The sequence below is a fragment of the Gopherus evgoodei genome, chromosome 14 (assembly GCF_007399415.2).
Source record: "Gopherus evgoodei ecotype Sinaloan lineage chromosome 14, rGopEvg1_v1.p, whole genome shotgun sequence".
Lineage (NCBI taxonomy): Eukaryota > Metazoa > Chordata > Testudines > Testudinidae > Gopherus > Gopherus evgoodei.
In genome coordinates, this window is record NC_044335.1 from 14,654,103 (window position 1) to 14,726,191 (window position 72,089).

The 72,089-nt window shown below is 39.5% G+C and overlaps 1 protein-coding gene and 1 long non-coding RNA gene across 7 annotated transcripts; one reads left to right on the forward strand and one right to left on the reverse strand.

Moving 5' to 3' along the window:
- Positions 1 to 7,550: 7,550 nt before the first annotated feature.
- Positions 7,551 to 27,834, reverse strand: LOC115634991. Its single transcript, XR_003996488.1, has 3 exons — positions 27,766 to 27,834; positions 17,613 to 17,614; positions 7,551 to 7,579 (listed from the first exon to the last, which is right to left on the reverse strand). It is a non-coding gene; the product is annotated as an uncharacterized LOC115634991 (long non-coding RNA).
- ZNF217 (zinc finger protein 217) lies at positions 18,250 to 54,213 on the forward strand. 6 transcript variants are annotated; one of them, XM_030533160.1, is made up of 7 exons: positions 18,250 to 18,387; positions 18,810 to 18,876; positions 35,155 to 36,918; positions 42,638 to 42,763; positions 43,720 to 45,318; positions 50,388 to 50,516; positions 52,173 to 54,213. In XM_030533160.1, exons 3-6 carry the CDS (start codon positions 35,514 to 35,516, stop codon positions 50,495 to 50,497), a joined length of 3,240 nt encoding a protein of 1,079 aa, XP_030389020.1. In that variant the 5' UTR covers positions 18,250 to 18,387; positions 18,810 to 18,876; positions 35,155 to 35,513; the 3' UTR covers positions 50,498 to 50,516; positions 52,173 to 54,213. The 6 variants fall into 6 exon arrangements, with proteins under 6 accessions (XP_030389020.1, XP_030389018.1, XP_030389019.1 ...); XM_030533158.1 differs by lacking the exon at positions 18,810 to 18,876 and adding an exon at positions 18,934 to 19,119; XM_030533159.1 differs by lacking the exon at positions 18,810 to 18,876.
- The last annotated feature ends 17,876 nt before the right edge of the window (positions 54,214 to 72,089 follow it).

Below are 72,089 nucleotides of genomic sequence, written 5' to 3' on the forward strand. Positions count from 1 at the left end.
TGATTTGCAAATCTAATTAATGTGCATGTTTTTGTTTCTCTGAGATCATAAGCAAATTAAAGATAAAGAAAAGGGAAACGCTACACGTGAACTAGATCTGAATTTTTTCAGTTTGTGGAGGACATTGACCTTGGGTGGCGGTGGTTGGTGGATTTTTGTTTGTTTGTTTGTTTTTTTGTAAATGCTTCTGTGGTGTTTACAGTTTGTCTATTGGGAAAAGGTGTTATTTAACGACAATTCTAAAATGTCACTTGAGTTTCTAGGATTTCAATCAAACTAAAACTGTCTTCACATAGTCTTGGGTGAAGCAGGTCAACAGATATGTTATTTCAGTGACTTTCTGGTTTTGCAGCACCATTATGCTTCTGATTTTATTACTCTGTATCATATTAATGAGCAATGGCCAAATCCATCCACTTTACTGGGACTGATTTTGGCTCTGTTGTTGAACTATTATGAATATATCTATTCCGGTCAATCCACTGTCCTTTTAGCAGTTCAGATTTATTTAGAAATAATATTGTACAGATTTAGGCTTTAAAGTGCCACTAGATTCCTTGTTATTTTTGTGGATACAGGACTAACACAGCTACCCCGATAGTGTACAGATTGTTTGTTTTGTCTTTTAAATTGCTAGTCTCTGCAAACTAAATGAAGAATCTAAGGGCTTTTTTTTAAAATGTGGAGAGGTGACGTTTTTTAATGGATTTCCTTCCAAAAAGAGAGAATTCCCCAGTGGGGTTAAATCCTCCTCAATTTTCCATCTAAAATATTATCTTCTTTTGTATCCTATTTTTTAAATTCAATTATTTTGCTATTGCCAGAGCAGTGGGCCAAATTCTTGATTACACCCTGTACCTTCACTCAGGTAAGAAATGGCTTACTCTGCATTTTTTGGGTATCCTGGGAACATTTTGCAGGATTAAACAGAGAAATGAGCGGAATCATCCCCTGCTCTGTGCTAGCTGAGAGCAGTCAAGCAGAGGCAGTGAAGCTCAGGGTTGGTGACATTCCTGGGAAGGAAATCTCTACTTGGTTCCTCCTGAAGCCTGATTGTTGCTCGGGGATTATGGGGTTTGCCCCAAGGCCAGGGGACCCTCCCCTAAAGCCAACAGATTCCATGGATCTGTGTGGGTCATATGAGCTCAGCAGAAGACCAGTGAGATTCTGTGCCTCTAACATTTCTGTTCCCTGGTAATGCCACTCCCTGGAAGTTCAATTTAATTGGAGCCATTACCTTGCCCCTTAAAAAGGAGATACCTGCACACAGAAGTGCAGAAAAGACACTATATTGTCTAGGTAAACTGTACTACATAAAGGGGAAAAGAGGATATCTCCCTGACCACAAACTACTTAGTACTTGCTTCCTTATGTAGGGATGATCCCACTGTGCTGCTGCTCCAAACGCTATTCTTCCTGTGACTTAACTGACATGAGGCTTGAGTTCCTTAGAAGGTTATAAATGTGCAGGGATTATGCAGTGTGCTTCAATGGGTTTCTATGCTTGGTTTACTGGCTCTGCCACTGATTTGATGAGGGACCTTGATCAAGCCACACATCTCTCCAGGCCTTAGATTTCCCATCTGTAAAACAGGGATAGAGATACTTGCCTTCCTTTTGTAAAGCCCTTTGAACTCTAGGCACAAGTACTTCTATTGTTGTTACAGTCGTCCACAAATTTTAATTAAATGGTGTGGTATCTTAGTTAAGGTTTATCCCACACTAATTGAATTGTGGCTCTATAAATAGGCCACTCCTGCATAAAGCTAAAAGACCCCATAAAACTCGCTTACCTTTTGGCCTGTTCTTAGATCCAAGGCTCTTTTTGTCTCTGGGTGTACAACGCCCACCACAATGGGGTCCAGGGTTATGACTGTGGCGTTGCAGTCTATATGATTTTATAAAAATATGCTTATGAGTGAATATAATGTAACTGAAATATGCTTCATGCAAAAGGTCTCTTGTAAGGTATCATTATAAAGCTTATAACCTACTGAGTATGATCATTCTATTTGTATAAATGTACCACTCTTGTATCTTAAACTAGAAATATGAAATATAACTCTGAGGGCCTACTGTAATTATGCAAAGTGTGGGCCAATAACGGTGGTTTGGAATCTTGATGACTCTCATTAACCAGGACAATTGACTGCAGATGGCTCTGTTTTACCTGTAAGTCTTCCTATGTACCTGTATGCTGGCAAGTGGGTAATGAAGTCTTGCAGTGACATGTGATCATGTCACCTGAACTGGAATCCATCTTTAACCTGGTGTCTTTCCATTGAGAAGGAGGGCGTGGGAACCCAGAGAGGGACAAAGGATTCCCGCTTTATGCAAAAGATTATATAAATGGGTGGAACAGAATAAAGCAGGAGGAGCCATCATGAAGAATCCACTAGCTACCACTTGAGCTGGAACAAGAGCTGTACCAGGGGAAAAAATTGTGCCCAGGCCTGGAAGGTGTCCAGTCTGAGGAAAAAACTTACTGAAGCATCTCTGAGAGTGAGATTATCTGTATTCAGTTTGATTAGACATAGATTTGCGTGATTTATTTTATTTTGCTTGGTGACTTACTTTGTTTTGTCTGTTACTACTTGGAACCACTTAAATCTTACTTTTTTTTTTTTAATGAAATCACTTTTTACTTATTAATTGACCCAGGTATGTATTAATACCCGGGGGAGCCATGCATCTCTCTCTGTCAGTGTTATAGAGGGTGAACAATCTGTAAGTTTACCCTGCATAAGCTTTATACAGTGTAAAATGGATTTTTTTGGGTTTAGACCCCATTGGGAGTTGGGCATCTGAGAGTTAAAGACAAGAACACTTCTGTTAGCTGCTTTCAGGTAAATCTGCAGCTTTGGGGCAAGTAATTCAGACCCTGGGTCTTTGTTGGAGCAGACGGGAGTGTCTGGCTCAGCAAGACAGGGTGCTGGGGCCCCGAGCTGGCAGGAAAAGCAGGGGTAGAAGTAGTCTTGGCACATCAGGTGGCAGCTCCCAAGGGGGGTTTTGTGATCTAACTCGTCACAATGACTAGGGCTCCTAGGAGATAATAATAATAATAATTAACAACACAAGTCTAGAATATTAACCAAGTGTATTTGTCACTATTGTTCTACTGTTCAAATCTTGTTTAGCTATGCTCCCACACACAAAACTCTGTTTAGTGCCTTGAAAGATTTCCAGATCAACAAAGGCTAGGTCAGTTCAGAGAAATCTTCCTTGCTCATAAGGAAATTTATTCAAGGAAAGTATTTATGAAACTAAGTGATAGCTATCTAGGGTAGGTGTATCTTGACATGTAGCTATCTGGGGTGGGGAGGGGTGTCTCTTGAGACTAGTACATTAACATGGATTTTACATAGTCATTTATTAATTATTATATTATATTCAATAAAAACATATTTACTAAAGCAATTCCTTCACTACTAGCATGTGGCTTAACCTCATTTTCTCAGAGCAATTCAGCCAGTGCCACTCTCTGTGAACCTTTGCATTTTTGCTGTTTTGAAAAGAGCACGTGTCTGCAGGACAGTTGGGATTTGTGACTTTCCTTTCTAAGATTCTCTCTCTCTCTCTCTCTCTCTCTAATTTTAACAAATTGTAGTTTTCTTTCTAAAGCAAACAAAACAAAACAAAAAAAAAATAAACCACATACGCACACAAGAACCCCCTCAAAGGAAGGCTGTACTCTGGGGAGAAATGAGGGAGCTTAGCTAGTGACAGCTGGAGAACTGCATACGGCAGTTCTTTATTGCCAGTATTTTGTTGGGGTTATGGTTATTGACAATCATTAAATGCTCACGTATCCCATATTCTGTATACACACACACACACTCCTACATACAAATGGAAATGTATTACTGTAGCTTGTGATCAAAATTATCCTCGATACACAACCAGAGAGAAACAACATGCTTCCTCTCTTTCCCTTGCATAGGTGCAAATAGGCCCAAATAGGAGCAAACTGGAGGCACTGAGGGTGTGGGAAAAAGAAGTCTATAAAACTCCAAAAGCAACAGAGCTGGAGTAAGGGTAGGAGTGGACAGAAGAGGACTGCGGAGAAGCTGTGCTCCCTCAGGGCAGCATGAAAAGAGAATGGGGCCATGGAAAACTGGCATAGCAAAGGGGGTCTAAAAATTATATGATCTCTTTACTTCAAAGGGAAGTTCCGTATAGGGGTTAACAGCAGGATATAGAAACTTAGATCTTTTTGGAGATGATGCAGGCACAAAATGAAGGAGAGAAAGGACCACATTTTCATAGTTAGTTGTTTGGCTGTACACTGATTTGCATGCGAGATTATCATAAGTACAGAACAGGTAATGGTGCATGCAAATACAGTATACCCAGTTAGCTATTTCCATGTACAATTACTTGGTTTCCATGCATAACTGTGAGAGTTACATGGACAAAGGAGTTGTCCATGTATACATACATCTGGAATACTCAATTTGCATTCCCAGCTTTGCTTGAAAGTCTGGCCTTGCATGTCCAATGCGTGAGTTTTGATATCTCTCACTTTTGAACATAGTACTTTGTTTCTCACACATAATAAAACAGTCACATTTACTGTTCATTCTCAGTATTTGCCAGCGCTGCTATGTAAATGTACATACATAACAGTATTCAATGTCCCTGTGTATTATCAACTCACCAGCTTTTCAAGTCTTCTGTGGTGCAGCTCAAAGGGTTTAAATTTATCATACAGTATGAAACTGATATAATGCCTGTGACAAACTTTGCTGTGCTGCTCCTGCAGAAGAAGCAGGAAGTCTGAAGCAGGAAGCATGTTTTCACTTTCATGGCTTATAATGTCACCAGAAGCCCTTGATAAAGATGTAGCTGCATTGTCACTAAAGGCTGATATTAGCAGAACGATGGGCTTTCCAACAATACCAATAGCTGTTGCATTACACAGTGGACACACTAGGCTTTTTATTTTTTTCCCCTGTAAGTATCCTTGCACAAGGTGTTACAGATAATCCAACTTTGGTGCCTTTGAATTGGACATTTTTGTAAACGACTTGCCTTCCTAGATACAGACACAGCCACCAGAACTGGGTGAATATAATACTGACTGACTTTTTTACATTATAACTATTTCTGTCCTGAAAGTCAATGCAGTTTTCTCTCAGGACGCTCCACCATTCATATAATATTTTCAGTTAAGCAACTGCAAGAGAAGTGTAGAGAAAAATGAATGCCACTGTACATAGCCTGCATCGATCTGACAAAGGCCTTCAAGATGGTCAACAGAGAGGGCCTTTTTATTGTTCTGAATAAATTGGGTTGTCCACCCACAAATTGCTGAACATCATTTGTTCCTTACATCAAGGTATGAGGGCAACTGTAGTGTATGAAAATATAGAACCAAATACCTTTGACATTAACAATGGAGCAAAACAGGGCTGTGTCTTAGCTCCTGGGCTCTTTGACATCTACCTTTCATTCCTGCTTCTTCATGCATTTAAGGACAGCAATAATGGCATTTATCTTTGAACCAGACTAGATGGAGGCTTGTTCAACATCACAAGGTTTAGAGAGAAAGCCAAGGGGAAAGAGCTGGTTATGAGAGATTTCCTGTTTGCAGATGGCATGGCCTTGATTGCCCATTGTGAATCTTCCTTGCAAAATCTCTTGGGTAGATTTTCTACATCATGCAAGAGAGAAGAGATTCAGGTTGACAATTAGTTTCAAGAAGACTATGGCCTTGTCTACACTACAAAGTTGCAGCGCTGGTGAGGGGGTTACAGCGCTGCAACTTAGGATGTGTACACACCTGCAGGGCATTACCAGCGCGGCAACTCCCTGTTTGCAGCGCTGGCCGTACACCCGGTCATGCCTCGGGTGTAGAGGATCTAGCGCTGGATCACCAGCACTGGTCATCAGGTGTAGACACTCACCAGCGTTTTTGTTGACCTCCGTGGAATAAGCAGGTATCCCAGCATACCTGAGGAAGCCTCTCTGGTAATTAAGCAAACTCCACTGCCCTCCAAGCAGGTCTCCTTCCCCGCGGTGTGCTCTGGCGTTCCCCGAACTCCCCTCCAAGCAGGTCTCCTTCCCCGTGGTGTGCTCTGGCGTTCCCCGACCCCCCCTCCAAGCAGGTCTCCTTCCCCGCGGTTTGCTCTGGCGTTCTACGACCCCCCCTCCAAGCAGGTCTCCTTCCCCGCGGTGTGCTCTGGCGTTCCCCGACCCCCCTCCAAGCAGGTATCCAGCCCCGCGGTGTGCTCTGGCATTCCCCGACCCCCCCTCCAAGCAGGTATCCAGCCCCGCGGTGTGCTCTGGGCGTTCCCCGACCCCCCTCCAAGCAGGTCTCCTTCCCCGCGGTGTGCAACAGTGCTGCAGCGTGGCCACATCTAACACCACTTGCAGCGCTGGTTGCTGTAAGTGTGGCACTCTGCAGTGCTGGCCCTATACAGCTGTATATACAGCTGTAACAACCAGCGTTGCAAAATTGGTAGATGTAGACACTACCCTAGGAGAGGAAAAACCAGTGCTGACATCACTCTGGAGGTAATCTGCTTGGCGGTTAACAGCTTTTTGCTACTTGGGTTACACGAGCCGCAGGGAATCTTAACCTTCAGACTGAACTGACTAATAGAACCGGAAAAGCAGCTAACAATGTCAGCCTATTACAGAAGCAGGCATGGAGTAACAGCAAACTATAGACAAAGATGAAGATGTGAATCTATGAGACGTGTTCTGTCATCCTGCTTTATGATTCAGAAACAATGACTACCATATCATTGCCACATCAGCAGATTGAACAGCTTTCTACATGAAATAGCTGCGCAAGATTCTGAAAATAAAGTGAAAAGTCAAAATACCAGGCACAGAGCACTGGAGCACACAAGACTGACACACTTAGAAACCATTATCAAGAAGAGGAGGTTTGCGATGGCTTGCTCATGTCAGGAGAATGGGAGGAGACTTCTATCCTCAAGAATATTTTGTATAGAAAGATTCAGGATGGCTCTGCAAAGCAGGGTTACCTTTATGGCAGTACTACGATGTGTAAAAATGATATGAAGTCGTTCAACATCAATATAGAAAGTTGTGAGAAGCGCAGAGAATCTCATCCAATTTGGAGGGAATAGGTGGCACTGGGTGCAACTCAACATGCAGTGGCTTTGTTCCAGAGGCTGGAAGCAAAGTGAGAAAGAAGAAAGCAGTGTTCTGTAATATTGGAGTCTAACTCAGACAACACATGGAGCTGTGAAATTCATAACACGCTGTGTCACTCTTGAATTGTCAACCATAAGCAGATTCATCAGGCACCTGATTAGACTTCTTATGCATATACCATGATCCAGTTTGGATTGACGGTTGCCAATGACTATGATAGTGGAGGGATACATTTGATGTCAAAACCTCAAAGGAACATTTGTAGACTAAAAAAAATCCCATTTAGAAACATTTAAAATCCCTATGTAAGCTATGACTAACAATATTTTAGATAATAAACTGAAATAGGTGTGCATTTTAAATGTATTTTTCTCCATATATACTGTGTGCAGTGTTGTTCCTAGGATATTAAGAGACAAGGTGGATGCGGTGATATCTTTTATTGCACCAACTTCTGTTGGTGAGAGAGACAAGCTTTCAAGCTTACACAGAGCTTTTCAGACAAGAAGGTTCAGACAAGATCTTCATAATTGGTTCAATAAAATATATTACCTCACTCACTGTACATGCTGTTTCTTTATTTATTTTTATTTATCGGCAGTTAGACAGGAAAATTTGGCACCTTCATCTTTGTATATAGTTAAAAATATATAATCCCTAGCATCAGTTTCAATTGCCTGGCTCTCATGTATTAGCGTAATGCCTCAAGGTCTTATTTGAAACATTTCTTACTTTCTCCTTTTTTTTTTTATCATGGAATATTTTTTCCAATGTTGATAGGTTTTCTCTAAAACTTATCTTAAGAAAAACCTGAATCTGGGATAATATTGACATGAGTGTCCATTTAAAATAGGCTCATTAACAGAAAAGGCTAATGAAGGCAATTCTGCCTATGGATTGTTCTGAATACAGCCTAAGGCCATGTCTACATCTAAAATTTTGCCAGCGCTGGTTGTTACAGCTGTATTAGTACAGCTGTATAGGGCCAGCGCTGCAGAGTGGCCACACTTACAGCAACCAGCGCTGCAAGTGGTGTTAGATGTGGCCACACTGCAGCGCTGTTGGGCGGCTTCAAGGGGGGTTCCGGGGTAACGAGAGAGCAAACCGGGAAAGGAGACCAGCTTCGCCGCGGTTTGCTCTCTCGCGTTCCCGGAGCCACCCTGCAAACCGCAGGGAAGGAGAAACCGCTTGCTCGGCGGGTTCGGGGAACGAGAGAGCAAAACCGGGGAAAGGAGACCAGCTTCGCTGCGGTTTGCTCTCGCGTTCCCGGAGCCACCCTGCAAACCGCAGGGAAGGAGAGACCTGCTTGCTCGGGAGTTCCTGGGAACAAAGAGGCAAACCGGGAAAGAGGACCAGCTTGATTACCAGAGGCTTCCTCCTTCCACGGAGGTCAAGAAAAGCGCTGGTAAGTGTCTACATTGATTACCAGCGCTGGATCACCAGCGTGGATCCTCTCACCCGAGACAAAACGGGAGTACGGCCAGCGCTGCAAACAGGGAGTTGCAGCGCTGGTGATGCCCTGCAGATGTGTACACCTTCAAAGTTGCAGCGCTGTAACTCCCTCACCAGCGCTGCAACTTTCTGATGTAGACACGCCCTAACTTGAGTAGGTTGAGGGCCAGAATGTAGTCCTATTCAATATACTACCATATTTGTAGCAAAACCCTAAGGGCCCAATCCTGAAATATTATTTATGTGAGTGGAGATCACCCTTGTTGAATCATGCTAAGCCTCAGTCCCGGAACTTCTAGTGGGAGGATCTCTGCAGTTGCGCGTAGACCCCACTGACTTCAGTAGGGCTCCATGCAATAGGAGTCTGCCCAACATTGCAGGATTGGGGCTCCCAACAACAGACAGAGGTTTATGTTCACAAGAAAAAAAAAATCTCTCTGAACATGCTAGAACCCTGAGTTAGATTCACAGCTGCTATAAATTAGTGTAGCTCCACAGAAGTCAATGGCACTACGCTGATTTGCAACAGCTGAAAATCTGGTCCATGCATATATCTAAACAGTTTCTTGCTGGCACCACTGCAACCATGTTTACACTAACATTTCCCTGCAAATTTCCCAGCCTTGTTCCCATGCTGATGCCACGGCTGATAGCAATATTGAGAACAGGTAAGTGTAGACAAATTTCTAGTGGCCTCTAGTTTTAATGCCAGCAGCCAATCTACACTATTGTTCCTACTGTTTGTCTATACTAGAGCTCCTACTGTTAACACTACTGGTTGTCTTCTATCCGCAGTAGCGTATGGTGAGAAGTTTGAAGATAAATACTAGCAAAGACATAGCTATTGTGTAAACAGGACCTAGTATTATGCTACACTTACTGTAATTTGGCAAGATTTTCCTGTGCTATCTTTCTCTCATAAAGTATCTGCATATGATCTGGGGTAATAGAAATCAGCTGGGACCATTGACAACATCTGTGCAGATTTTGCCTCAAATCTGTACAATTGTGTGGGAGAGTTGGGCCCATATCAGTGAGATTTGGTCAGGGATTATGGCTAAACTCTGCAATTTGGCCAAGAGACTGCACATAGAAACTAATCTTTCAAGTTGCTGAGAGTTTCCTGGAGCAGCTAAGTTTGCTCAGAGCCCAGATAAAGTAATTTGACCTAAATGGCATTGCCGATGCTTAGCACTACTCAAGGTCAGGCTCTTTATTGGAGATCTCGGCTGTACAGGATTGCACATGCATGCCAGAGCATTATTACTGCACCTACAGGGAAGGTGGGGGGAAATCAAGTAAACACAACAAAAGTTTCAGGTAAAGGTTCAGGTCACTTGTCAATCACCAAAGAAAACAACCAAAAATGTTCTGAAGCAAAAGGCATATGAACATATATACAATGTTTTCAAAATGTGAAATACATCCAATGTCTATGTGAAGAATATTTTGAGGCAACTATCTCTGACTCTGATCAAGGAATACTTGTTCTCATTAATGAGCATTAGAACCAGTGGGATCTACCAATATATCATGCCTTTGTCAACTGTCATGCTAATGCCTCATTTTAAACAGTCACTCATCTCTTATATCCTTTCAAATGCACATTTTTGTCATACCAACTGCAAGGCATTCAAAAGTTCAAGATAGCACAGGAATTTGCTGCATTGGAGATCTGAGACATAAGTGTGCATGCTGAAGGGACAGCAGCGACTGTAAGAAGATAAAAAATAATAATTAAAGATAGAGCCCAGGGAATTCTTTCCGCTATGAGACTCCGGGGAGGAAAGAATGTTGAAGGCTTATGAGAATTGTAATGCCTCTTTCATTCTGTAGGATCTCAGAGCAGTTTACAAATAACACGTTAGCTTCAGTTTATGAAGACAGCTGATTAATTTTTTTATATTGTGAAAGTTATTATTTTGGGGGTTTTTTTTTGTTTTTTTTTTGTAAAAGTGCCTCTTGCATCCCATCCTCTTTGACCTAGGAATCCTATCAATAAATACTGCAGTGGCACTTCAATTGAGCAGAGGGCAGCTTCTAAGGTAATATTTTTCTAGAGTAAGACTAAGAACCTCACACATTGTGTCTAACTCTAGGGATTGCATCTCATACTAGCCTTGTGTAATCTATACCTCAAGAACTATTACAAAATGAATACTTTCTTAACTCTAAATTTAATATGCACACATAATCTTAAGTCTCTCCCTTACTGCTAATTTAAAGTAGATATATTTGTTGCTTGTTTGAATTGGTATCCCTGGTCCAGTTCCTAAAGATCTCAGCCATATCACAAAATACAGTCAGAATTAGTAGTAATTGGTTTTTGTTTTGTTTGGCATTTTCAGCCTTTGAAATGTAGAGTGAATGTACTATGAAATATAACTACAGCACTTTTTCATTTTCAGAGGTGGTTCCTCCAGAACTGGGGAGTTTTGTGAAATTTTGTGTGACTATTTCCATCATTATTTCTTTATGTTGTACATATTCTTGTAGATGTAGATGAATTTTGACCAAAAAAGAGAGTCTCTTTTTAATATAAAAGAATGCAAACAAAGCAAATTTCCACATTTGCAGTGTAAGCCATCAGTGCCCCAAAGGGAAGCCAGTTTAACAAAAGTTTAACTCTCAACAGTTCTTTTTGGTGGAATCAAATCCATTTCAGTACATAATGAGAGAGAAAAACAAGAACTGATTTTAGGTAGTTCTATATTTCACTTAGGAGAATGATATGAGCTGCAAAATTCAGATGTGGATCCAAATGAAAACCTCCCCTTTATTCAGGGTTGTTCAGATCTGAATTTTGGTATGACCTTCTTCACTTCTACTTTTGTTATGAATGTTACACATATATTGGTGGGATGTCACGAAGAAATCTGCACTGTGCTTTCTGTGTTCTGCAAACAAATAAAGAACTTCAATGTAAAAGGCCCATGAAACCAGTAACGTGTTAGGCCTTGATCCCATAACTAGTTACACATGTGCTTACCTTTACACATGCGAGTAGTCCCATAGTTACGCATGTGTTTTCAGAAATCGGTCCTTAATATTAAAAGAAATTTTTTTTAAAGAATAGAGGTTTGTAATCGTAAAACATGTTTATGTTCTTGCCTTTCTATCGACAAAAGAAAGGATTTTATAAACTAATAGGATTGTAAACCCCAAACTAATCAGACAAAAAAGAAGAGCTGGGATTAATAGTCTGTTCCCAGATCTGACTCTTGATATATAGAGTAAAGGCCATGTGATACTAGGAAAGAAAAGTTGGAATCTGACCAATAACAAAAGTTATCAGTGTCTCAGGTACTGATAGCTGAATGCATTCTGGGCAATAGTTGTGGTTTTATAATCTCCATTTTGCATATTTCCTCAGGAAGCCTTTTTTGCATAATTTACATTTTACCAATTTATTTGTATTAATTGCACAGGTACTCTGTAGTGAATAAATAACAGACTCCTGACCCCAAATATCTTACAGTTTAAAAACACAGCTCAGCAGAAAATAGAACATATGCAGACACAGTGGAATGCTGCCATTGCAGAAAGAAAGCTTTGGAGGATAGGTGGGTGGTCAAAAGCTTGAGTTTGCTAGAATAGCAAATATTTTAAGAAATATGATAGCTTGTAACCATCTCAAAGTAAACATGTTTATCAAAGCTCTGCTTGTACATGACGTATGATATAACAAATGCATTGTGATAAGTAAACAAGGAAGTTAGAGGACACTTAATATTTCAAATCTGTTAAATAAAGTTCATGCTTAACCAGAATAAAAAAAAAATCAAAGATAAATGTAAAGTTTCAAATATACAGTAAAGGTATTATAAACACACCTCCTATACTTGAAATTATGCATTTTCATTCACAGCATGTGTGTATCACTGAAAGAAACAAACTAACGTTTATTTTGCATGATTTAAAAATAAGATGTTTCATGTTAATTCACTACACAATGTAATTGAACCTACACAGTCTGGACAAGTATTAAAATACCTGCAAAGTGCACTTTTAACGACTGCAGTTCTTTTAGTCTACTAGAACGCAAAAAAAAAAAAAAAGTCTGCCTGCTGATTATAGAAGGAGACTGGTAACTGAATATGCGTTGAAGAGATAGTTACTATGCAGCAGGGAGGCACATTCTTGGTGGGGGAGGGGGACGTGTAACCTCATGCATGGTTACTGATCAGTAAGGAGCCACAGCATAAAATCGTTTTCTTGGATTAATTGATGTTGCAAAAGCCTGATTGCTTGCAAGTTTGTCATCATTGTGTCATCTGTATCTTCACTTAGTAAACCTAATCATGTGAGCATGTTAGTCAAATCTGACACTATGTCTAGCTACAAAACTGTCTCCGTAGCAGGCATTTCCTGTAAACATTCTACTGTGTGAGGCAAAAACATAAGTCAGCTGACACATGATTGGCTTTCTTATACTCCTTGCTGAAATAAAAACGTAATTTGTATAAGAGAGAGGTCAAAAAACAAGTACATAAAACATTGAAAAAGCCTTAATCACAAGAGTCTATGTATTTATATAGTCCCAATCATCATAGTATCTATCTCAGCACCTCACAAACAGAGTAAATTTCAACATCCCTGGGAGGTAGGGAAGTTTATTATCCAATTTTACAAATGGGAAACTGGTGCACAGAGATGAAGAGCAGTCTTGCCAACCTCAAGTCATCAAAACATGAATCAGGTCCTCAAAATCATGAGATGTTTTAAAAAATACGTCTTGTTTTTATTTGCCTTCTGATGTTTGAGCCTTTAAATTACATATTGGTCATGTCTTCAAGCTTTTTTCCACAACCATGAGAGCTAGAAAAAACACACCTTTAAAAAAAATGAAAGCTGAGATTCTCATCACTTGCCTCCAAGAGCAGGGGCTTTAAGAAACCACCAAACTGTGTGAGACTCACAATAACGTTGTAAGAATTGGCAACACTAACGAGACATGACCAACGTCATACAGGGAGTCTGTGGCAGACAGGGCCGGCTACAGCCTTTTTGCAGCCCCCAAGCAGTGAAAAAGAGAAAAAAGAAAAACCCAATCAACCTCCTGCTGAAGTGCTGCCGAAGACTGAAGCGGAGCAAGATTGAGCTTGCCGCCTAATTGCTGCCGAAGACTGAGACAGAGCGATTGAGTTGCCGCAGAAGTGCCGCTGATGAGGGAGGGGGACTGAAGAACCTCCTGCTGAATTGCCGCCACAGACCCGGACATGCCGCCCCAATAACTGAAAGAGTGCAGCCCCTTTCTATTGGTCACCCCAGGCACCTGCTCTCTTCGCTGGTGCCTAGAGCCAGCCCTGGTGGCGGAGTTAGGACTAAACTCAGATCTCCTAAATCCATTCCACTTTCTCAGCCACAAGATGGTACAACTGCCTAAATATTAATCTAAAGTAAGGGAGTTCCCATCCAAAATAATGATCAGACAGGTCTCCTACTTTGTGATACAGACTGGATAATTTAATTAACCTTAGATGGATTTAAGTTTGGGTAAAGGCTTCCTGTTGCTCGAGAACCTCTGATGTCAAGTGTCTCTCGGACAGTGTTTTCCCTTTGATGCACACACCCAACTCTTTACCAAAAGCTTTAAAAAGTGCTGCAATGCATTTTTTTAAATAATAGGGATGGGAAGTGGAAGGTTGAGGGAGGGACAGCAACATTATTTTATTTCTCTGTTGGTAGGAAGGGGATTATCACTCTCTGAGTTTGCTGCAGTTTTTCTAGTTTCTGACTTAACTGAATGTTGTGAGCCTATGTATCAACAAATAGCATGACACTACAAAGCTTGTCCTATCAGTCCTCCCTGTGCACTAGACTGAAGTTATCACTTCATACATAACACATGACGGTTACAGTGATTGCAGAAAGACAGCAAATATCATCAACATAAGGCAAAAGGAAGGGAAGAAAAGGGGCAACTTGTAAAAATCGTATTGCCTCATATCAAATGTAATAATGTAATATTATATGATGCATTTAACAAAACAACAGTGTTACCTTGTTCTGGGCTTCTTGATTTTCCTGAAACAATCTTTCTGTTTTCTTACTCATCACTCTATGCTGATGACCTGATCTCTCTGACCTACATTTATTTCTATTTATAATATTGATTAGGATGCTACAGTTTAGCCAGTCTCAAACAAACAAAAACTCCCAACAAACAGGTCAAGCTGTGCCAGAAGATACATGCACCCAAATCCACTGATTTGGCATTTATTTGTATTTACATTAACTGCATATCTCAAAGGCATAAGCTGACCGTACATTTTCATTTTGTGGTGCTCTTCCACACATGTAGCAAAATTTGTTTTTTCAGGCTCTGGTTCTTTTGATATCAGCAGGAAGTGCATCTGCTTTACTGGACAGCTGAATATGGTCCATGGTGGTATTCAAAATGTTAGGCCCCAATCCTGAAAACACATATATACAACTGCACAACTCATGTGAGTAGTGGCATTCATTCACAGAGGACTACTCATATCAACAAGCTAGGCATGTATTTGCAGGATCAGAGCCCAGGTCTGAAATGTATGTAGAAACAAACACTGCACGGCAATAACACAATCTTTTTCCCAATTATCACATATTATAATGAACACAAATATATGCAGCTTCTGTATTTCCTCTTAAGTCATATTTACAGTCACTATAAGTGAAATCCTGATCCCAGTGAAGTCAGTGACAACACCCCCCTTCACTTCAATAAGGCAAGATTTCATCCCAAAAGAGTTAAGGCTTAAAAAAAAAAGAAAAAGAAAAAACCCAACACGTGTTCATATGCGTCTAGTGCAAGCAATGTTGCCAACCTTCACAATTGTATTGTGTCTCATAATATATGGTGTTTTCCTGAAACTTGCAAATATGAATGCTAAAAGCTCTAAAACATTTGGAGCTGGTAGCGCTGACATGTCACACACACAGCTTAAGGCTACAGTATGCTACTTAATGCTTTGCCATGCTACTGCCATTTTGAAGTACAAGCAACATGCTGCAAAATTCTACAAAGATGCCCAAACACCTACCTCAGGCACATCACAAAATAAATAACAGCGTTAAAAAAAACCCTAATATGCTGATCCTGCAATTAAGTCTGTATAGGTCAACCACTGCACCCACACAGCACTTCCTCACAAAGTCAATAGCATGATTGAAGCTTAAAGTTGCAAAAAAAAACCCACATAAACAAAACCCTGAATAACAACCCAAAGGGTCTAATCCTGTAAATAGATACACATGGGGATATTTTGACTTCAAGGGGCTCCATGTGGACACATGCGGTCCACCTATCTGATCAGTTTACAGGGCCAGGCTATAGGAATATAAATACACTGTTAAAGATAGCCCTTGTTATCAAGTTATTGCCTTGAGCCCACTAGAGGGTCCCCCCCAGCTAGTGGCTAAAGGAGTATAGAACACAAGTAAGGAAAGTATGGTTAAAGACCATCCAGTAGTATAGCTCTCTGCTTGCCAGTGACCATCATTCCCTTTGCTCAGAGCCACCTATAAGGTAAAAATCTGGGTAGGTGAGACAGTGTATGAAACTTTTAAAAAGGTTTTTGCTTGATCCTATGTCCTTTTACTTTGCACAATTGTCAATTTTCATTTCCAGTTGAATATTGGGGCCCAGTTTAGACTAGGAAAACAAATTGTGGTTTAAAAACTGTTAGCTAACACATCAGTTTAAGTGCCTCTACATTAGAGATTGCCTCTGTTTAAACCCAGAATAATTTTAAATTTGATTAATTTAAAATGATGCAGACAGGCCCTATTAGTATCATGAGTCTGATCCAAAGCCCACTGAAGTGTGGGACTGATTTCAATGAGCTGCAACTCAAGTCTCTTAAACTGTCTCCAGGAAAACAGGAGAAGCAACACAACTGGCAACTCACACGTCCCTCACACTATTCACTTCAATAAGGCGTTAACTTCAGGGTCTAGCTGAGAATGCATTCTATTTAATTATAGCATCTAAACCACTCAGTTGGAGCTGAGACACTTAAAAATATTATTTTAACTCTCCATTACTTGCTACTTTGCTGAGTTCATTCCACTTTGGCATACATGCTAAAATCTTTTTAAAGAAATATAACAACCCACCAACTTCAGCAACTGAGCAAATATGTGAGCAACCATCACAACATGTTGCAGGAGTGTGGAATAAGCTCATGTTCTCTCTTTCTCTGTTACCATTTCTTTCCACTAGGTGTGTTCCGAAATCCTCTTTCAGTAATTTTTCACTAATTTTCCTAAGTAAGGCTATGACTGACAACACATTGTCTATCTGCTGCCTTTTTTATGTATGTGTGTTTCTCTATTGTGGAAAATGTGAATCTGTTCTAAACTTTAATTTATGTAAATTACTCTGCAGTAGCTAGTGGTCAACTGGAGCGTACTAGCAAGACAGAAAAAATAACTGTTTTCCCAGAAAAAGCAGCAAAGAGTCCTGTGGCACCTTATAGACTAACAGACATTTTGGAGCATGAGCTTTCGTGGGTGAATACCCACTTAGTCAGATGCATGGATCTGATGAAGTGGGTATTCACCCACGAAAGCTCATGCTCCAAAATGTCTGTTAATCTATAAGGTGCCACAGGACTCTTTGCTTCTTTTACAGATCCAGACTAACACGGCTACCCCTCTGATACTGTTTTACCAGAATGATCAAAACAAGAAACTAATGAAAAATACTCACATGTATGTTATTTACATTTGCTAACTTCCATTAAAATATACCATAGTCATAGTCCAAAACAATGTGCCCTTATAATGCTGCTATTGTGGACTATTTGTCTAGAATATTGTGTGTGCATCACATATATAAAGCCTTAGTGTAATCTAGAATAATAGTTCTTTTATATGTTTTGCAATTCAGGAAGATAGTTATCTTCCTGAATTACAAAACACATAAAAGAATGAAAACTAATTGGCCCTTGATTTCTTACCTGTGTAAGAGAAATATAAAAGCAAGTAATCCCATTCTTACACAGCTCCTTCAAAATGGAGTTACTTGGTAGCACAAAGGAAACAACTCAAATGGTGTTAATGGTCCCCATTCATAGCAACATTAAAGACAATTGGTCTGATTTTTCAGAGGTGCTGAGCAGCACCCGTTGAAGTCAACAAGACCTGTAGCTGCTCAGCATCTCTGGGAATCAGGCCAAAAAGGTGCAATTAGCTATTCCTTAGCACTTTAATGGTCTCAAGTCTGTTTCCATTCCCCTCATTCCCAATTATTCTGTGTATTTACAATTTAAAAAAACATTCCGCTCTGCATCTGCTCCCCTCTGCTCGCCCCATGCCCTCTGTTCTGTGCCCCTGCACCACTACTGTTCTTCCCCTTTTTGCTCCCTCCATCTCCCCTGCTCCCTCCCCATTCTGCCCCCTACACGCCCTTCATCTCCCCAGCTCCCCCTTCTATGCCCTCCATCTCCCCTACTCCTTCCCTCTTCTGCCCCTTCCTGCTCACTCCTTTTCCCCCCCCCCCACATTCCATCACTTATTCCCTTGGTTTTGGCCCCTCCCACTTGTCCCGTACGTTTCCCTAGCTCCGCCCATGTTCGAGGCGGCTGTAGGCTGCAAGGCGAGGGGAGGGGTTGGCCCCTCCGAGTGGGCGTGGTATCGGGGGCGTGGCCCTGGGGGGGCACGGCTCAACAGCTGCGGACTGAGGGGAGTAATTTATTACAAACAGTGGCCCGAGCGCGCTGGCGTAGCGGAGTCCGGGTTCCTTTCAGCAGCACCACGGCGGGGTGGCTAGACCCCCTCCCCCTCAGGATGCCGGTTGGGGAGGCGGCTCGCTCCCAGGTGAGGGCGGGAGTTCAGCTGAGGGCAGCCCCAGAGGGGTCAGAGTTGCCTTGAGGAGATACAGTATTTTCCCCTCACGAGGAGAAGGGGGGTGGGGGGCGAGCGTTTTGTAGGGGAACTACCCGCCTCGTGAGACGGAGACAGCCCCCACCGCGAGCCCCTAGGCGCGCAAGGGGGGGTGTGCTGCGTCTTAAATCGGCAAGGTGGCCCATCACCGTGGTATCTTGGCGCCTTCTCCTCCATGGAGGTGGGGTAGGGGTATTGCCCCCCCAGGTGGGGGGGCAGGTATGGCTGTGGGGGGACATAAGCCTCCCCCCAAGACATGACGCCTGAGCAGAGGCGTACAGAGGGTCAGGTGTGTAGAAGTAAAGCACAACAGCCCCCAATCTTCCCTGCCCCCTTCCCCTTTCTTTCTCATTCAGGCCCCAACTCGTGTGTGTGTGTGTCAGTTTTATCCTCTGCCAGGCAATGGAAGAGAAGGAGCAGCAGGTAAAGCAACCTCTTTCCCCCTTCTCTCTCTCGCCCCCCCCCCATACCCTCTCCAAGGTCTGATCTTCATCCCAGAGCCCCCCGGGAGGGTGGAAGAGGAGAAAAAAGAAAAGGCAGATGAAGAATGAACATATATTCTCTCGTCTCTTCCCTCCCACCTATAAAGTTGTCGCTCTCTCTGACTTCCCTCTCTGCTGCCTGGGATCACCTCCTCCCCGCCCCCCATTCTCCCTCTCCCTCTGTGTAAGTAGGTGCTTCAAACTTCCATTCTATACCTAGGTATTTGGTTTAAATATTCAAAATGTCGACCTTTTTAATCGGGGGTGGGGAGGGAGGGGAAGGAAGAGAAGAGAACATTTCTTTGTGAGTCAGGGATGTTCCTGGAAGAAGGGTTTGGTTTGTAGTGTGTGTGGCTTATCGGGGGGCGGAGGAGAAGAGATTTGGTAATGAAAAGTTTATTGATCAGTCTTGTCAGTTTCTTTTTGTTTCATCTTACTGCCTGATATGTGAAGTCTAAGAGCCTCCAGATCGTTTAGTTGGTATTGTTTCTTTTCTCTTTCTTTAAACTAGGGGAAATAGGAAGTTTTAAAAATAAATAAATAAACCCCAACCGGTTTCTACAACAACAAAAGACGTTACCAAACGAGGACAATACAATTCCTTAAGTATTTGGAGATTTGATTTCACTCCCGATTCTTAATATCTGTTGGGAGGTATTGGATTTTTTATTAAAAAAGATTTATATACTGTCTGTTCCTGGGCATGTGTGACTTGTTTGTTTGTTTTGTTTAGAATCTAGAAATTCTAATACCAAAGCAAGCTCTTCTGTATGCCCTGTAATGAGCCATCCCATAAAATATGGTGTGTGACTTCTTGTAAGGGTTTGTTTGAACTGAAGTGTAATAGTTTTGGAGTGGTAGCCAACAAAATCTCTATGTTGGGTTATTGATCTACTGATGAAAGGCGTTTGGATTTGAAAAGGCTTTAGTGTGTTTGAAGTTTATTATTTTCTTTTTTTAATGTATCGGTAGTTTATTTCTAAAATGACTTTGAAGGGTTTAAAGCTACATCAGTTTCTGCTCGGTGAGTTTGAGGGGAGGCAGCGCTTAGAAGGATCTAGTGCAAAGCGAAAATAGAAATAGGAACTAAAGTAAATGCAGTGAAATGTTTTCTCATAGAAGTATGTGAAAAGGGAAGTTTCTCTAAGTCTATATGTGAGAGAACGGGGAAATAACGCAGTTTCAAATGCAATGAGAGAGGATATCATTCTTCACATTTTATTAGGCCTTGAATGCAGGACTGATATGATCTGGGAGACACTGAAATAAAATGCCTAACTACAAGTTGAATAGCAAGCATTGACTTGCTGACCAGTGCTTACATTGTTGAGGGCTGGTTTTGTGTCTGCAAAGGTATCAGAGCATAGGGCTATGACAATAGCTTGCAAATGCTTTCACGCCATGTTTTATTACTCTTATGAGCTCTTTTATTAACTGTACTTTGATTCCCAAACCTAATACTCTAATTTGTGATCTATTTAAACATTTTATCTGATAATGTGAAGGGGCAGTTAAACTGCATTCTTCAGCAAAGGGGGAGGGAAGAGTGAAGTGGTGTGTTTTGTTGTTTTTTTTTTTTTTTTGGTTGGTTTTACCCCCCCACCCCCCATACTAGTTTTGTGAACTGATGAGTCAATATTTATTATCTGTGGTAGCAGTGCTAGTTCATGATGGATCATTAATGAGTTAGTTAATCTAATATTAATGGTTCTTCTAAATTATAGAGAATACTAGCTCTCTGATTTAATGTTTGAAATTCATTACATCTTTTGGCCTTTTCTTTGAATCACTGAAATTTCAGGTGGTGTTGTAAGTTTTAATAGTTATAAGGAGGAATAGCAAATAACTTCAGAAATGTGACTATTACAGTAATTGTCTGGCTGTAAATCAAATCAAACTTCTGCACATTCTGGAGTTGCTGATTTTATAGATATAAAAATTTGTTTTGGAGTGTGTGGAAGTTGGGTTTTTTGGAATCATTAAAATGTACATAGCTATTTAAAAACAGTAGATCTCATTTTTAGTTAAGGTTGATTCAGTTATGTCTTCATCACTTTGGAGTTGGTTGAATGACTTGATGTGAGATTAAGCACAACAAAAGAAAAGGCAGGGTAACAACAGCTGCCTTCCAGTACTGGAGCACTAGTGCTCTTAGCAGGAAGGCATTTTACCTTTTAGTATTGTGTGGTGTCAAGTAAGTTTAAATGTTCACATTTATATTCATGATATATCATATGAACAGTCTAACAACATCTCATACTTAAGTCCTGTGTGTTCATACTGATTTTTGTCTTTTTAAAAACACAAAATTTTAAGATCTGGTATTAACTACTGGATCTATCTCATTAACTTTTCAGACAAAAAGTAGCAAAACGTTCACCACTAGTTTCTACTTGCTTAGTTACTGTGTGGTAAGAACTTTAAGGTGTGTCCTTAATGGCAGCTGACGATTCTTGCAGAGAAGTCTTGTTTATTTTAGGTAGATGTTTTATACAGAATTTCCAGTGAGACAAATATTACTACATTGACTGGACTCATTCTTTCTGAAAACTGACTGTAAGGCCTAGAAGAATAATTTTTACCATGCTGTAATCAGAGTTTATTTTTAAGTCAGTCATTAAGGCTCCCTGCACGTTTTGAGAGCTTTTTCACTTCTTTTATTAAATATATTCTCAGGTACTACATATATAATATTTGCTTTTTTTTTCAAATGAGTATAGACAGGCTTAATATAAATAAGCATTCTTGACCTACTTTCTTATTTGTCAAAATGAAAAGACATTTTTGTTCTGAATAAGTGGGTGTGAAATTTTTTTCTGGGTTTGTTTACATTATGGGGTCTATTTGTTTCTTGTATACAAGGCTACTACAACAGGCTTCTTAGAATAGCTTCTAGGTTTTAGAAGTTTGGGTCAGGAATACTTGTTTTAGATTCAAAATGGATAGCTCTGGGATTTTTGCTTTGTTTTGGTAGGGAAGAAGGGTAGGGGGAGGAAGATGGGGGGGTAAGGGTGAGTGGAAAGAGGAAGCTAATAAACTTCAGCACCTTTATCAGACCATCAGACTTCATTTTGGCTTCTAGATTCCTTAAACCCCATAATTACCTTCTGAACACTTCTTACTAATCTTTAAAATATTTGACTAGAGTATCTTATTCATAATGTTAATTTTAGAGTTGCATTGATAGAAGATGAATTGCTTGGTTTTTACATGATCAAAATAAAGTGCTAAGTTATCACTGTTTTGCAGAGAAAGTGGTTTAAAAGAGAACTGGATTTCACTTGACTTTCAAAATGGTGATTACTGTAAATTTTGAGTTACAAGAATCTGAGGCTTTGTAATTAAGAAGCTCTGAGGAATGTTAAGTAAGATTTAACCTTGTTAAATGTTTCTAGTCTTTGCTGTCCTGATTTTTTTGATGCAGTGAGTAATGTCTTAGTACAAGACTTCCATACAAGATATAGAACACTCGATACTTTAGCAATAATGGTTGGTTGGTTTGTTCTTAATGTGTGGGAAGAACAGCTTTTTTCTCCATACCCTTTGGAGGTAAAGTTCCTTTCTTTAGGGGAATCTGGAAGAGGAGTGACCTTTGAACTCACTTGCACACTGCTTTTGGGATGATGAAATAACTAAGGATATTTGCCAGTGTCTTACACTTATCTTGTCTATTCTTTTTTTAATGCCTAACTGTTCAGTTGGTTTTTAATTATAGTAAAAGTAGCACATTTCTGCCACAGCGGGGCTGCCATTAGCCAGGCTTACTACCCTGTTTTTATTTTTGAGACTCCTGATTAGAACATGAGGCATTCAATAAGATACTTGTTTTTGCTTTTCATAATTACATTTGTTACTCCAAATTGTCTCAAACATGCTATTTACTTTTAATGAACTCCTGAGTATTTCTAAGGACTCTCACTTTTTGTCACTGAAGTTATCTTTAAAAAGTTCAAGAGTTCTTTCTATTTCTATTGCACTAGCAGGATTAGGGCCCCATTTTGCTTGGTACTGTACCAACACTCAGAAGGACATGGTGTGTTGCCCCAGGAGCTTTACAACCTAAGATGCAATGTAGGGAAGAGGATATAATCAAACTATGTATCGGTCTAAAATGCATGTTTTATTTATTTATATAAAAAAAATTGCATATCAACTATACCCAACTGCTTCTCAGCCTGAACTTTGTTGTGTAAACTTCTTGTAGGTGTCATAGAAGAAAGTGACTCTTGAAGGGCTTGGAATCAACAAAACAAACTGCTTTAATTTTATTTTCGAAGTGAAACAAAATATTTAAATTTTCGTTGCTGATCAGAACAGTCACATGTCAAGTTTGGTACCTGTTAAGTGGATGGCTGCAGTCTGTCTTGGAAGATTTTCATTGTGGTCATGTGACTTGATTGAGAACAAAGTTACTAATTTATTATGCATTCATATCTTGTTTTTATTTCTTGTTGGTATATTTGTTGGTGAGACCTGTGAAGTGATGTGAAGTACCTTTTTTATTTGAAATTAAGCTGGTGGTAAGGTGTTTGCAGTGTATGTGTTGGGTGAGGAATCCAATAAGAATGAATACAGGTGAGAAACAGGTTAAAAAGATAATGAGTTAAAATCATTGCAGAAGATTGGATCAGTTATCAAATGGCCTTTAAGTGGGTATTTCAAGAGAAAGCATAACAGGAAATATCACAATTGGATACAATATGTAGAATATTTGGGGAAAGTCTATTTTGATAAGTTATGCTTAGTGACTTGGGTGGATTTCTAAATATGGGGTGTAAGTGAATAAATGACTGGATAACTATTGTCCTAATAGGTACTGTATATTTTGTGCAACTAAAAGTACCAAAGTCTGATTTTGTTTATGCACAATGGCACTCTAACACTTGATTACACAGAAAAATGTTTAAGTGCAATTTCATCACTTATCACACAATATATCATATCATATATAAACTGCATATGGAAAACTGAAGACTCATCATTGTCCTTGTATCCCAACTTTACTTTATATAGTCACGTTATTTGCCTAAAACAGGTGTTGGGGAAATTCCTGATGTATGCCAAAGGTTTTTTTTTGAGGTGTAGTGGTTTGGGGGGGGGGGAAGGAGAGAAGGGGATAAAAGTGTTGGCAAACTATATGTACTAAAATCCACAATCTCATTTTGAGTATTGTGTTGGGTGGGGAGAATAGTGTAAGCTAGACATGAAGAATCATGGTTTTAACTGGTTTTTGCAATATTATGTGGTGTTTCCTTTTCTCTCTTCCCTTCCCCGCCCTCCGTAAAATAGAATTTTAAATCTTGAATTGCTGTCTAATGTTTTTAAAGGTTGACATTTTGGGGACCCTTCTTTAAAATCCTGCTCTTGGAAAATAGTAGACAATGCAGTTTAGTTTTGTGAGCTTGACATCACAATATAAAACTGAGAACTGATACTATTCTCTTATTGCATATACCCATCAATTTGATCCTAGTAAATTGATATCTCTGAGATAAGGGGCAGTTCAGAATTGTCACATCGACATCTCTTTAGAGGAAAGACAATCCACAAGTTTCTGCTATATGATCTCCTTCCTGGGTAGAAAAAGAAGGCAACTATATCTGTGGGTCTTCTAGCTATATTTCTAGTTTGTTTTTCTTAGCATCATCAATCTCTGACCCTGTGGCTGATTTGTGTAGTAGAAGTGTCTGTCTCAGAGACCATGCACTTTTTTTTATGATGTAGACAGAACACAATTTTGTATAAATCTTGAAAACCGTAGGTCCAAATTCAGGTGGTGTATGAAAAGTGATGCCCACTTAAAGCTTCTTGCTTGAGTGCATATTCTGCCTCTTCTGCTCAGATTTCTGTTGAGGGAGGGGTCTGAGTTTCAGTCAGATGGCAGCATTGGGAGGAGATTAGCATCTGCCAACACTGTTTCCTCAAAGGAGCCCTTATTCCACAGGCAAAAAAGTAGTTTCCCAAGACAAAGATTAACTTTGTACAGCTAAAGAGATCATAGAAATATCCAATCTAAAGGGATAGACGTTTCCCCATACTAGGAGCTCTGGAGAAGCTCTTGGATACGTAGGAAAGCAGTTGTGTCTGAACAGCGTAATGAGGCTTTGAGCCCAACTCGGGGAACTGCAGTTTACCAACTTTATCCATTGAGTGAGATTAAGCAAGGCTAACATCTTATGGTTAAGAAGCAGAGACGTCCAATCCTGTTATGTCCTTGTAAAGAATATTTCTCCATTGAATAAGGAAAACTAAATATAATACACCCTATGAAAGATCAGATTTAAATTCTCTTGCTTCACCAAGGCTGCCTTGTGTGGAGAGAACAATATAGCTATTTTGAAAGGTAAAGGCTTGGTGCATGAAATTTCTTGACTTAATGGAATTGTATCATCTCATGGCAGCAGTGAAATGTATCATAGGACTTATAAACAGAGTGATCAGTATAGTGCTTTCTGATGATTCTTAGTACACGTATTCACCTTTTTTCATGATGCCTAAAGTATACTTTTGTTTCATGGACTATAAGAAATCCTTCCATCATTCTGCCCAAATCTGAGAGAAGGAACAGTTGGCAGTCAGAATAACACTTGTGAACTTTAAAAACAAATTCTTAACTTGTCTAGTTCTTGGTATTTTTGCTAAAATTATATACTGACATTCAGTATTGCTCAGTGGATACTTGGATGCAGAAAGGAAGTTTGTGCAAGCCTGTCACTTCTGATCTTTAGCTAAGGAAAACTTCTGATCTTCCTGATTAAGAGTCATTTCCTCTACTGAGATGCAGAAGTTCTGTTGTCTCTCAAAACACTAAAGAGAGACTCCACACAGAGGTCTGTGTTGAGAATACCTTCAGAGATCAAATACTTGTTTCTATAGTATAGACCCCAAAATGGGTGTGGGAACTAATTCTCTGCTAATTTTCCAACTGGAGGACATGGCTACATATAACATGTCTTTGACTTGCATTTATGCAGTCTGGTATACCCATGAACTTTATGTAAAATTACAGTATAAAAAAGTGGAGAAGTTCACTAACTGTATTCACCAGTATTAAGAGATGTTTGAATATTCTTCTTTATCCTCCCTTTACCCTCAAGTGCATAGGGTATCCACCAGTTTCCACCATTTGTTTCTGTCTTTGCTGGTGTGTTCAGGCTTCCGAGTGTCCTGTTGATGGATTTGACTTCTTTCTCTATTCTACAGTGTCATGTTTCATTTTTCTCTGTTCAGGTAGTGTCCATATTATCTCTTGCCTTGGAAACTGTTAGTGACATCCTTAAAGCATGTCCTAAATATGTCCATCGTTGTCTTGCCATATTTGGTGCTTTAGATTGGTTTGTTCCACTTAAAGTTTCTGATGTTGCAAGAAATTCTTTCCAAAAGACTCCAAAGATCTTGCACAAGCATTTACGTTTGAATGACTTGATCTTATCAATTTCTGTTTTTAGTTTTCCATGACTCTGCTCTATAAAGGAGAGACAGACATGATGCTGGTGTTTAAAAATTCATATCAGCTCTTATATAATGCACACTGTGGTGAAAACGTCTGTGGATTGGTTTCTGCTCCCTCATACCCATATTAGGGCTAGTCTACACTGGCAGCACTTTAACGTGGCTTATGTGGTCATGGCAGAGCATTGCGGGAGAGAGCTAGAAGATCTAGTTGCCTGAGGGGCGTAGCTACCAGCGCTGGTGCACTGGCTACACTGGTGCTTTACAGCACTGAAACTTGCTGTGCTCAGGGCGGTGTGTTTTCATACCCGTGAGCGAGAAACTTGCAGTGTTGTAAATTGCCAGTGTAGGCAAGCCCTTAGTAGTATTGCAGCAACCCAGTGGTGTCAGACTGGACAATCTAATCACAGTTTATTTTTTAACAGTTCTTTCATATAAAGCAAAACTTGAACCATTTTTAAGGGGGTTAGTATAGTTAATAGGCTTTTAAATTTTGTTTTTAGCGGAACTTGCACATGGAGGATGAATTGTAAAACCAATAAATAAAACTTCTCCAACTGTCCATGAAGCTTAATCATATAATTTATTAGGGTTATGTCTACACTACACAGCTTTTAGTGACATGGCTGTGGTGACACAGCCATGCTGTTAAAAGTTGCATAGCGTAGCTGGTGTTTGTCGGCTCTCCTGCCAACAAAAAACTTCTGCTCCCAATGAGTGGCATTTGCACTGAGGGGGTATGGGCTCTGGGCTGGGGCCAAGGGGTTTGCAGTGTGGGAGGGGCTCTGGGCTGAGGTTGGGGTGCAGGAGGGGGCACAGGGTGCCTGCTCTGGGGGGGGCTCAGGGCTGGGGTTTGGGGTGCAGCATCCCACCAGGCAGTGCTTACACCCCGTGGCTCCCACTTGGCGGTGCAGCGTGGCTGCTGTTAAGGCAGGCTCCCTGCCTACCCCAGCCCCACGCAGATCATAGAAGGGGCCAATGCGCCCCGGTGGAGGGGATGGGACGTGTGGCTCTGCATGTTGCCCTTCTTTGTAAGCACTGCCCCAGCAGTTCCCAATGGCCACAGGTCCCTGTTCCTGGCCAGTGGGAACTGTGGGGGGCGGTGCTTCAGGCAGGAGCAGCCTGCAGAGGGAGACCCCTGCCCCCTCCCACACCTGGGGCTGTGGTGTCTGCTTCTGGGACTAGTCTGTAGCCAGGGCAGGCAGGGAGCCTGCCTTAGTGGCAGCCCCTCTGCTCCACTGGAGGGTTGGTGACCATTTCTCTAGAAAGTGGATTAATTCGGAGAAGCTTTCCTTCGTTTAAGTGCAACAGCAGGCACTGATGCACCCTTTTAAGTATAGACCTATGGTGAGTGTCACAGCTAAATACAGGATAGGACAGATTGTGTAGCATAAATAGTTAATGCATTTCAAGTGACCATTTAAGGTGAAGTGTCCTGTTAACACCCTCATGAGAGTATTAGGCTGTTTAGGCTCTCCAAGTTATAGCTATTAAACTATTACCATATTTACTTATTCATGAGCCCGTTCATTTATAAGCCAACCCCCGCGCTCTCCTCCCCACCCCCCAATGGTTAGGTAAAAATAGAAAAACCTTTCATAAGCCGACCCTATATTTCAGGGGTTGGCAAACTTTGGCTCCAAGCAGCTCCATTGGCTGGGAACTGCGAAACGTGGCCACAGGGAGCTGAGGGCTCCATGCCTGCAGACGCTCCAGGTAAACATGACAATATAGTATATATTCAATTCAGTGATTCCATAGTTTAAAATCATCATTTTTTGGTGTAGATCGGTTTATAAGCTGACTCCCGCTCTTCGGTGCATCACATTTTTTACAAAAAATATTCAGTTTATGAACGTGTATATATGGTAATTGTAATAAGATAGAGCTTGGAGATAAAATCAGGTGATATCAGTAGTTTATCTGTGGATTCATATTAGTAGCCAGCAACATAAATGGTACTGTTTCAGTAGTGCCAAAAACATTAGTTGCTTCAGTTGATTACTAACAGGATTTTTGTTCAATGCTGGCAATATTGAGGACTTTCAAAGCCCTCTAGGTCCCTAGTAACATAGCAAAACAAGTTCTGCATATCAAATAAATGTAAGAAATAATAGCTTTGAATTCAGCTCTTGGATTTAAGGGTCTGTTAATTTTAACTGTATTTGAGGCAGTCTCCTTTATCTCCACTGGGAAAACTGGAAGTGCTGGTATGTTCTTGGTTTTTAGACAGATGTTGCGATGTTTGTGGGATAAATAAAACTTTAATAGGTCTTTGTTCCTGCTTTAACTTGTTATAATGTTGAACAATACATAACTTTACTAGTAGCATAGTATACCAAAAATGTGCTAGTAACTGCTTTAGTACTAAGCACATAATCATGCCTCCTTTTCTTCACCTAATCTCTAGTGTGTGTTAAACTATAACTGGAAACTCAAAGGATGGTCTTATTTGACACGTGTCTTGGGGTAAGGGGGAAAGCATGTTGACTTAGAGAATTTTGAAGCAGAAAGGAGTAATAAGGGAAATAAAATTAGTCCCAGTAGGTCATCTCTAAAAGAACCTTTTTGAATACAGTATAAAATAATTTGTGTAATTTAATAAAAGGAAATCAAGCCTTTTTGCTAGTCTTTCATGAATGCTTTGGATGTCTTTTTAATTAATGCATTTTTTATGCAGCAGCTTTTGTTGTTGTTTCTAGGTTAGGTAACAGCAACTGAAGTGAAAACACAATGGTCTCAGCCATTCATAGGCATAATCCTAGAATATTCATCACCATAGAATCTGGGCATTACTTATGTCACCCTTAGACAAACAAATCAGGTTTTTAGTGAACGCATTGTGTTGTACACTAAAGTTTGCTGAACTCAGGCTCTGGTGGACTTTTGAAGGGATCAAGTTCAAGAGGGAGCACCCTTCAGGTGAGAGTAACTTGCTGCTGCTTTTGGACTGTAAAAATGTTTTCATTTTTACAGTCCATTCCATTTTTACAGACCATTCCAAGAATCTTGCTTAGCATGTCTTGTCTTCTGGGATGGATGGGTGATGGAGGGGATATCAGTTTATAAGGCATTTGAGCTCTGACTGGATCTTGAGAAACTTACCAGGGTTCACAAGCTGATGGGAAGGGAAGCCAAGAAGCCCAGATTCCCTTTGCTGCTCTGCTGCGGAGGTAGGAAAATGCATATTTATCAGCTTTCAAACTTGTAACTTTTTTCTCCCCCAGCTATCAAAAGTAAAAGCTTCCATTTCCCCACTCAAGAGACTTCTACTGCTGTGAGGCTGATGGGTCAGTATCACTTCTCCCCCAACCCCTTGGCTGCAGTGAGGAACAGAAATAGTGAAGAGAACTTAGCTACTGTATCCTTTCCTTAGGGCAGGTCTAAACTACCACTTTTATGTCGATATAACTTGTGACGCAAGTTACAGCAACCTAAGCACTGAGTAACTTATACGGACAGGAGCGCTCTCTCCCCTAGGCATAGAGAGTCTTCACCAGACATCCTACAGCTGCTTCTGTGTCGATGTAGTGCATCTAGTGTAGACTTCTAGTGTAGTCTGCATTTTGGCATTCCAGTCAAGAGCAATTCGTGTGCATATCTACACTGTAGCTCATAGTTTTCCCCAGGTAGCATCAGTTTTAAACTAATGTGATTGTTGACAGTTTAACTGCTGCCCAAAGGATTCTGAAGAGCTGCAATGCAGTGAAACAACATTTTTGGTCCTTTACTCTAAGACCTTATCTTCACTAGGGAAAAAAAAAGTTTGTTTTGTTTTTGTTTTTATCACACATTAGCTCACAAATGGTAAAATCCTACTGTGGCCAAGGCAGTTTTTACCTGAGTTTGCAGGCATGGTAAACTGTTGTCTGCTGTAACCTGCTAACTTTACAACAGTTTACCATGCCCTGTGAACACAGGTGAAAACTACAAACTGCCTTGGCCACGGTAGCATTTTACCACTTGTGAGCTAACTTGTGGTAAATTCTTCTTCTTGGTGCTTCCACTGTTGGAGTCAGCCATTTGGGGTTTCTGCCTCAGAATGGTTGTGCTATTGGCACTTTTGTGATCAATGTTCTGTTGTATCAATGTAATCTTATTCTGAAAGTAAGTACTTGAAATCTGTTTACATGTTTGTTTGTCCCTCACTGACTTCCCAATTTACTTCAGTTTAGAAGTAAAAATGTTTTCCTAACTGCTAGTTCTGTTAAACTCAAACTGTATTCTTGTTCTGTTTCATCCATCATCACAAGTATTAATGTTACTGCAGACTGGGTTCTACTTTGGGTTAACCTTGTTTCCAATGGCTTTGCCCAGTTATAGCTGCAGGATTGGCCTTGCATTTGGAGTTCATATAATTTTGTTGATTGAACAAAAATGGATTCCAGCTCAGTCTTTGTCTCTGTAGTGTTCACAGGAGTAAAAAGTAGTAATTGTATAACTAAATTAAATGATAGTATTTTGAATGTGTCATGGACCATGAGTTGTGTGCCAGTTCTAGATAGAGTAAAACAATGTTTTACTTATTTTAAAAGTACGCTTATATTTAATAATTTGATAAATTTAATATTCTGATTTCTTTGGGAAAGGATTTCCTTAATTTCAGTAGGAAATTGATGCTGCTATTTATCTGAATTAATCTCTTGTCTAGTATTGATTTATTAATACTTGATTTCGAAACATAAGATGTGCCCTACTCTTAAGATCTTTCTGACTGATGGAGGAAGTCTGAAATGTATCGGCCAGAAAACTCAGTCTTGTTGTTTTAAAGCCCACCTTTCAATTTTTTTGACATTTACTGTTTACTTCACTTTGGTAGTTTAAATCTAATTCTCAATCTACCTGGAAGAGTCAACATTTTTGGTGGAAAACTGAATGTGATCTCTAACTAGATTTCATGATCTAAAAATTACAGGTGAGAGACTTTTTACCAAAAGTAGCTCTTGTCATATTGAACCACATCTCTTTTGACAGCAATAATTGCCCTAATGGTAGATAAATATTTCGGACACTGAAATAGTAAAGTAGAGTATGCTGTATTTCTTCAGAATGATGTGTTGAGGGTTAGTAATGACCAGATTTTCAGAAGTGCTCACATGGAAGTACCCATTAAGAAAAATGGAAGCTACTAGGTGCTAAGAACTTCTAAAAATCTGGCCTAAATGTGTAAATTACTCTGAAAAATCACATCTTAAATCTTCAAAGGAGCCAGGTGCCATGACAATGAGTCTGAGCCTATAGACTTGGGCTTGCAGTATTGGAGCTTGGGCTCTGAAGAGTGAATTATTAAACATGTGTTCATGAAACTTGCAAAACTCATCCACTATTTCCCAACACATCCAGAGAATTCATTGTCTCTAAATGGTTCAGTCTGCAAGGAATTTTTGGTTATCTTGTTGGATGGGAGTTAGAACAAAACTTGGCCCTGGAATTTGGTATGGAGGCCTTCAGTTTCTACAAGAAAGTATTTTTCACAATTGGTAGTTGGTGAAAGCAGGTTTTGGTCTGTTACTAGCTTCGTGGTGGTATTTCTCAGTTATGTAGTATACTGCAAGTAGAATCAAAGGACTGATGGATGAAAGACCCTCTCCTTCTGAATATTTGCTAAACTGACATATAGATGAAACTACATGGAAAAGATGCTTTCCCTGTAACTGAGTGCTTCTAGAGAATTTCATTGCCGCACAACAAATTGAGATTGTCTAGGTGAAGTAGGTTCTTAACCGTCTCTGGCACTGACAGCTTGACCTAGAACATACGTCAGTGTGCGGCAGATGCTGTTTAGAATGACTCTCATATACACTTCAGAAGAACTTACTGTGCATGTTGGTATTAATGAATAGCAACTCTTTCTAAAATGGGCCAGTTTCTATATTTTGCCTGAACATTCACTAAAGAGTTAGGGTTAAACAGTGTTTTGTTTTTTCTTTTAAATCCACACCTGGATGATAGCCCTCTTACCTAAGTGGCTTGCTGATACTGTGCCATTAGCTGCTCAGATTTTCAAAGCTGCCTATTCATCTGTCTTACCAATAAAATACCTTCATTTAAGCAGCTTCCACTATACAACAAAGATCACATCTGAGCTCTGCCACAGGACACAATGGTATTCTGTGATCTAATAACATTCCAGGAATGTTGATCTGGGTGTCACTCCAAAGCCTAAAATGTCTGAGTCCCATGTGAAGTGATGGAAGCAGCTTCTAGCATGGTTGAGAGCTTTTTCCTTTTTTGCGTGTGTTCAGAATATCACCAGGTTGAATCATCATTGAATTTCATGGTCTGTTACCACCCAGTTTTCAAGTTCTTGACCATTTTATCTTCTGAATTCCACTTGTGTGGCATACAGTTGCAGTAAGGCCTGTACCGGGTAACTTTAATATGCAAAGCATCTTAGACCACTGTGATAGCGGTTAACCCCACGAAAGGCCCTTATTCTACAGCTAATTTGCATGCAACAGTCCCATTGGTTGTAAGAAGGAGACTACATAAATGGTGAATTACTTTGCTCAGCTGCCATACCCATGCACTCAGTTGACACCTGCACAAATCCCCTAGATACAAATCAACACAACCACCTGCAAAACAAGCAGCATACAAAATTGCCCCTTGTAACAGCACACACCCCTCATTCACCACCCCCCAGAGCTACACAACACAACCAATACACACAATTACCCCAAACACACACACTCCTCACTTAACATCCACACAAATCGATGCCTCTCCTATTGCAACATACACATTCACTCATCCTTACCATAAAAATGATAAACTTGAACAGCAAACCATGGATCCATCACTAGTATATAAATACAGCTTATACAATTACTGAAGACACTGAACAAAGCAACAAGTAGAAATATAAAAAGTTACTGGTGAGTTCATATGTTTGTAATATACTTGAGTATTTTAGCTCCATGGTGAAATTTTGCATACTGCACCAGAATTTTCTAAAAAACAGTCCTATATCACTATTGGTTAGTCAACCTGACATTTATCTAGAGTCAAAATAATAAATGAAATCTTTATGGCTGAAGTTCACTCCCAGAAAAGAGAGAATTAAATTAAGTTGACTGTGTCCTAGGTTCAACCTGCTTAGTTATTACAAAAATTTCGAGACTGTATTTAGACAGGAAGAGTTGCCCCGTGGCAGTGATAGATTGAAAATTGGGACCTCTGAATTCTACTTGAGGCTCTGGAGCAATCGTGGGCAAATAACTTAATCTTTCTAGCTCAATTTCACAGTCTATAAAAAGGTATAATTACATACAGGAGTATGTTAAGGCTCATGGTTTATGAAAGTGTTTTTTGAGGTTTTCAGATGAATGATGGCACTGTAAAGAATGTTTACAAACTTCATGTGCTAAAACACTGAAGGGGTCAAGTACATTGCGGGAAAAAATGATTACATCCAGGGTAAATTTAGGTTGGATTTAGATGGCGTGTTAGCTAAGCCCAACCTAAATTTGACCGCATTTCTCATCGAGATAAACTACTGGAAGTGTAAAATAAAAAAAACTGTTTTCAGAATACCGTAATGAGAACTGACATTATGTGGGGCATAATAATGTGCCACACACAAACTAACTGCTTTGAAGCATAGTAATTCAAGTTGTAATTTCTGAATCTCTTGCGGGAAATTCTTGATAAATAGTGGTAACTTGAGAAACTTCAAGGTTTAAGGCAAACAAATAAGTCCAGAACCTAACACATCTGAAAATCTGAAGAAAGCAGTGCTTTCAAAATAAGTAGGTGCTGTGTGTTAATTCCTTAAACAAAAACACACACACATACCAGGGTCCTTTGGACTCTGCTTTATCATTTTTATTTTGACTGTCCAAACAAGATGATTTATTGCAGTGAATAGATTTAATTTGTGTGTAATGCTTACAAATGTACAGTAAGTATAACTGGTTACATCAAAAATTTTAAATGCTATTTAAATGGTAAACGAGATTAAAAACATTAATTATTTTAAGCAATTCTTAATTGGAAGCATTTGCGTTTACATTTAGAAGTTGGGGTTTTTGTCATTCAAAATGAAGTGTCTGTGCAGTTTATGCACTTAAACACTAATACCTAGTTCATTTTTGTATACAATCTAATTCTTTAAGATTTTTTTCACTAGAGTGACAGATTTTTAAATAGTGGCATTAATGAGGCTGTTAGTACAGGTATTTATACTGACATTTTACTGTCTGCCAGTAATGTGAAAATAATTTCAAGCTGATTTGAGCTTGGAAAAGTGTTTAGAATTCTCCTCCTTCCTTTCCATAGGCCATAAGGATAAAATCCAAAGTTCTACAGTATCCCTCTCTCTGAAAGGGAGTTTTCACAGCACTAACGTGTAACTACCTCAGCTTGTTGCATCACTTAAAAATGCATTAATATATGCACTGAAATATGGATTTAGCAGACTTGTAATCTGAAATATGGGTCATGGTGAGTGTTTTGTTTTTTTGTTTTTTTTTTAAATGTAGCTGGGTGAAATGCTTTTTATATAACAAATTAGTATAGAAATTAGCAGGAAAAAATGAGTTGGTGTTCAAGATTATATGGCTTACTCCTAGTCGGTCAGGGAAGAGATGTAATCTAACCCTTCTTTATAACATTGGAAATATAGCTTGTATTTTGAATGAGTGCTAAAGGCTTCTTCAATATAAAACTCACCTGTGTATTTTTGAGAGGTGATGATTAATAGCTCTTATTGGTTTCATTTTTTTTTTTTTAATTTTAAAAACTAGTTGTGGTTCTGTTTCTATAGGTTCCGGAGTTCTCTGTTCTACTGAGCCGCTTCTTGACTCTGTTCTGCACAACAGAAGTATTTGAAATATTACAAAGGGAGAAATAAGTGCAACTGATGACTTCTACAGACTCTTCAATGTTAAATGAACTTAAACAGCAGAAAAAGTAGCTCAAGGAAACAAACCAATGGGTATACTTTTAATGGTGTATGAATACAGATCAAAATCAGTCTCCTTTGACATCTGTGGCAAGAACTTCCACGAGGTAGTCTTCTAGCCTAGCATATCTGCATGCATATGTGAGGAGAACCTTACAAGTGTCCTTATTGTGACCTGAGACATTGCATTAATACATGTTAGGGAACGAAACCCATGAAATATGCCAACTCAACCTCTTTTAGTGTATATGGAGGGACCAGATGGGATAGCCAGTACTGTTGGTGCTCAGATGGAGAATAATGATGCCTCGATGCCGATAAAAGGGACCAACACAATTTCTTACAAAAACGTGCAAGAAAAGTTCTTGATGCAAGCGGAGGGGTGTATGCCTTCGGATTGCATGTTTTGTGATCAGACTTTTAAACATCCTGAAGAACTTGGTAAGCATGTCTTAACTCAACATAGACCAACGCTTTGTGAACCAGCAGTTCTTCGTGTCGAAGCAGAATATCTTAGTCCTCTTGATAAATGTCAAGTTAGAACAGACTTGCCATCATCAAAAAACAACGAAAAGGACAATGAAGAATTTAGCTGTGAGGTTTGTGGGCAAACATTTGATGAAGCTTTTGATGTTGAGACTCACATGAAAAAGCATAAGGACTCTTTCACATATTGGTGTAATGTATGTGGAAGAAGATTTAAAGAGCCTTGGTTCCTCAAAAATCACATGAGAACTCATACTGGTAAACCTGGTTCAAGAAATAAGCTTCAACAAGGTTCTGAAAGCCCAATAACAATAAATGAGGTGATACAGGAGCATGTAACTGAAAATGTAACATCACCTTACAAAATCTGCATGGTTTGTGGTTTTCTATTTCTCAATAAAGAGAACTTAATTGAGCACAGTAAAGTGCACACCAAAGAGTCAGCATCCAATGATAGCTCACAAATCACTGATGGAACCAATAAAGGAGTGGCTCAGAGAGAAGAATTTCTGCAATTTTTGAACTTAAGACCAAATGTGACTCCAGAAAAGAGTAAATCAGAAAAACCTGTGAAATGGATAGCTGAATTGGATCCATTCAATACATATCAAGCATGGCAGCTTGCAACCAAAGGTAAAGTTGCTATTGGCCATGGACAGATTAAAGAACCAGGGCAAGAAGGAAGTACAGACAATGATGATTCATCATCTGATAAAGAAGAGCTTGGTGAAATTTGGAATACAAATAAAGGTAGCCAGGTTAGTCAGACTGAAAATATTGGGAAGTCAAAGGTAAATAAAAATAGCAGTTGTCCAGGAAATGGTACCCTGTCTCAAGACAAACTGAAACATCCCAGTGGTGAAGTGCCTTCTATGGAGGTGGATCCTAAATTGTCACAAAACAAAGAGAAACCAACACACTGCTCAGAGTGTGGCAAAGCCTTTAGAACATACCACCAGCTAGTTCTTCATTCAAGAGTACATAAGAGAGATAGGAGGACTGATGCAGAGACTTCAGCCACTTCTAGAACCTGCTGTGCAGACTTAATTGTAACCCTACATGAAAATGGAGTAGTAGACCGAACAGAGGGAGGCTCTGAAGATGGATCTGAAGATGGACTATCAGACACATTTCATTTGGGTAAGAAGTATATATGATCATTTTAGATTAAAATAGCATAGATATCTAATTTTTTTTCTTGTATGAAGCAAGGAAATGTTAAATATCTGCCTAATTTGTCCATCATAAACAAAGACTAGAGACATGAAATGTTAGAGGGTTTGTATCACCACTTTGAGATCATCTCATTAAGGTACATAAAATATTTAATGTCCTTGTGTTTATGCTTTGAGTTTAGGAAATTAGGGCGGTAAATTAGTTTACCAAACTAAATAGCAAGTGCAGGCAATGGTTAGGGGGAAAAAATCACTAAAATAACTGGTGAAGACTTCTTTAAATATTTTTGTGGCAATAAACGAATTAGTTGTCATTGCAGACTTGAAATGAAATGTAGTGTACAAGCTTAAGTTAGCATGTCTCTTCCTCCCCTGCCCCCAAAAGTACTATCCAGGAAGAGAACTAAAATTGTATCATCATTCTTCTTATCCCCATTTCCAAGAATGCTTAATTTTATTGGGTTCCATTCTTGAGAAACTGCTTGGCAACTGTAGTCCAAATAGTGACTTTCTTTTGAAAAATAATCATAGAAATATAGGGCTAGAAGGGACCTTGAGGCCATCTATACCATCCCTGAGAAGTTTCTGTCCAGTTTTTAAGAACATGCAATGATGGGGATTCCACAACCTCCCTTTGTAACTTATTCCAGTGTTTGTTTATCCCTATAGTTAGCATGTCTTTTTTTCCACATCAAACCTAAATCAGCTTAAGCCAATTACTTGTTCTACCTTCAGTGGACATGGAGAACAGTTCATCGCTATCCTGTTTTTAACAGCCATTAACATATTTGAAGAAAATTATCAGGATCCTCTGTCCCCACTCATCTTGTCTCAAGACTAAACGTACCCAGTTTTTTAACCGTTAATCATAGGTCAGATTTTCTAAACTTCTCATTTTTTTGTTGCTCTCATCTGGATTGTGTCTGCAATTTCTTCACAACTTTCTTGAAGTGTGATGCCCAGAACTGGACACAGTATTCCAGCTGAGGCCTCACTTCTACTGAATTGAGAGGGACAATTACCTTCTGTGTCTTACATACAACACTCCTGTTAATGCACTCCAGAATATTAGCCTTTTTTGAAACTACATCACATAGTTGGCTCGGAGTCCATTTGTGATGCTCTGTAATGCCCACATTCTTTTCAGCCATACTACTGCTTCTACTAGATGGTTAAACCCTATTTTATAGTTATGCATTTGATTTTTCCTTTCTAAGTGTAATACTTTGCGCTTGTATTTGCTGAATTTCATCTTGTTGATTTCAGACCACTTCTCCAATTTGTCAGAGCTGTTCTGAATTCTAATCTAGTCCCCCAAAGTGCTCGCAACCTCTTTCACCCTGGTGTAGTGTGACCAGATGAGACATGAAATATCGGGACATGGGGGTGGGGTGGTTGCTGGCAGAGCCAAAAAAAAGCCTCTGGAAAAATTTGGTGGGGGTTGAGTACTCACTGGCAGCTCTCCGCCCTGCTCCCCACTGCACCAGTTCACCTCTGCCTCCCCTGAGCGGGCTGCCATGTCCTCCTATTCCCTCCCTCCCTCTTCTTGCGCTGCCATACAACTGATTCATGCAAGCCTAGGAGGGAGGAGGAAGAATGCAGCATGCTTGGGGAAGAGGCGGGGCCAGGGTGGGGATTTGGGGAGGGATCCAATAGGGAAGGGAGGGGGTAGAGTCTGGGCGGGGCCGGGGTGGAGTTGGAGGCACAAACCCCCTCTGCTTGTGCGCCGGAGTTCAAAATATCGGGACAATTTGCGTCCTGACCGAACATCGATTGGGACGTGGGACAAACAAGTAAATATCGGGACAGTCCTGATAAAATTGGGACATCTGGTCACCCTACCCTGGTGTCATTCTCAAATTTATTAAGCGTACTGCTTTATCATGTCATTAATGAAAATATTTGAGTAGTGCTATGCCCAAGACAGACCCCTATGGGACCCAACTTGATACATTTCCCCTGTCTGACAGTGAACCATTGACAACTACTCTTTGAGTATGGCCTTTCACCCACCTTCTAGTAACTTCATCTAGACCATATTTTTCTTGGTCATGAGAATGTCACATTACACTGCCAATGGCCTTGCTAAACTCAGGATATATCACATCTACAACTTCCTTAATCTACTAGGCCAGTTACCCTATCAAAGAAGGAAACTAGATTGACTTAGCATGATTTATTCTTGACAAATCCATATTGGCCATTTCTTATAACACTGTTATTCCTTAGGTGCTTACAAATTGTTTAATCATTTGTTCCAGTAACTTTTCCAGTACTGAAGATAGGCTTGACTGAGCTACAATTACCAAGTTCTCTGTTACCCATTTTAAAGATAGGTACTACGTTTGCCCTTCTTTAGTCTTCTGGGACATCACCTGTGCTCCATGAGTTCTGAAAGATAATTGCTTATGGTTCCAGTATTCCTTGAGGTAGTTCCTGACATACTCCAGGGTGCATTCAATCTGGCCCTGTCAGCTTGAGTGCATCTAATTTAGGAAAACAGGTTGAAGAATACGATTTTAGCTTGTGTTCCTTCCCCCTTGTTGTTAATGTTAATTCTGTTAAGTGTCTGATCACAATTTACCCTTTTAGTGAAGACTGAAAATAGGAACACCTCAGCCATCTCAATGTCATCTGTTGTTTGCTTTCCTTCCCTGCTAAGTATAGGACCTACACTTTCCTTCGTCGTTCTCTTGTTACTTATGTGTGTGTGGCATTTCTTATTGCTTTTTGTGTCTCTTGCTAGGTATAACTTACGTTGTTGTGCCTTAATCTTTCTGATTTTTTTTGTCCCTACATCCTTGTACTGTTCTTTTGTACACACCCTAAATGATGTGCCCATGTTTCCACTTTTTGTAGGATTCCTTCCCCCACTCCCCATGTTTAAAAAGGTCCTAATGGAGTCTTGATGGCCTCTTTCCTCCATGTAGGAATAGTTTGCTTTTGTGTGTCTGTCACTTTGAGAGCTGGCAGTTTCTCCTGAACTTCTTTTTCCCCTTAGATTTTCTTCTCACGGGACCTTAACTACCAGTTCTCTGGGCTTGTTAGTTTTGTTTTTAAGTTCATTGTCCTTATTTTGGTGCTCTCACTCCTTCCTTTCCTTAGAATCAATAATTTCATGATCACTTTCACTCAAATTGCCTTCACCTTCAGCTTTACAGCCAATTCTTCCTTGTTAGTCAGGATTAAGTCTACTTAACTACTACTTCCACCTTTTGAAACAAAAAATTGTCCAAGAATGTCCTGGACGCAGGGCTGCCTGGGGGGGGGGGGAAATAGGGCAATTTGCCCCAGGCCCTGGCGCCACAGGGGCCCCCATGAGAATATAGTATTGCAACTTTTTTTTAATGGAAGGGGCCCCTGAAATTGCTTTGCGCCAGGCCCCCTGAATCCTCTTGGCAGCCCTGCCTGGGCGTTTTGTATTTTGACATTTGACTTTTCCAAAAGATGTCTGGGCAATTTGTCCTCCCTTATTATCAGGTCTAGTGTTTTTTGGATATTTCTGTTGATTGTTCTAGAAATGTTACCTATACCACCACCACCACCACCATCTCCTCCTCCTCCTGATTGGGTGGTCTATACTAGACTCTGACCATGACATAGCCCCTCTTTTTGTGTTTCGTTTTTGTTTTCTCCTTTTATTTTCTTCAGATTGGTTCTTTCTGGACCTATGAACAAGTGTATATTTCTCATGTCTAATGTAACACTTTTTCCTTTTTTCCCCTGCCCATCCTTCCTGAAGAACGTATACACCTCTGTCAATATTCCAGCCATGAGATTTCTCGCCCAGTCTCTGTAATGCCAATTAAGTAGTAATTTAGCTTATGGACCAATATTTCCAGTTTTTCTTCCCCATATGGCCCTGCATAATCTGGAGAAATATTGTAAAAAAGTTTTCTTCATTTTCTGCCTCTATTGTGGAGGCAGGCAGAACAGTCTAGTGTTTAGTATCTGCAGATATTAGAACTTTAAAAACTAAATAATTAACTCTAAACAATTTGGTCGCTGCTCTTGTATGTATCATATTCCCTTGAATGATGTGAAGTTAGAAAAATTCAATGTTTGGGACCAACAGCCTTAAGTTACCAGAAAGAGGAAAGGCAGGCAAGCTATTGGCATGTGAATTGACTAAGAGACAGGTATGCCTGAATACATTACTTGGGAGAAAAATGCTAATACAGTTTCCTTGGCCAGAGCAGTCAGGATCAAACTGTTCGTTACTGCTGAGATTCAAAGTTCTAATCCTGTGTAGGACAGGAATAATGGAACATTAAAACTTGAACAATTACTCTAGAGTTAACATGTATAGGGGATTAGGGTTTTACAAAAAAGGTAGCAAAGATAGTATTTTAACTGGTTTGAATTTAACTGTGGTCTTGCACCTTCATTTTGCATGTGACCTACTTTTTGTCCGCATTTAAAGAGAGGATACTTGCGTAACCTCAAGACACAATGTACAGAATGTCCTGGCACACATCATTGCATTTTTTCCAATTTTACAAATGTATAACCCTTAGTTTGGCTGTTGTGATACTGATTGAATTAAGAAATGCTAAATGTACTTTTTGTTGTTGATCCTTCTTGGTTGCTGTTATCTTCCTGCATAAAATAGTTATCATGAGATGCTGAGTCATAGTTCCAATGCAATATATCAGTTTGTATGGGTGTGTTTAAAACTATCACAAAATTTTCTCCTAAATGTCACTTTAAAAAATTTTGAGCCATTTTAAGCCACTTCAGTATTTGACAAACAGTGATTAACCAAGTAAAAGGATGGATTTACTTTAAAAAAAAAAAACAAATAAACAAAATCGTTTCTAGTCCATTTTGACCAGAATGACAGTTGCTGTCCTCAACAATATTCTCAGTGCGACCTGCTTTTAAAAAAAAAAAAAATGGTTGTATTCATGACTACTATAAAAGTCAAAGTCAGCTTTCTCCTCTTCCTTGTTGGACATCATGCTGCACTTGCTACCCTCTAGTGGTGCTTACACTTACAAAAAGAGAAAAGTTTCTCTAATTGCGAACTTGGAAAAAAATGTTAAATTCTGTGAAACACTAGTCATGTCACTTCCTTACCCCAGTATGTTTGCCAGTTCTCAGCTTAAGTATTGATAGTTCCCAGGGACAAAAATGAAGACCATTTTACCAAGACCTGTTGATACTAAAATGGTCTCCCACAGGCACGATATTCCATTGATTTAGTGCAAATTAATTTCTGCAGCAGTGTACTACAAGTCTGTGTCTTATCTTTTCTAGTTTAAATTCCTATCTTAAAGAAAACATTTGGTCTGTTTGTGACCCATAAAGGATTTATAAGATATGGCATACACAATGGGAGGCATAAGTGACTAAAGTTAATGAAGTGTATTTGTTCAACTCTTAAGGCCTAGCTTTGCATTTTGTTTCAATCCCAATGGATCTTTCATCAGTCAGAAACCACAATACTATGTGATGCACAACGAAGTCTCTTAAAACTTTCTTGACAGTTAGCAGGTGTGTAGCAATGTAGATCAGAGGGGTTTTTGTAGATTTATATTTGGCGTTAGCATTCTCTAATTAAATGGGGGGCAGGTGACTTCTAGTAAATGCTTGTGCTTTTGAGATTGAAACACATGGAGCCCAAATTTGCATTTACTCCTCATAATATAGGTTTACGTGTTTTGTTTTGTTTTCTTACAAAGATAAAAATGAAGATGGCTTGGAAAGAGCAAGAGTTAAAAACCTTGGGGCGTCCAGAGAATGCAGCTATTGTGGAAAATATTTCCGCTCAAATTATTACCTCAATATTCATCTCAGAACTCATACAGGTAAAGGATTTTAAATTCTTTAGGAGAAGGTCTGCTTAATCCAGATCAGAGGGAACTTTAGATTCCTGTTAAGGACAGAATAAAACTATCTACAAAATTGCTGAAATTAAGATCTAAATTCTAAAATATCCAATGTTGCAATTGAACTGTAAATGAAACATAGCCTTAAACAGCTATGTGTATTTATTTTAATTTCCTAAACTCAAATCTACTGTAAATTAGACAAATATCACACTAGACTCTTATGTCTCTGCTACACTTCGATTTGTGACACACATCCTGCTTTTCACCCTTGTTTAACCCTGTCTAATTATCAAACTGCTTTTAAAAATTCAGAATATAACTTCCAAGTATGTGTATGCCACTGCTGCAGTGTCAAGAGACTGGTGTCCCTGTCTTCAGTAAAGCTTCTTTTCCATACCTCACCTGTACTTCCCCTCCAAAGATACTGTCTGAGTCCGTGTATTTTAATGAATGTAATTGTTCCTATGTTTTTCCCCTCAAAGCACTGTTTAATATTAGCCAAATGTGTATTCCCATTTGCTGACCAGCCCATGTTGTTGTTTTTGGCCACGCCAACACGTGGCTGCAATTGATCAACCGGGGTCCCTTTAATTATCCTTCCTTCTTTTATCTGTGCTCAACAGATTGCTAACTGCCCTCCTTACACCTTCTGAACATGTAGGAAAAACTCTCATCCTAGCCAGAAGATGTCACTGTAGCTAACACCAAAAACAAAAAACACCCACAAAAACCCACTAGGTATAGTTCTTAGGGGTCATAGATCAATTTGGGATCTGCATAAGAAGGGTGTCTGTTTTGAGCAGGGGGAGGAGAAAAGATCACCTATATCTTTTTAGTCTTGTGAATTCTAAAACCCACTGAATCATTTAATTATGTTGAAGATTTTAAATCAATATGCATCAAATTTATTCTCCGATGAAACTGTGTTTCAGGTGAAAAACCATACAAATGTGAATTTTGTGAGTATGCAGCAGCCCAAAAAACATCATTGAGGTATCACTTAGAGAGGCATCACAAGGAGAAGCAGGCCGATGTTGCAACAGATGTGAAAAGTGACAGCAAAGTTTTGTTACAGAGTCAGGAGATGGACCTCCTGTCAGCCACTGACGGTGCTCAAGAAATCAAAAACTTGAAAAGGTTTATTGATGGTGCCAAAGATGCAAAGGGCTGCCCACCTGTAAAGCAACAAAAAGAGATATTTTCTTCCTTTCAGAGCATATTGAGTTGTCCAGTTATCTTGACCATGAAAAATGATACTCAGGACTCAAAGAAGAGTGCAGTTGGTAATAGCTCAAATCAAATGAATGAGAACTCAGGTGCTCCTTACCTGGAAAAGCTAAAAGCAGAGGAAGAATTAATGGAATCGCAGGCAAATGATCCCATTGATAAAAAAGAGAGAGATGCTTTAGTGACATTGGAAGGAGATGATATCCAGTTGATTGGTGCCTTAAAGGACAAAAATAACATGGAAGAAATGAGAGAGAGCACCGAAAAATGTGCAAACAAGCATATAGTGGGCTCTCAAGAAAAGCCGTTAAATTTATCTACTGGGACAGTGCAAGAATGTTCAGTGATCTCAACTGCTAGAGGCTTGTTAGCAACCAGCACCTGCCCATTTTGTACTTATAGAACATTTTATCCAGAAGTCCTAATGATACACCAGAGATTGATGCATAAATACAACCCTGACACTGTTAACAAAAATGGTTACAGAAACAAGGCTTTGGCTAAAGCCAGGCGTACTGGATGCCCACCAGCTCTTCTTGGTAAAGATGTGCTTCCCCTGTCTCTTAACCCTAATAAAAGTAAGGCTTCCCTATCTATGCAACCAAAACCGTTGCATACAGAGAAGGCTAAACAGTGTCCCCCTCTACGGAGCAAAGTCCCTGTTTTTTCAATGGTAGATTCCAGCAGTTCAACACCAAGTAACTTGAAGTCTTACAAACCACAAAGCATTGGAGCTCAGGCGAGTAGCTGTCAGCAACCACAGCAAGATTTGCACTCAAATCCTAGCATTTCTTCAGTAATGGATAGAGTAAAAAAAGGTGAACCTAAAGCAAAAACTCTAAATATATCAGTTTCTCAACCTGTTGTAGTCAGTAGCAGTATCAATAGCTCCTATGATTCTCCCCTTAATGAATCTGCCTGGTTCAGTAATCGAGGAAGAGAATATCTCTGCAATAGATCTGCGGGTCACATAAACTTAGAATTTGGTGAACCATCTTCTAAAAGAGTGAAACCTAATCTGTTAGCTCTTGAACACATTGACTCTGCAAGAGTTAATTACAGAAGATACGACATGAGCAGATCTCGTGTTGCAAACAGATATGCAAATCTGTTACCTCAGGAATGTTCACGTGCCAAACCTGCATCCTCTGTTTTGCCAACCAAACAAGGGCTTCTGAATTCAGATGAAGTTGATTCCCGAAATGTACTGACTATTCTGAAAACCTATGAGCCGTATAGCCCTGGACCACTTTATGGTTCTTTTGGACCTAGCAATGGCCAAGCTACCAGCTCTCCAATAGAAGGTACTGTATTTTCTCTGTATATACTCAACTATAACTGTGCTAAAACTTAATTTTTTTCTCTAATTTTAAGATAAATGATTCAAATTGGATAGTTTTTGTGCATTTAAATATCTCCACACCAGTAGATACTAGTGATGCAAATGATGGTTTGTCAGCATTTTATTATCTTATCAATGGCTTCTGATAAATTTGAGGTCATAGCAAGTATTCAGATTTTTAAATGTTGCAACAAACATCTGTTGCAGGAAGCAGAAGTTTTCTAAAAGGTTAGTTGTTACTATGACTGCTACTCTGATTCTTTGATGTCAAATATGTACTACTGTTAATACTCCCAACCTTCATTGCAGTGGGTCAGTTAATGTTTCTAGAGTACATTAAAGAATGATAATGTTAAACATTTAGCATCTCTTGCAAAGAAACCTTGGACCCCATGGAATGTTAATAGAATTTCTTCCAAAGAGAGCATTTTAAAAAATGCCCAACCTTCAAAATATATTAAATCCTGTAAAACTTACTGCAGGTCTGCCTTAAACCTATATAGTATACATCTGAACTAAAAACGTCAGTGGGTTACATTAATGTGTAATTAATTTTAATAGAAGCCGAACACTTCATTAGGATGTATTGTCTGTTTAATATTCAAATTGAAAAGTCCCATCACTAATCAATAGTATTAACATTTTACTGTAGGAACTTCATTTCACTCTTAGCCAAGATTTTTAAAACCAGGCGCCTAAAGCTAAATGCATGAATCCATTTTTAAGCTCCTTCCTAATTTTAGAAAATGTTGAACATCTGAGAGCTCCCACTGAGGTCAACACGGATTTAAGAGACTAAATTTAGTTATGAGGAAAAAAACTTGAACTTAGGTGAAGATGGGATCTTGCTATTCCTATTTTCATTTTTACTCTTGCGCTGCAGTCTAACACAGCCACTAAAGTTGAAATGCTGTACTATGTAGAACTCGGTGGCTTTCTACTTATAGACTGACATACGATTTGTAAGATATCTTTGCAGCTTAAATATATCAATTGCATTTTACTAAAACGGTCTCAATGTTAGACAGCTAAAGAATTTCTTATCTTTAATTATGCCTCATAACCCATTGAGCTCCACTGAGGCATGCATGCTAAGTTCTTCTCAAACTTTGCCAGCAACTTGTTCTCTGTGAAAATAAGGCAATACATTATTGTGGTGGGTAATCAATAGTGCAACACCACTTTGGGTCATAGAAGATTTGTTGATGGCAAGATATTAAGCCTGCATTTGGAAGTTGAAAGGTATAGTTGGTGTTGGTGTTTTGGGTGGAGATGTGTAAACTTAGTCTTCACTAGTGGGAATATTGGAGGAAGAATGACATTTTTATTTATCACATGATGGATGAGAGGTGGAATGCAATATCTCATTCATTTCTGAGTGCTTGAAATTGTATTTGGTTCCTGGTTACATGAACAGTGTCCTCAGCCTTGTGTAGGCCACAACAGCACAGCTAAGTGTTAAATATGTCTACAGAACATTGATGGAAGGGATTTTTCGATCAACGTAGCTAATGCACATGTCTGAGAAGCAGTAGCTAGGTTGAAAAAGGATTCTTCCATTAAGTTGACCTAACTATGTTACTCAGGGCATGAAATTTTTCACAGTCCTGAGCAACTTAGCTAGGTTGATCTAATTTTTAAGCATAGCCCAGGCCTTGAATGTATTAACATTGGGTGCTAGGGTATGTGACTTGCTTTGGAGACATATGAAATAGATGATGAGTTTGGTATGGGTTGTCTCTGGGTTGGAAGGTTGTATGTTTTCATTCTTGTATAAATAACAATAAAGGGAGGAAATTATCTGATGGATGGGCTTTTTGAAAAAAAAATCAAAATATTTTAAGTAACTTGTCTCTTAGCAAAAGTTACTGATAAAATCTTACCTTTAGCTGAGCACTGAAGTTTTTTAATGTGGGAGTTTGCTTTTAGAAAGCATTTAAGTCTTAATTTGATGTGGACATTATCTGTCTGTAAACATTAATTTGCTACTATTATGTATTTTCAGTAAAACACAAGACAGCATTGGCTGCAGTGATAGAACCTGTAACTTCTTTGACCAACTGACAGCTAGACACAGAAATAGCCATCCACTAGTCAAATTTATAAACTTTTTGAAATGGTCTCGGTCTTTCATCTTTTGGTTAAACTGTTTATTGTGAGTAATGTGCAGTTTACATGCTCAGAAGAAACTGATGGTCTGTCCTTCAGCCCAAAGAACGGCCTTCTGGAGATCTTGAAGCCGTTATTGGCCATGCAAAAGAAGGTCCTGCAACCAATAATCCAGGATTTCAAGAAATAGTCTAAGCATTAATGAGTAGAACCCTATTGATTTTTTTTTTTTTTTGGTGTAAACCAAGAGGGGAATGCACACTGAGCCCCTTGCTTGCATTTAGTTAGCATGCACGCACACATATATCTATATCTCTCAGGTCTGCCAGTCCTCTCAGTAGAATTTTTAAAATATTGACAACCTGAATGGCTCTTTTTCTGTCAGAGATTAATAAGAATGGTGACGTGGAGTGGAGGATGGAAAGGGAGGCCACATGACAGAATGGGTACAATGGTATGCCAGTAGAAGTTATGGAAGGGAGAGAGACACAGCCAGAGACAAAGGGAAATGAGGGAATTGCAGGGAGTCCCTGAAAATAAAGGGATGGGAGCTTGCAGGGGTGGGAATGCAACAAACTCCTTTGTTGCTTCTGTAGGTTGAACTCATTCACACAAGCATGAGACACTCTCTATATAATGCCTACCTTGGCGTTCACCTGGATTTTCTCTTTCCTTTATGCTTCTTAAAAACATCTGCAGACCTAGACCTCTTCCTATGTTAAATCTTTATGGCATCTGAAGAAAATTCTGCTTCTGAAATCTGAGCTTGTGGGCAACATAATTGCCACATGCTGCAGTGTGTATTATAATGTCTGTAGGAACAGTCCTACAGGTGCAGATGTCTGCACCTGTAGGCAGTGAGGTCTGTAGCTTGCAGGTGAGAATTTAAACTTCATCAAATAAGTTCTGCAGTTTCTTCTTAGTATCTAAACCACCGTTTTTCCCCATACATGGCCTCAATTAGATACGACATTGAAGAAGGCCTTAGAAGTAGGTAGAAACCAAAGATAGACTTTCTAGGCTAATAAATTTTTGAGATGACCTTCAAAAATAATAATTAAAACTCTTGCAAACTGTCATCTCATTGACATGTCCCATTATCCTCCAACTTTCAGATAATCCTCTTGATGTTGCCCTATACATGAGTAAATTTAGGTGGATTTGTGTTTTGTGTGAGGGAAGGCGGGGAGTTGGGAAGAGGAGACAGGCAAATTGTGCTTAGTATTAGATACTTAATGGGGACAGGCTGGAGATTGAAAAGAAGTCTAATGTTTTTCCTCTGTGGTATAAGTTACAGAGAAACTTTCTTACCCATTATAAGTATGTAGGTATAACTAAAAGTAGTAACAACTAGCAACTCTTAAGGGATATGTTTTATAAGACAGCATATGCAAATAGTTGCAGGTGTACAGCTACAAGTTTTGGTACCCTTATTTCTCCCTGATGATCATCTAAAACATGATGATAAACCCCTTTTTATGGCCTGTGTTGTCTTGTGTAAACATTATTTAGGTCCTATGAACATGTTATATCACGTTAAATGCTGGATCAAATTGTCATGAGAATATGTTCCACTTGGCAAACTTGATTAAACCATGTTTATTGCTTGTAAACTGTGCCAGTTTGCATTGCCCTGAAGAGACAGAAATATTCTGAAACCATTCAGTTTGTGTTACTCTCAAATTAGTCATCCTTTGCAGTGGCAACACACTATCAAGGGTAACCTGTTGGCTGGCTGATCTGGCAGAGATTGAAAACTGAAGACAATTGCTTAGGCATATTCCAGCAATTTTGTAGATTATGTTGAAATATTAATTTCTTTGCCATTTTAATGTAACTAAAGCCTTACTGTTTTTTTCACACTGCATTTAAGGCTTTCATGGAATATAGACAGTAGTTGAGCTTTTGTATCCTAATGGAGTATTGGTTCTTGAAACAGACATGACCTTTTTCTAAGTTTTATGCAATGTTTTTGACATAAGCTAATAAGATTTAATATGACCAAGCATTGATGTAAACCTGTATTTAGAAATCTTAAGTGATCCTTTTAGTAATTAAATCAATAAGCACAATAATATCTTGGTAACAGCATGATAAGATCTGTCTATTGTAAATACACACACACAGATTTAAAACAAACAAGTATAAACTTTCTGTACACGTACCACATTGAAAAGAAACTTAAACTTGAAATGCAACCTGTTACCATGGCATATTAAATTATCAAAAACTTCTATTTGAAAGTGTTGCATATGAAGCATATAGAGGAGGTAGAAATCCTGTACCTAGCACCACTGCATTTAGACAGATGACTTGTTCAGTTTGAAAATAAATTAAATTGAACGTGCCTGTAAAATAGGTTACAATGCAAGCCCAATAAAAGTTATTGTGATAGACATAAGGCAATGTGGATTCTAGTTCATTGGAAGTATTCACTTTGACTAGTACACTGTTCTTTTAGTAAATCATGTACAGACTGCATTACATTGTGCTTACACGTTGTCGATCTGTGTAAGAGGAAAACTTTTAAGTATAAAGAAAGGCTGATGGAACCTTTATCTGTATATGGGAGTGATGTTTCATATAAGGCCCTAATAGTTGAAGCTTTTATTTTTTTTCTTAGATGCCTAAAATTCCGTTCCACTTTTTTAGGATTGTTCTTCTGCAATATGTCTTTATTGTACCTCTAAAATTGTTGTGCTGTGCATTTGTTTGATTGCAGTCCCCCGCTCCATAGCTGTCTGAACTTCAGTGGCAACGTGTATGTACATAAGTAGTTTGTGTAAAGCACTTTTGAATCATTGGGTGAAAGGCACTGTAAAATCACTTCACTCGCAAATGAAAAGGGTATTTATTAAATTGTATGATGAGCCTTGTTTTCCAACTAATCTTGTTAATGCCTCTTAAAATTTACTTTATCAGGAAAAAGGCCGGTGTCATACCAACACTTAGCTAACAGCATGCTACAAAAGCGAAGTTATGAGAGTTTTATTGGCAATGCACGTTTTCGACCAAATGACAAGAAAACTTGATTATTTACTTCAAGAAATGGTAAACAATCCTGTTAATTAAATGGTTTTACTTTTCATATTTGTTAAATCTGGCATCAAATATATTGGTGCATGGAATTATTAGAAGTTATGAAAAAAAGTGTAAATTAGGTCAGTAAGAAGAATAAAAGTTCCCTTTTACTATGAAAAATGAACTAAATATCACTTTCAGTGTTTTAGGATTGTATTTTGAAAAGTCCAAATGACTTGGTTTAGAACCTTTACCTTTTGATAGTAAATCTGAAGGGGCTTGTTTTCCAAAACAAATGGAATCATTAACAATATTTAAATTTAAATCTATTAAACTAGATTAAAGGGTTACAATATCAGTCTATTAAGTGTTCAAGGGAAGGATCTACTCAAAGTTAAAATGTAAGTTTTAAAAAAACTACAAGGAGAATTGACAATTACAAATGAGGAAGCAGCTGGCATTAGTTAGCATTCATGCACTTATGAAAACTTGCTCTCTAAACTTGGTATCTAAGCTATCATGTCAAACAAACGTCCCTGCCAGTATGGGATTGTTCATTGCACTGCATTTTTTAATATTCACAAGATGGTGTGAAATAACTAAATTGCCACAGCTTGAATTAAACTTTAACTATTTTTCTGGGTAGAGATTGCATGGCATCCTGTGCATCATTCTTCAGGAAACACTTCCTGATCTTCAGCTCCTTGACACTGACACTTCATGTATTATGTGCTTGGAGTTATACAATCTTATTAGTCATTTTGTTTCTCCAAGAGAGGCAGAGGGGAGTCTTATAGTCAATGCAGTCAGCTGTAACTCTGGAGTTGAGGCTTCTGTGTAACCTTGGTCAAGTCACATAATCTAGCTTTGTTTCAAATCACTATAATCCAGGATAGTTCTTCCCTCTCGCTGTTTAGGATAAGGTAACTGTTTTTGATGTGTTCGGATGCTCAGCTGATGAACACCCTAGAAAAGACTATACATAAACAGTTCTGTATCCAGTTTTTACTTCTGATTTATGTATTCATTCTTTCTAGTCTCTCTAACCACTTTTGTTCCTCTTTCTGAAATTCCTTCCAGTTCAGGTAGATGCTGCTTGAATGCTGAAGTGTCCACACCTATGCAATAATTTACATATAGTTCTACGTGCTCCACAGATCTGAACTATCACCTTTCTGGTCCATAAAGCAAAGCTTTTATATCTACAGCATGTTAGATTGTTTTGCTGTAGTACTGTTCTTTGGGCCTCGTCTACGGTGACCAGACAGCAAATGTGAAAAATCGAAACGGGAGTGGGGGGTAATAGGAGCTTATACAAGAGAGACCCAAATATCAGGACTGTCCCTATAAAATCGGAACATGTAGTCACCCTAGTCTCATCTGACTTTTTGCTAAATGCCTCCCAGTCAAGTTTCCCCACCTCTCTCCAGCTTGGATATCTGTCTGTCTTTAACTATTTCCTCCTATTTCTGTTCATGGTTTGAATGTTTTTTGAAAAGTTGCTTTAATTGACAATTTAGTCTACCAAATAGATGCCATACTTCATATGAAAACATTAATGTCTAAATATGCCTATTAAAAATGTGTGTGTATATATAATTTCAATTTTAATATTTAAAGATCTTTCTCTAGCTGTATTTGAATTTTATTACAGTTTATAGCACAACTATTTTTGGTTTGTTCTAGGTCTGAGGACGCAAATCCATATTTTATGGAGTTATTACTTGCAGTTCATCCCTTGAGAGAAATGAATGGTGAAAGCTACTGAACTAAGCTGTGATTGTACTGTATATAAAAACACTACAGTTTTATAATATTGGTTCTGTTAACATTTGTACCAAATAGCCATAAAAAATTGTAGTCTGAACAGTTGGGTTATAAAGGTGTGGAGAATGTGTATCTCAATGTTGGTCTTGAATAATATTTTTCTTTAGAATTAATTGACCAAATATTTGGTAGGAATTATATTTTTACATACTTGAGCACTGCTGAAAAGAGATCCTGTTTGAAATAGTATATAATTCTTGCACCTCAGGTAAATTCTCTGTAAATATCTAAGCATGTTGATTTAAATACTGTTCCTTTTTCATACAGGTGGCAGTTTCTCGTATTGCATTTTTCTGCTATAACTGTTAGATCATTTGAAAAAGTTATTTAAAAACTATGACATTAAATTGTTCAGTTTAGAAGTATTGTGATCATCCTAGCTAAGGTGCTAACTCTTGGCTGTTCAATCTTGCACATACTAGGACCATAATTTGTTGAAGCAAACTTTGCTTCTGTTGAATTGATGTTTCCAGCATCTTACCTTTAAAAAGCAAGAGAGAGAAGCAGTTCTTGTCACTATCCTGTGCAAGATCTTTCATAGTGTTCCTGGGACAGTCAGAATTCTCTCCTTTATGTTAAGTTCATAGTCTCATAGATGAACTCTCCACCAACAGTTAAACTCTTAATAGCAGAGTGTACAGAGGACTCGTGGGACAAACAGGAAATATTTGAATACTTCAAGTGTTTTTAGGTTTTTACCAAATGTAATACACACTTTCACTTAGGAACAACATAGTATCTTTATTTCTGCGTCATTTGGTCCAGACTCAAAAATAACATATGTAACAGGCTTACAATAAAAACATAGGGAACTACAAAGTTTTCTTAAGGGGATGTGGCTTATCATGGCTTGGTCTACTTGACTGTGCTCAGAAGCTTCTTGATATCCCTCTAGCATCTTAATTACAAACTGGAGTGTTGGAAGTATACTAAGGAACAGTCTGCTATGGGAGAACTTTGTTCTTGTATTTTTATGAAGACAGCAAGAGTTTTTTCTAATGCACATGCAATTAAATTTACAGGAGGATAGCCAGATATCAGCCAGTTGAGCTGTTGCATATTTTGACTTTGTTTCTACATAAAGCCTGTAATTGAGACTTGATTCTTCTGTACCTAGTTTTGACTTCCATATATCTTAGTTTAAAAAAAAATTTTTTTTGCACTGTTCATTTTGCTCTTTGCCCCTCATATAGCAATTGTAAAATAGCCAAGCATAGAAATTCTTGTTTTCATTATGCAACTTGAGACATTCTAGTTGTGTGGCTAGTTCCTGTAGTTTAAATGGAATCTAATTTTAATGTCTCTGTAAACTGGCAATGTAATGAAGTGCTGTGTATCAGGAAATTGTACACTATTTACTTTTTTCCTGTTCATAAGCTGAGCCATATGTACATAATCTATATTGTTTTCCTAGTTTTGCACTTTTATAGCTTATTTTTTTGAAGATGAATTCACTTGGAAGATGGCTAATCTATTTTTGTCTGATCTTTCAATGAGTCTTATAGAATGCATGCTGTAACTGTCTTTATACATCTTAAGCGGATATGTAATTAAAAATTCCACAGGGCTGCATTAAAAACAAAATCTGAATTGCCAAATCTGTCTTTAAAAGAATCTTTTTCATGCTGGTACACTTTTTTTTTTTTTTTCCTTCAAGTTTTTATTTTTTGGCCTCTTCCCAAATCTCTTGGGAATGGATTAGAAAACAATGTACCCAAAGATTTGCCCATTTCATGGAGTTACAACCCTGTACTTCAAAGTACACTTTTGTCCATCAGTATTAACTATTGGGATACTACTGGTTTTTATGTTTCTTTGGAGAGAACAGTGCATATATAGAGGTACAAGTTGTTGATTTTGTTTTGTAATATTTATTTCATTCCATTTTGTCTGATTTTTTAAAAAAAAATTGTTGAAACCTTAAGTTGTCAAGCAGTAGACACACACATTACTCATTTTAATTTATAATGTATTTCACTTTAGTTGAGTATGTTATTACATGTGGATGTAAATATATCTTTGGTGTTTTGCAAATCTGCCTTTTTGTCTTTTTTGTTTTGTTTTAAAAACTTCAGAATATTTTAATGTTCACTTGAATGATGCTGGAGAGTCAAATGATCAAAGGTCAGTTGAATACAAGATTCCAGACAACTAATTTGAACGTCTATTTAGCTGTCTTTTTCTAGAAAGATGGCAAAAGAAGCCCATGCTTCCCCTTCAGTTGCCTCCACTTGATTACCTCTCCTAGATTTATACTCTATGCAATGCATTCTTAACAGTGGATGGAAGAGATCAGGAACTCTTCATAGGTAATTCAGATAAACGGTGATCTTTAAAGCTTCAGACTTGCTGTGGACTTAGTTGTCACTGAGGACAAATGCCTTCTGAAACAACTTGAGGCCTGTGTGGTGGTGGTATTTTTGTTGTTGAAGTGCTGAGCACTCTCAATTCCAGTTGAAGTAAAGGGATGCTGCTTGTGCTTAGCACCCCTGAAACTGGATTTGAGTGTATGGGGGCGGGGGTGGGGGAAGACAACGAGTTGGAAATCTGATGAGTTATAAAGGTATTTAAGTGCCTAACTCCCTCTGAAATCAATTATCATAGGGGTAGCCATGTTAGTCTGAATCTGTAAAAAGCGGCAGAGTGTCCTGTGGTACCTTATAGACTAATAGACGTATTGGCGCATAAGCTTTTGTGGATGAATACAAAGTGGGTCTGTTAGTTTATAAGGTGCCACAGGACTCCTTGATTTCAGAAAAGTGACAATGTGAATTAAGTGCCTAAACATGTTTGAGGATCTTGGCTTTTATCCTCAGTGAAGGAGAAGTCCATGGAAAGCCTGGAGCTTAAAAATAAACATGGGAATCAGAGCAAAAATGACTTTAAAGTAGTATATGTGGGGGCTAGGATGGTTTCTCACTCATAACTAAAATTGTTTTAAAATAAGAACCTCAGCTGTGTGGTTAAGGCTTGTCTACACAGGTGAGACTTATCTTTTTAAGGTGGCTGTGTCATCATTCACTCTAGCAAAGGAGATATGTAGTAGATCCCCTTTGTGCTTCAGTAGGAGACTACAGGATCTACTTTAATAAGCCCTGCTGTACAATCATTAAGATGTAATTACTATCCTCTGATATCAACAGCAAATTAACCCATCCTGGTGTATGGAGGGTGGATAATATATATGAAATGACTAAAATGCTCAATAATTTAGGGTCTCTTGCTGCTTCTACAGTCTGAGATTTTTGCAAGTCTATGGTGTTGCTATTCTTCCTTCTCTCTCTCCTCTCCCACTCCACATTGCTAACTGGAGTGAGATATTCTCTCCAGGTTTTAGTTCCACATAGTTCATATGTACTATTTCACAGAAAGGTAGTGTATCCCTAAGACCCTAATTCAGGTCAGATGTAATTCCAATGCCTGGGCACAAAGTGCCCAATATATTTCTAAGATCTCCATTTTAACTGATACTGAGCTGGGATTGTCAAATACAGTGGAAGAATTCAATTGACCAAGAAGGGAAGCACATATGGAGATTCTGCAGTCTGATGGTGTGTAGCCTGTGGTCCAGGAGTCACTTGTGCTTCTTTGGGGATCTAAATTGTGGGCCTCAAAGACATCTGATTTTTTGGAAGAATGTGAATTTAATTATGACATAAGGGACCAGACACCAGCTATGGGTGAAGTGACTAAAACATGCACCAACCATTTCTCCTTCCTGACCCTAAACTTGCCTCTTTGCTGGGGATAGTGAGGAAGGAGGTACACAAAATAGCTCCCATGCTTTGATTTTCAGCAAGCACAATTTCTGTGGCTGGTTTCTGTTCCCCTTGTAGCACCTGAATTGAACAAAGGCAGTGGAACAAGGCTGAGAATCTGTCCCTAAATGATGATTGTAGTCCTCTGACCTTTTGATGTACTCATTCCTCAAGCTGAAATGACTGAACTGCTGTGGTGCCACTTACTGGTTAGGTGCTTGTCACTGGCAGCTGTATGGGGTGATACCTCTTGCTTTTAGATCTTGATAAAATCTTTACACGACATACCAGAAAAATTCAGGGGACTAATTTCTAGTGAAGGGTTGGAGCTCTTTGTTCACATACAGGTACTCACAGTTGGGAGGGATGTTGATGCATTCTCATCTGCACCTGATTGGACAAATTAGACATTTGCTCTTATATGCAGGTTCACTGCTTTAATGATTGATTTTGCTTTCTGGACTGAGAGGACCTGCTGCCATCAAGTAAGTATCAGACCCTTAATAGAGCTGGCCAGACAAGAATTTCCTTTTGTGAAAAATTGATTTTTTTTTTATTTTTTTTTTAAATTTTGGCAACACAGCAAGAGACCTTTCAGATTTTTTCTTGAAAAAACACCGGACACCAATCAATTGCACTCTTCTCAGTCTTTCCTGTTGGCACTGCTCTACTTTGTATAAATAAATATTTATGGGACTTTGGCAGACTAGTGATTAGGGTACTTGCCTGTTCTTTTCCCCACCTCAAATTCCATGTTGCACCTGAAACCTTCCAAACACACGTTGTCAAATTGCTTCCACAAAACATTTTAGTTTTGACAAAATACTATTTTTTCAAGGCAGCTGTACTCTATTCTTTTTGTATATATTCACTGCTGCTGTTTATCTATTTGTATCACTAGAGTGCATAGAGATCTTGACTGAGATGAGTAGTGCTTGTGCCATTTGTTTAATAAACAGGAAAACTGAAGTATCAACTCCATTTTTCAGACAGAACTGAGGTAGAGATTAAATGGTATGTCTTCACTACCGGCTGGATCGGTGGGCAGTGATCGATCCAGCGGGAATAGATTTATTGTGTCTAGTCTAGATGCAGTAAATCGATCCCAGAGTCCTCTCCCATGTACTCCAGCTCAGCGAGAGGCACAGGGGGGAGTAGCAGCAGTCGACTTGCTGCAGTGAAGGCACCACGGTAAGTCAATCTAAGTATGTCGACTTCAGCTACATTATTACACAACTTCAGCTAAGTGAACTTCGATTGATTTCCGCTCTTCCCTCCTTTGTCCCCCAGTGTAGAGCAGGCCTAAATCCTACACATAAGCTCTATGTCATAGCTGGGATTAGAACTCTGCATCTCAGTTCAGTGCATCTCTTCCAGTAAGAATTTTTTCAGTTGTCATTTTCAACCTTTAACTGTTTAAGCTAAGCTTCCACCATTACTGAAAATTATCGTGACCCTGAGACTAAATCACTGTAGTGATAATGAGAATAGGCTAGGAAAGTGTGTGAGATTGTGCCAGCTGATATAAAATCTGTACTGGATACAATTTTGGTTAGAAAATACCATATGCAAGAGGACAAATGGTCAATGCAATTTTCAGGTCTTTTAAAATGGCTTTGTTAATCATTGATGTGTATAATACAAGAAGCTTAAGGTAAACAGCAAGAAATGTGCTGAATTGGAAAAAAAAAATTCAAACTATTTTTCTAGATTATTATAGTAAGCATCCGTATTAGCACTTAAATACTGCATGTGCTCTGTTTTAGTCCTTAGGGCATTTATTGTGTCCATGAAATGCACTAACATACAGATAAGCTAGCCTGGACTCTTCTGACAAACTGAAATTTGTGGGGAGGAAAGGGTTTGTTTTGACAAATTCCTTATTTTGTTCCCTTCCTGACTCCTTTCCCCCTCCCCCCCCCAAATAAAATAAAATTAAATTGTCTGTCCCACTCTGACTTTTTTAAGTGAAATTCCACTTTGGCATTTGAAAACTTTTTTTTACTTTCAAATTTAAAAGAACTTGAATAAAAATGTAAAAGTCCCATTGAGATGAAACATTTTAACTGACCCACTCTGAAATATTTTGATATTTAGTTCATGAAAGCTTTTCAGATTTTTGACTCAGTTCAGCAAAGGAAGTTTTTTGAAGTCTCTCATGATACAGGAAAACCATTTCTCACCCAGCTCTCTACATACAGACACTGAATTAGGCCACATCAGTGTATGCAGCCTGTAGTTTCAAACCACTGATACATACCATAATCAATTCATTTAGCAAATTATTATTTCTGAAATATTCAAATGAGGGATTATATTAAAGGGGTGCGACGGAACATACAGTCCAGAAAATGTGGGGTGTTTGAAATATTAATTCCAAAACACCAAAGAACTGACTTAGATTTACTGTAATTATATCAGTGTAAGCTCTTCAGTTTTAACTGTGGTGAATTAATATATTTTTACTTCACATTAACTTACTTGATGACCTCCAAGGTCTTTTATCAATATTTAAGCCTTTCCACTGCCCTGTGAGAAGTGAGCATTATCCCCAGGTAAGAGCTGAGGAAACAAAGGAGTAAAGAGGTTAGAGGTCTTGAACAGGGTCACTAACTTAGGGCAGGGCTAAACTAGAGAGTTTTACAGTGTGCAGAGAGCTCTCCCAGTGGCTTCAATACTCCAGCCAACATAGCTACTGCAGCTCATGGGGGATAAAGAAGCTCTCTTCCTGACATACCAATGTCCGCACCAGAGCTTATGTCAGTGTAACTTTAGATCACTCAGGGAGTGGTTTATTCACACCCCGAGCAACATAAGTTATCTAGACATAAGTTGTATGTAGATATAGCTTCAGTCAGGAGCAAAAATAGAACAGATTTGTTCACTGTGCTCCGTTTCTGTTACATAAAGCCATTCCATATTTATCTTTATTGTCTGCTATGAAGTTCTTCTGGATCTATGGAGAATGGGAACTAGATTCAGGACTTCCTGCTTTAGCCACTAAACTAGCCACAGTGCAGACTAAGAGTTTATATGTAAACAAAATTAAACCTTATCATAGTAACTGTGTATTTCATTTTATGCAAAGCACTATGTTCCATTCCACCTTCAAGCACAGTATCATTTCGGGGCTTTGAGTAATGTCTAAAATGCTGGAATATATATAACCAAAATGTATGATTTCTACTACTACTGTAGTTATAACTGTCAGATCATTTGCGTGATAGCATTAATTGTAATACTTGTTGGGGGAAATTCATCCCTGTGCTTTTAGTAAAATTGTAGTCAGCTACATAACCAAAGAAAATGTTCTATTCTTTGCTTTAAAATTATAAGGAAGCACCATTCATTTTCTCTTACTAGGAGGGTTTAGTACTGACTTACAAAGCTTAACACCCTCACATTTCCACCCCCTCTTTCTTCTTAACAGAAAGAAAACATGGGGGAAAATTGGCAGTACAGTACACTACAGCTCAATCTTTCCAAGGTATAAAAGTATTTCTTCACTAATTTGTGCACACTTAAACATACTACATTTAATTAGGATTAGCAATTTTTTTAATTGCAGGTGATTCATGGAGAAAAGTCACTTAGTTCTGAGTGCATTCATGCATAATGACATTAAAATATTAAACTAAAATAGGTTAAGTAGTGAACTTCATTCATACTTCATTGCACCTGGGAAAAATTAGTTTAGAAAGTGGCTCATATATAGTAAAATCCTTTTGTTGGGGAAAATATGGTCTCCATTTTCAAACAGGAGTGCCACTGCAAATGTATAATTTGTACATCCAATTATGCAAATTGAGTGCACAATTATCAGGCATGCTCATTTGCATTTGCAGTTTGGGGATCTGTAATGTACTGCAATCACAGCAGTGATGTATGTGACTTAAGTGTGAAATTGTTTATACATTTTTTTGTATGTGTGCAAGTATTTCTCATTGTGAAGGAACACATTGCCTTGAACATAAATATATATCATTTTTTTTTAAAAATGAGGCCAAGCAATGCAAAAGAGAGAATGAGGGAATATTTTTTATTTACTAGTTGTGGATCCTTTTAGTGTAGTGTCATGTCCATTCTCCCCACAGGCACCACAGTCTACTAAACTGAGCACAGGACTGGAAATTAGCCCCTAGTATGCTGTCATCTTGGTCTCAGTTTGAAAACACTGCTCCTAAATTATAATATATTAAAGTACTGTACTGTAAAAAGGAGTTGAAGGTAGATAAAAATAATGGCGTAGCTCATGATTACGGATTAACCTGTGTTCTTCCCGATCACCATCCATTCATGTCATCTGTCATGCTTTGCTGTTGAGTCTAATTTACAGTAAGCTCTTGGGGATAGGGGCCTGCCAGCTTTACGTATTTGTGCATCTGTGTACCCATCTGTTACTATATAACTAATGGGCCAAATTGTGTCTCTATGCAGGAAAACCCCCTATATTGGTCCAGGAAACTCCATTAGCTTCCTCCACGTTCTTCATTAGTGATTCTTTCCCCGCCTCCCCCTGCCCGCCCTTCATGGATGAGACAGGGCAAAACTGCAGATCCCTCACAATCTCCAGAGGCCAGGCCCTCAGCTCAGAGTGCTTGTGCTTCATGAAGTACAATCTTGATCTATCCCTGAGTGTGACTTCAGTGGAGCCAGACTGATGGGCCTTCCTCTGATGGAGCAACCTCTTGTACTCAGAGAGACTGTGGTGGTTCCCCTGACTGAAGGGGGTCCTGGTTAAGTGTTAGTGCAGCCTCTGGATTCTCCATATAGGTCAGGGGCAAGGAAGGGGAATGGTGCACAGTTCAGCTCCCCTTAGTCTGGCAAATCACTAGCCCTGAAGAGGGCCACCCAGGCAGAAATGGAATGACAATAGATATTCAGTCCACCTGTAAATAGGCTTCCACTTTTGTGAGCACAAATAACTGCAGATGTAATTTTGCTCTGGCAATCTTTTGTACCCCTACTTTAGGTTCCTTGGACTTTTAAGTACCTTATTTGTAGGTGATCCAGAGTATTTGAGTGTGACTTTTCAAAAGTGCTCAGCATCAGTCTAACTGCTGCAAAAGAAGTTAATGGCAAAACTTTTAATTTCAGTGGGATCGGTTAGGTGACCACTCAGCATATTTGCAAATCCCACTTCAGATGCCCGAGTGTCTTAAATGGTGTGTACAAATACATAGGGCAGAAAAATTGGAGGCCTTCTCCTGATAATCCAGTCCTAACTGATTTGGCTGACTGTCAAAGGAAGTCTGTCAAAACCCCTGTTAGTACCTGGGGTCCTTGCTAATGCCTAAACCATTAGATTAAGTGCTAAACATGGTAGTATGCTACCTTGTGCCGTTACCATCTGTTTCTTGATCCACCTTAAATGATACAAGCTTTGGGACAGGAATCATCTTTTCATTGTATATGTGTATACTACCTAACACAGTGGGGCCCTAATCTCTGACTGGGGCCTCTAGGTTCTACCATAATAGAAATATAAGATACAATATAATACAAATAATATCAGATGAGATTAGGAAAGAACTCAAGTGTTCTTGGTTCCCAGTTCTGAAATCAGTTCTCTTAACTGTCTGATGTCTTGGGGCTCTGTCTACGGTGTGGAAATTTCCTAAAAAATATCTGCTATTAATTCAGCAGTTCACCAGTGTTTGCAATGGTGGAAGCAAGAGCAGAGACAAACTGATGATTGCTAATATGTCAATCACTGGGTCAAGGTGATAGGGCCTATGGGGAAGTCTCTCTTTCATTTCATTCAGTTGACATTGTAGCCTAACTACCACAAGTAACGCACATTGGGATTTCCTATTTTCCAGTAAAGGCTGAGAATGTGTTTTGAGCATTAGGTGGCAGTGTTGGCATGCAGTAATCATTTGGAACAGATGCTAAATGAAGAAAGAGAGACTAAAAATGTCAAAGGTACTATATATCTGAAGGCCAAGTTTGTGCTATGTTCCTAAATTAATCGGGAGCTGCATGAGTGGTGGTAAAAACAAATAAACAGAAAGCCAGCCCAGAACATACCATGCACACACAGATTTTGATCTGTTTGACTTACTTGTGTTAAAGGAATCACAGTACATAACCAGACACCTTCAACCAGACACCTTCACTGACAAGTGAGATGAACCAAAAAGGAAGCCCGCAGAGACAGTAATGTTATCTCTGATTTAATTTCTTTCAGCTTTTCAACATTTACTGAAATGTGCTGCTGCAGAACACACTTAGTGCACAGTTTGGCTCCTGGCTACCATTATTTTTGACTGTTTTTAAGATTAATTAAAAGTTGTATTATATAACAATACATATCACTTTGTGACAGACAGCCCTCTGACTGGATTTTAACGAACGCTCTCCCTGTTTATGAGCAGAGCTGGTCAAATTAATTGCAAGTAATAATTGTGGTGTACTCGGACATTAAAAAAAAATCAAATCTTTATTTACAAATATTTTCATCTGTAAGTCAGCTGTCGAGATTGTCCAATAATGTTCTGCAAATAATATGTGATGCATTTTTTTTCTGCATTGAATAAATTTCACAAATACTTTCCATGACCCAGCTCTTCTCTTGCAACTTCCAGATTATTGGAGGGGGAGGAGAAAAGGTGGAGTGGGGAAAAGTGAAGCGGAGGAGTGGACTATTGATGCATGTTTGTAAATGTGTGCTATTTTCAGGGCTCTGTTAAGGAGAAGTAGCCATGCACTTTGTTTTGAAGCTGAAGAAATGAAGATGAAGAAAAACAAACGTTACCTGTGCTGAAAATACCACCTTAAATGACTAGAAATGCAACAATTTTACAACTGCGCTTTGTTTTTTCACTGTTAATACTGTTCGTTTTATTCTCTGCATTTCACTCTGCCTGGATGGAGAAATTAGGCTGGCCAGTATTGTTTCCCTTGCATTAACTCAAAACTGTTGTGTTTGGGTTCAAATCCTCTGCCAGAAAGTATTTAACTAACTGAAAATTTAAAAAGTAACTGAACAAAACATTCCTATTCAAATGAAGTCATGTAAGAATCCTTTTAACCAACTCTAAATTTCAGGATTTGACACGATCCTGCCTCAAGTTTTTCTTCCCTGGTAAGAATTTGTGGTATTTACCTGGCTGATTCCAAAGACCTGATTACCTTTAAAGCGCCAATTGTTTAAAGAAAGATTTTTGTCATGTAAAAGGTCTGACTTTTCCCTCTGGCAGCTCATCAGTATTGCAATTCTTCTAAAAGCTGTTGCTTTTCTAATTTGATGTAACCAAAATGCATCCAGCACCACACTGATAGTGTTCAGTCCAAGCTTATTGATATCAACTTAGCTGCATCAGTTAAGCAAACAAACAACTTGGGGCACTGCTTGGCTATTGTTAATGGGATTTTTCAAATCACTCATTACAAATATGGACCTACAATTAATTTGAAAACTGACCAGTGATGTTCAATGCCTCAGTTTTGCATTCCCAACTAGACACCTGAAAGAAGCCTGTTCTTCAGAGAGTGTGGAGCACATGCCCTTTTAACATGTCTGAGCTGGGCCCTCAAAATATTTGTCTGACTACTTCAGCCCAACTGAATTCTGAGAATATATTTTGTGAATGTTATAAAATACAGATCAATGATACTTGCACACAACCCCAGATTGCTTAGGTTAACGCCTGCTCATTGAGGAACCATGGCAATGTTAATATGATGGTAATAAATATGCAGGTGTTACTTTAAAACAAGCATCTACTAAAAATATGATGTATATGTATGAATTTTACTGGACAACACTGTTTTGTCTAATTATTTTTGATTGTTTATCACAGTGCTCCTACAGACTCCAAGCATGCAAATTATGTAGGAGATATTCCTTGCACCAAAGAGTTTACAGTCTAAATACTCATGCTTACCCTTTTTTTATGGTACCTTTTGGATTAAAAAAAAAAATAAATCCGTGCAAGTAAGGCCAGTTACACTGGTTAAGGACTGCCAGTTTAGCTATAATAGTGTAGCTAGACTGACAAACACTCTTAACATAGAGACAGCTTCAACAGACAAAAAAGGGTTTTTCTTGATATAACTTTTGCCATTTCCCTGAATTAAATAAGCTGTGCTGCCCAAAGCAGCTTTTTTTAGATGATATAACTGCATCTACCCTAGAGCTTTTTTCTGGTATAGAAATGTCATAAAAAAATCACACTCCACCAGCCATTACCATACTGGCAAAAATATCTAGTGTAGACCTGGCATCAGGCTCCTAAGTCATTTAGTTTCTTTCAAAAATGTTGCCCCTCATCTGTAAATCTCAGGGAGCTTCACAAAGGAGGTAAGTATTGTCCCTTTCAAAAATGTTGCCCCTCATCTGTAAATCTCAGGGAGCTTCACAAAGGAGGTAAGTATTGTCCATTTTACAGATAGGTAAATTGAGGCACATTGGGATGAAGTCACTTGCCTGAAGTCACCCAGCAGGCCAGTGGAAGAGCTGGCAATTGAACCCAGTTCAGTTAGACTAGATAGATATATTTTCAGAGGAAAGGAAGTATTATCTCTATTTTATGGATGCAGAACTAAAATACAGAGAGAGTATGAGGGTAAAAGTCACAGAGGGACTTGGGCATTGCAACTCTGAGCTTCATAGCACCTAATGTTTAGGTGCCTAGAAAATCACAGGAACATCACTGCGATCCACAAAGCTGAGTTAGGTGTCTAGGATCCCTATACAATGAATGGGAGAGAGAGGCACCTAGCTCTGCTTAATGATCCAAAAATCCTGCCACTGGAATCTAGTGACTTAGGCACTTCTTGCTCCACACAAGCAGTGGCTAGAAGTGGTGCTGCCAACCTTATAACCTGTAGCCCAGTAGTTAGAGCACTTGGCAGGGCTACAGGTGATGCGGGTTCAATTCCCCCATCTGCCAGAGGAGCAGAGAGGATTTGAGTAGAGGTCTCCTACCTCTCTAAACAGTGCTTCAGTTATGCACATAGGGGATATTCTGACATGGGGGTTCCCTTCAACCTCTCCCATTGAAGCTGTTGCACTCTGGATAAATAATGATAGAGTGATTGGAGCATGGTGATGATTGGACCCAAGTTCTTCCACCTCCTATATAGATGCTCTAACTACTGGACTGCAGGGTCTCCTTTCTGTTGATCTCTTCCACTGACTAGTTAAGGCACCAGCCCACCAAGTGCTTGCCCATTGGCAAGCCACGGGGAGCGCCCTGCCGGTCGCTGTGAGGTTGGCAGTCAGGCTGCCTTCAGTGGCATGCGTGCGTGAGGTCTGCTGGTCCCGTGGATTCGGTGGCAATGCGGCAGCAGGCACGCCGAAGCCGCAGGACCTGGGACCTCCTGCAGGCGCGCCGCCAAAGGCAGCCTGCCTGCTGTGCTTGGGGCGGCAAAAAAGCTGGAGCCGCCCCTGGTTAAATGGATACCTGGATAAATGGCACAGAGACCGCCCAGCAGATAGGGCCCCTCGTGGCTTACGCACTGAATAGGCTTTATTTCCCTGAGTAGTGAGTCACTCAGGCTTAAGTGTAAGATAGGTATCTAGATGCTTACAGCGAGGCAGCGGCACTCTGCATGCCCTGAGGTAGGTACCAACAGAACTTTTACTCTGAAAATGTAGGCACTGAGGGAGTTTAGAGTTTGAGTGGATTGCAGGGGAACCAAAGCTGGGACTTAGGCTTCTAGGTACCTTTGTGGATCCCACCCTAAGGTCACAGAGTCTGTAGCAGAAATAGGAATTTACCCCAATTCATCCAAGATCTAGTTTAGTTCCTTATCCTCAAGATTATTATCCCACTCTAGTTTGATATTAGATTGTGCTTTTTAGGCATATCCCAGAGTCAGGTGTGATGTAGGCTGTTTCTCCAAACCTCTCCAGAGCACTGGAGGGCGCATACTTGGGACAATATCCTTTATGGGGGCCAGCTTGTTCCCCTTTCCGAATCTCCCGCTCTCCCTTTTGCGCCACTGCCTACTATGGGGAGTCTGTGAGCTCTTCAAGGCAGGGATGTACCTAGCCCATTCTCTCACATTATGCCCCCATGTTAGGGCCAGGTTTGTAAGTCCCTTGAAGCAGCAAGCACATTCCCTCCTTGTTTGGTACAGTGTTGAGTATACTGCTGAGGAGCAAATGTTTAATTGAAAAATCACTTAAGTTATTTGCACAGCCCCTCTGCTCAGCCTTCAGGGACACTTGGCCTAAATTTCCAAGCTTATTTGCTTCAGCTGAAGGTACTTACACCGTGTGGAACATCATGGCTCACCGAGTTGCTGAGGATATATAATGATCCTCCTCTTTGATACATAATCTGGCTATCTATGAGGCAGCATGTGAAGCAGGAAGACAATGTGGGGAGAGCACCCTGTGTGGCCTATAAAATCCCAGCCACTCCGCATTCTAAACTGGGAAATTCCAGAGTAGGGAGCCTGTCGCTAAAATTGGTTCTGCTGACAAGCAAGCCCAAAAGCCGAGTCCAAAGTGCTGAGTACTCGCAGCTCTAGTTAAAACTTATAGGGTGCGAGGGTGGGAAGCATCCCTGAAAATCAGATCCTTGTGATTCATTCCCCAAATCTCTGTTCTGTCCACAAGGAGGAACCTCCCACAAATGAGCAAGAACAGGAAGCTCCACAGAGCATGGAAAGACTGAAACTTGTGGTAATGTTTTGTTCCAACACACAGTAGACTGTAACTTCCATACTTGGCCTTGGACTTTTTTTTCTTGCTCTGTTTGTTATTTCTTCCTCTGTAGAGGTGAGCAGGAGATGGAATCTAGTAAAACACACTGGAAATTGGTTTGTATTAAAACTTACTCTGTACTTAGGCAGTAAATTATCAGCACAGGATTAAAAGTAGGACATATAAGGAATATTCGAGTGTAAGTGGAGTAGCATCCAGTATTCCTTTTTGATTAGAGTTTATTTCCCAAATTTGTTTCCCCAAACATAAATCTTTTCAATGAAGTGGTCTAGCTGCTTGACAGCAAAACACAAACCCTTTCAATGCTGCAAGCTGTTTTTAAGGGTGTGATTCGCTCATCAGCTATGCGCTGACACATTTTTTACCAGACCTTGATGACTGTTCTGTGTAATTCTGTGAACATTTCAGAGCAACTGGAGAGAATGCTGGTTAATAGGGTATGTGGAATGTAAAGCCAAGTCCCGCACTCTTGAGTCCAGTGAAGTTTCACTGGAGTATCTAAAAGTACAGTCTGGCCCTCTTCTTTTTTTTTTTTTTTTTCAAATTTGCACATGATCTAAAGATGATATAAACTATTGGAATTACTGATGCAGTCTTCACCTCTTGTGTTTAGATAGGGCAGATCACATATGGTTCCTATAGAAATGTTTTTCCTGTTGGTCGTTACTGAAGATCGTTCCAGATGCACATACTTGTGTAGGCAGCTGCTATGTTAGTTCGCAAAGAAGCAGAAAGTCTTGTAGATCAGTGAGCCTCACCCAGTTGTTTGATTCAGTTTGCATATGTTAGCTTCCATACTTGCAGATGCTTATGTCAACTTCCCAATCTTTTGAGGTCTCGTTCTCATTTTTGGAGGTTGGCAAAGAGCCTAACAAATGCTCTTCCTTCTGAGGTCCCATGGACTTTTCCGTGGCCTCCCATCTGCTGACCCACAATCCCCTGATCTTGGAGACATCCCTGAGCTCTACAGTCTCTCAGCTATGCCTGGAGTTTGCTTAGCCATAAAAATCTGAAGCACAATTTATAAGCCTTTCAGTATAGATAGATATGAATGAAATGATCCCTAGTCAGGGAGGGGACCTGCATGGTATAATAATACTGGTGTAATGTTAGTGTTGTGTATGGAAGAATCATAAAACACCAAGCTGGGATTGCCTTAAGAAAATGCTTAACTTTTATTAAACAAAGACAATTTTAAGGAGTAACAGAAATCAAAACCAGCAATCAAACTCTCTCTCAGAAATTGCCCTTCAGCAGAACTGTTGTCCAAAGCTCTCAAGTTTCTCTTTTGCCTAGGTTTATCTCCAGTACATTTCTTAAATCCAGGGGCAGCTTAGAACATTGCTTGCAACAGCGTATCACCTTTTTGCCTTTCCTAGGCTCTTTTTGTCAATAAGAACACAAGAACTTCACTGGATGCTGTATTAGGTGGATGTGTGAAGCATACACGTTTCTTCCTAAATACATGATCATAAGTACCTAAATAGAAAGCAGAAACAAAATTTCAAGTTGATCAAGAGCCAGATTTTCAAGTATGGTCACAAAAGGTGCAAATACTTCAATGAGTAGACAGGCAGGTGCAAATTGACTGTGGCCGGTTTGAGCCCACACCTGGCTGTCGAGTTTTCTGGGTGCACATAATTTTTTTCAGATATTCAATTTTCAAAAATTTGGCCCAGAATAGATATTTAGAAAGTTTGGTTTTGGCTACAGCCCTTGCTCTAGTTGAAGTCAATTGTGTCGCCATTACTAACAATCTCTAGCTTTGTATATCTGGGTTGGAAATAGGTTGTTCTGAGTTGAAGCAACGTTGGAAATTGTTTTCCCCTCTAGTCCAACACCCAGAACTTGTTGAACTTTATAGAATGGCTGCAAGGCTCAGGATCTATCCTCTCAGACTTCTGCCTCAGGAAGTGGAGAAGAGTAGATTATGAATATTGTTGAATTTATGGGACAGATCTATTTCTTCTGCTGTTGCTCAATGTACTGGCATATACCATACATGTGTTTTTTTTTAAATTCTCTTGATAATGAGTGCCTCAGTGTTTTTTTTCAGAATAGCAGCCGTGTTAGTCTGTATCCATAAAAAGAACAGGAGTACTTGTGGCACCTTAGAAACTAACAAATTTATTTGAGCATAAGCTTTCGTGGGCTACAGCCCACTTCATCAGATGCATAGATTGGAACATATAAGAAGAGTGTGTGTGTGTGTGTGTGTGTGTGTGTGTGTGTATAGATATATATACTGAGAAGATGCCATACCAGCTCTAAGAAGGTAATTAATTAAGATGACCTGTTATCAGCAGGAAAAAAAACTTTTGTAGTGATAATCAAGATGGTCAATTACAGACAGTTGACAAGAGGTATAAGGATAGTTATCATAAAGAAACAGATTCAAGTAGTATAATGACTCAGCCATTCCCAGTCTCTCTTCAAGCTAGAGTTAATGGTATCTAATTTGCAAATCAATTCAAGCTCAGCAGTTTCTCGTTGGAGTCTATTTTTGAAGTCTTTCTGTTGCAAAATTGTTTTGTGTGCCTCGTGTGCTGCTCTATTTTCAGAAAGGCTGAGCACCACAACTTCCGTTACTCAACATCGTGGAAAATCAGGCCCTGGGTTGCTCAAATAGAGCCTCTAATAATGAAGACGCCCAGTATTACTGGATACTTGAAAATGTGACTCATAATTTTCTTTTTACATATATTCAGGGGCAAATCATGTCATGTTTATACATTAAATGAGAGTGTATAATAGTAGCTCCATTCAAGTTTCTAGCTTAAAGAAGCAAAAATGTTATTAAATTAAGATGTCAGTTATTTTTGGCGTTGTAAACTTTAGGCCATCTCCATGTGAATGGAAGATATAAAGCAAACCTTTATTTTTTAATCTAATATTTTACACTTTTGGTGAAGGGAACTGGAAAATATGCTGTAAGGCCACCCTATACTAGTGGCCACAAACTGAAACTATGAAAACTTGTCAGTTGTCATCTGATGAAACTTTAATAGCATCTTCTAGAAATGATGGTTTGAAACATTTTATTTTGGAGCAATATTTTTGCCAACATGTCTGAATTTCTTAACTACCCTTTTCTTTCTTTTTTTATAGAAATAGGGAAAAAGAGATGCTGTCTGAGATGCCAGGAGGCACAGCCCAGGGGGAGCGGGTGCAAAGGTGGTTTTAAGCAACTTTTGAGACTCCTAACATAGATTAGAGCAGCCCCCAGTCTGCTCTAATTTGTAGCAGGCTTCTAATGGCTGCTTATGGGCTGCTCTACAGTTTGGAGCAATCCAGACTCCATAGCAGTGTGTGCTATATAGACTCCTGCTGTCCCTGGGCTAACCTTGACATGCAACCTTGCAGCAGAGTTCTTGTGACACACTTACAATTGTGGCCACATGCTGAGGGGTGGGGAACACAATCTGTCTCTTGGTCTCCAAGTGGAGAATATGGCAGTAGGTTAGCCTGTAGGAGGTTCTTTCTTTTCATAGACTTCATACAAAATATGTTGGGTCAAATCCTGTAGTGTAGTTTGTATACTGATGACACTCCCATTAACTTCAGTGGGAATCTCACCTGAATAACAGCTACAGGATTTAGCTCTGTATTTATAAACCATACCTAGACTCTGAAATAGTTTTCCGAGTTAAGTGACACAGAAGCCCCACTGCTGGAGCTGAGGCTAGACAAAGCCATGGGGACCATTCTATAGGGAACACTCCTGTATAGGCAGACAGCAAGATGAACTGGATGATCTAATAGTCTTTTTCCATCTCCAAGTACAACGAGTCATTTGTTACTTTAAAATAAATTATATATATTTTACCCTAGAGCAGCGGTGGGCAAACTTTTTGGCCCAAGGGCCGCATCAGGGAATAGAAATTGTATGGCGAGCCGTGAACGCTCACAAAATTGGAGTTGGGGTGCAGGAGGGGTTGTGGGTTCTGGGGTGTGGCTGGGGATGAGGAGTTTGGGGTGTAGGAGCTCTGGGATGGGACCAAGGGGTTCAGAGGGCAGGAGGGGGATCAGGGCTGAGGAAGGGGTGCAGGAAAGTGTGCAGGTTCCAGCTGGGGGTGCAGGCTCTGGGGTGGGGTTAGGGATGACAGGTTTGGGGTGCAGATGGGTGCTCCAGGCTGGGATCAAGGGGTTTGGAGAGTGGGAGGGGGATCAGGGCAGGGGGTTGGGGCATGGAGAGACGCTCAGGGAGGTGCAGGCTCCGAGCAGTGCTTACCTTAAGCGGCTCCTGAAAGCAGTGGCATGTCCCTTCTCTGGCTCCTATGCGGAGGCATGGCCCGCTGACTCTGCATGCTGCCCCATCCACAGGCACCACCCCTGCAGCTCCCATTGGAGCGCCTAGGAGCCGGAGCAGGGCCGTTTTTGTGGCAGCACTTTACACTGCAGCACAGGAGAGGTTCCAGAGTAGCCTTGGGACCTCTCACTCCTTGAGATGGTATAGTTTTGTCATAGGAATGAGAAGTTTGGGCTCAAGATCACTAGCACAGTGCTGGCCACATCCGTCATCCTGGCTGGAAGATGTTACATGTGGTCTCATGGGTGGCAGGCATTCAGATCAAAGGATGAAGAAGGGGATTGTGGTAGGTCCCAGCATGAAGGCAAAAGAAGATTCCCCCCATGGGATTCTAATCTGACTGGCATTTGATTTGGATCAGGCCTATCTGTAGGGCTGGCCTTATAAAATGAAAGGCTCCAACACGCCAGAGATGATGGTGTCATGAGTTGCCTCTTCTGATTTCACTGCTGTAAGAGGAAATCATGTGGTGTCTTTCCACCCCTCTGGTCCCACTGCCAAGAGGGCTGGAGTATGCAGTGAGTGGTCTCCCCTTTCTCCCTCTGAATGCAGGGAGAGATTATTACCTTAGTCTATTGGACGCAAGTTTGTACAATGCCCCATGCAGTTACTTGCATTGTGTGTATGTAAGACTGGCCCTGCGTTATCTCCCTCAGGACTTCTGCTTCCTGTTACCATCAAGAATATTGGGTTGGACCCTGCTTTTCTTCTTATACTTTATCACCCAGATGCAGAGCAGTGGCAATTAACTATAGCTAACAGATGATACTGTATCCATCATAATTTAATGAGTATAAGGCTTGGGAATCTCTGCCACTGATAGCTTCAACTCATCTGCAGTAAATAACAAATCATTTTCTTGTGTGGTATCAGCTTCTGCTTCTGAACTCCAGAATGTGAAACATCACCCAATTCAGAGAGAACATTAAGGGAAACGAGGGAGTACTTAGGGAAACTAAGTGTTAAACAGAACCATCCGTCTGAGGTGGAGCACTGAAGAGCTGGGTATTTGGTATCTCAGTCATGCC

Coding starts and splice junctions, on each gene's coding strand:
- ZNF217 (XM_030533160.1), top strand. CDS start 35,514: ATGCCAACTCAACCTCTTTTAGTGTATATGGAGGGACCAGATGGGATA. Junction 36,919..42,637: donor ATCAGACACATTTCATTTGG/GTAAGAAGTATA, acceptor TTTCTTACAAAG/ATAAAAATGAAGATGGCTTG. Junction 42,764..43,719: donor TCATCTCAGAACTCATACAG/GTAAAGGATTTT, acceptor ACTGTGTTTCAG/GTGAAAAACCATACAAATGT.